At 42.7% G+C, this 51,967-nt stretch overlaps 1 protein-coding gene across 1 annotated transcript; it reads right to left on the bottom strand.

The window, feature by feature from the left end:
• Positions 1 to 3,357: 3,357 nt before the first annotated feature.
• On the bottom strand, positions 3,358 to 29,491 carry NINJ1 (ninjurin 1). Its single transcript, XM_080996861.1, has 4 exons — positions 29,036 to 29,491; positions 16,938 to 17,169; positions 10,545 to 10,700; positions 3,358 to 6,650 (listed from the first exon to the last, which is right to left on the bottom strand). The coding sequence occupies exons 1-3, from the start codon at positions 29,108 to 29,110 to the stop codon at positions 10,555 to 10,557; spliced, it is 453 nt and encodes a 150-aa protein (XP_080852987.1). The 5' UTR covers positions 29,111 to 29,491; the 3' UTR covers positions 3,358 to 6,650; positions 10,545 to 10,554.
• Between the last annotated feature and the right edge of the window lie 22,476 nt (positions 29,492 to 51,967).

Here is a 51,967-nt window from a genome sequence, read left to right as displayed (position 1 = left end):
AGACTAAATTATTGCAAGGCATTTCCCTGTCTCTGAAGACTTGTTTTCAAAACTTCATTTCATTCAGGACACAGTAGCAAAGCTGTTAAGTAGTACTGGCAACAGGGCTTGTATCTTGCCAGTACTTAAAAGAGCTTCGCTGACCTCCATTTTATGTGTCCAGGCACAATTCACTGTGGCGACTTTGACCAATGAAGCCCTAAATAGCTTGAGATTGGGATATCTGTTCCCATTTGAACCTTCCTTACTATTAAAGCTCTCCACCCTTGAAGGGAGGTGGCTGGCAGTAAGGGACGGTGCCATTTCACTTGTGTTACCTTGTCTGTGGCATTCCACCCCTCACCCCACAAAAAAAATGCTCTCTTTGGTGGTGTTGAAATGCCAACTAAAAATGCCTATTTATGCGGGCTTTAAATGGGATATAAGAGTAATCTGATATTTTTATTTAGTGATTTAGCACAATTATATACCACTTGATTGTCACAAAACCTCTAAGCAGTTTACAAGAAATGCTAAATTTGTTTTTTAAAAACATTTGAAAATAAATAAAATTAACAGTAAAAAAGTTTGAAACAGGTCAACACCTCAGTTTCTGAATAATAATAATAATAATAATAATATTTTTATTTATACCCCGCCCATCTGACTGGGTTTCCCCAGCCACTCTGGGTGGCTTACAACACATAAAAAATGGAAAAACATTAGACATTAAAAACTTCCCTAAACAGGGTTGCCTTCAGATGACTTCTAAAAGTCACAATAGTTGTTTGTTTCCTTGACATCTGATGGGAGGGCGTTCCACAGGGCAGGCGCCACTACTGAGAAGGCCTGCCTAAACAAAAAATGTTTATTGCATTTAACCAAAGTAATGTATGCTGCCTAATTGTGGTGAAACCCTAAGCGGTTTGCAAGAAATATTACAGTTATCGATAAAAAAGTTAAAACAATTTACAACATAAAAAAAGATGTGTAGATTTTGCTCCTAAATTGCAGTATGCCACAGCACCCTCCTCCCTGTCGCCAATTTACAAATGTATGTTTCTGGGGTTTGTGTGCAGAATTTAGGTGGCCAGTTTTAGCTTGGCACTAATTAGAAGAAAATGTATAGTGACTTTTGTGTACTTCATGTTGTCAAGAGATAGTGCTAAATGGTGTCTCCCATAACCAGGACATTGACCCCTGAGGCAGGAAGTGCTGACAAGAAAAATGTGCTTCCCTTTGGGTAATCATGTTTCTTCATATTCGGAATTTTGTTTTGTGAGGCTCAAACGACCACGCAAAGGAAATGGGAGGCGTTGAAGGGGATATTCTGAGGAGATAGAAGGAAACAGAACATGAGAGATAGGCATAGTGAGCAGGAATGACGCAAATGTGGAAACAGCGATAATGTAGCGAGCAGATTAAACAAAAAAAAAGTTGTAATGGGAAGCAAAACAATACAACCCCGTAAGTCACTTACTATGCAGATTCCTGTAAAATGAGAGGTTTCTTAGCAGTGTTAGCAGCAGCTTATTGCAGCTGCTTTAGTGCTCATTCGGGAAGTGGGGATTATGAAACAAATCCTATAATCTTGGTCACCTTCGCCATATGAAATCATAAGGGCTGGAGGGGCTTTGTCAGCTACCTAGCCCAGGGGTGGGGAATCTTTGGCCCTCCAGATGTTGCTGAATTATAACCCCATCAGTCCCAGCCAGCATGGCCAAGGGCCAGGGATGATGGCAGCTGTCAGCAACATCTGGAGGGACACAGGAGCCCCATACCTGATCTAGTCTGACGGCCAGCTTAGTAACGTAGATTTCCCAATTCTTGCTTCAGTGGTTCCAGGTGCATGCAGACACCTGTCTTTGTTCTTCTCCCAGGTGTGCATAGGAGGTAAGCACCACAGCATGTTAGGCAGCTGCTTTGTGCCCAGGGCCCAGTCCATTGCTGGCTTAAATAAAGGTAAGTTTGGGGATTGTACTGGGCCAGTGGTCTTTGTGTAGGAAACATTCACAACTGCATATTATGGCATCACTAAGAGGTGGGAGCTGGGAGCAGCCTGCGACAGACTGCAGCCCCCAGGTGATGAGGCTTTTCATAATAGGAAGATAAAAAAAATAAAACCACAACCACAGAGCGACTTGCTAATGGTTGTATATAGGTATCAACCTGCTCTCAAAGGCCCAGCCACAGGGCATGTTAAAAGGAAGGGCAGAAATTACATGGAGGCAAATCTCAAGCATTAGGTGATAGTTGGACTGTGGAACAGGCTGCCTTGGGAGGTGCTGGGATTTCTCTCACTGAAAGTATTTGGGTAAGAGGCTGGATGGCCGCCTATCAGGGATGCTGTAGGTGCAGCCTTCATCAAGCAAGGGTAGCTTGGATGACATCAAGTCCCTTCCAACTCTGTGAACATGCGTAAAGTCAGCAAGGTCAGCTGAGAAGGGATTACAGAAAAGAACAGGGGTATGCTTCAGTGGGCCATATTAGCACGGTTTCTGGCACTGGGGTGGGGGGAACGGAGAAGTTACAGGGTAAAGGCAATAATTCCTTGAATGGGAAACAAATGAGAGCATTTTAAAGCTTTGTTCTCCTCACCAAATGTGTTTCTATGTCACCAGACCACACTTTGTGGAGAAAGTCGATCGGAAAGAGCCAGTTCCTTGAATACCTGATGAGGTTAATGTTGTTGTTGTTTAGTTGTGTCCGACTTTTCGTGACCCCATGGACCAGAGCACGCCAGGCACTCCTGTCTTCCGCTGCCTCCCGCAGTTTGGTCAATCTCATGTTTATAGCTTTGAGAACACTGTCCAACCATCTCGTCCTCTGCCGTCCCCTTCTCCTTGTGCCCTCAATCTTTCCCAACATCAGGGTCTTTTCCAGGGAGTCTTCTCTTCTCATGAAAAGATCTTCTTCATGAGAAGATGAGGTTAATAGGGAGGTTAATAAAACTGGACTCCAGGCAATATGAACCCTTCTCAAATCAAGGGCCACATTCTCTGGGGTGGGGTGGGGGGGACATGCTAGTGGTGGGCAGGGCTAGAGGCTAATGTGGGCAGAAGAGCACATTCCATTTTATTTGTACAGTAGACTAATTTCCACCCACTCAACCACCCCACACTCTTCATCCAAGCAAGCAAGAAGCATTGTCAGTGTTCAATGGCATGTTCTAGCCAGGCAAAAACACTTGAGGAGGGTGCACAGCAGGGTCAGTGAGGATGTCTTGCCGGGGGAGAGTTTCAAGGGACAGAGAGATCCCTGGAGCACTCAACTGAGTTTCCGCCTGCACTCACGGGGGTCCTCATTCACACCAGATTCATGTTTTAAGTACTGCAAATGGATCAGAGGGTCAGTGCAGATGAAATGAAACAAATGATATACACAATGAACAAAAATGCTTTATTTATCAGAGAAAGAAAATTCATCTTCATCACTGGAAAACATGTTTCAGCGGCAGTAAAAAAATAAGGATCCCAACCTGAGAAGAAGGATCGGAAGCACTGCAGTTCCTGCCTCCAGCAGTGGGCATTTACAAGCTTTGGGATTAGGCACTCAGGATAGAAAAATCTGGTCCTCTATGGCTTTGAAGTCATTAGCATTCTCCTTCCTCCCCTGCACACTTCTCCCATTTGAAAAATTGTATGTATATGTTTTATGCTGTACAGTGCTCTATATGTCTACTCAGAAGAAAGTCCCATTGAGTTTAAGAGTCCTTTCTTCCAGGTGAATGTGTACAGTACAGAACTTACAGCCTTAACACAATATTGAGTAAAAAAGCATGTTTAAGCTTACGGGAATAAATGCACTCCACTCCACATTAATTGCAAGCAACCAGGAGCAGGAAGACAAAGGCAAATCCTAAGCATATCTGCTTAAAAGTCTCTTCCAAGTAAGTATTCTTTAAGATTGCATCCTTAATGCCACAAAAGTTTAAGTAACTATATTTCTAAAGCTTTCTTTAAAAATCTGTAAAATCAGTGCTATACGTTCTGTTCTTGAAAAAGTTCACAAAAAACCTGCACTACCTCTATAGATCATAAAAAAGCATTGCACTTCTTCTATAAATGAGAAATCTTATTTTATTGCACCTTTCACTGCGCCCCAAGGGTTGAATATTGTGCTGCATTATTTAAGCAGCTGAAATAGATGAGAAAGCACAATACTTGTTAGCCAAACCACTCCTTAATTCTGCAGCCCTTTAAGTAACATTTATATTCTAACAAGAAGAAACTGTACATTGCATGTCTTACGACACATTCTTCTTCTCACTAACATACAGTTTTAGAAAAATCCAACCATTTTCACTGAAATAGAACCACCTCATCTCAAGAGACATCTGTGCTCTTATTCTCTATTTTCCTACTGGCAAAACAGAAAAATAATAATAATTCTTTTGTTGATAGCCAACTTCAGTCATCTTCAAAGTACACACAGTGAAATCGATACCCTTAAGTAAGTATACAAATTTCAGTGGGTCTACTCTGAGGATGCCTACCATTGAATATTGCTCCAAAAATTAGTCCCTAATAATCTGCTATTCTTACAATCAGTGGGGGGAAATAGCAACTGAAATGATAAATGAAAATGCCACACTTTCTGACTAATTACCTTAAGTTCTATGTACATTTAAATATTTATACATATAATAAATGAAAACAATAATGGAATACAATAATTACATAGCCATATCTTAGGAGCAGGTTCTAACATACAGTACATTAAGAAAAATATTGAATATATTTTCTTATAGAAAATATGTGTGATGCATACAATTGCCAGCAACAGTATATATTCAAGAATAGTTTTGTTTCTTGTGTTCATGCAGAATTACCCAAAAAAGCACTGAAAATAAGAAATCACTTGGGGGGGGGGGATGGTGATAGTCCAGCAGAGAGTTAGAAGCCCTAAAGCCCATTTCGATGGGTAAGCATGCATAACTGTCTTTCCTACTGAAGATGACCTTTGCTTACAATTTGAGAGTTACCTTTGGAAGTCTGGAATAAATGCACCATGGCTTTTGTAGAGTGAACCTGAGAGTTAACTCAAGTAAAAGTAGATGTCTCAAGTACATCACTGCAGAATCAAAGAGGTCTGAACAGAGTCTCTTTAATACAGAGTCTGGGAATGAAAAGTCTGGCCTTTCCCCCCTGAAGTACTAAAAATAAGGAAAGCTTTAAGACTTTCCTCTAAGAAGTCCTCTGCGAAAATCGTTGTACAACAAGGATCATATGAGAAGTGCTATCAAAAGACAGAGGACCTTTCAGTGGAGAGTTAATGTTGAATAATGCTGCAATCCTAACTCCACTTACCTGGGAGTAAGCCCCATTGAATTCAATAAGCCTTCAATGAGTCGACATTGTTAGAATCACTGTCTGAATTAGAAACTTTTTGGTTATTGTAATAAAGAACTGAAAGGAAACCTCTCTGGGGTGCAAGTCCGAGCCGTTTGCATGGAGGGCCTGGGCTGCCCAGACAATAAGACCCCCCTCTTGGCCTTGCTGATGTGGTCCAAAGCAAAGCAAAGCAATACATTTGGCACCAGCTTGGCTGCAGGAGTTGCCAGAAGGGGGCAGACAAGACACCATCCAACTGCCTTTGGGACCACTTTGGATTTACTCTTTAGCCTTTTCTCCTCCCCAATAAGGGTTATTTCACATATGATATTTATATATATTTAGAGAGGGTTTGGGAATATTGCCTCCTCCTTTTTAATTTTCTCTCCTTCTGGATCTCCTTATATCATTTGTTTTTATTGTCATTCTTTTACAGAACTGAAACTCGTGGCCACCTGAGCCCTTAAGTCTGATAAACTATAAATCCAAATAAATATCCCCCCACATTGCTGTAAAAAAAAATGTCCATAGTGAGCACGAGTCTACAACCATGTGGCATCTTCACATCCAGCAGAGCACTAGGGTACACATTTTCCCTCATACATGTCTTTATAAATGTGATGTGTGCAGTCCTTAGAGTAAATCTAGGGGGTGGCTGGGGATATCTCTTTAGAGTTGTGATCAGCTAAGTATGCTACTCTTATCTATCAACACTGTTAAATGACTGATCATAAACTGGGATTGCACTGAGAAGTGTATTCTACGGGCTGTATTTTAAGATACTGCTCTCAAAGCAGTAGAGTTTACGCCAACACTTCTGTAAGGACTCAGAAAGAAGTACAGCAAATTATTTCTAAAAAGAACTGGGGGCTAAAGCCTTGTTTCTTGGAACAATTGAGTTCTGAAGGAGCATGAGGTATAATGGCCTTTGCAGAAGAGGAAAAGCTCCAAATACGAGACATTTTACGGCTAGAATTATGTAAAGAAAAAATTACAAAAATTAGTTCATTTGTGTTAAATATTGGGATCAGAAAGTTGAGTTTTGCAAGATGAACTTGCCTTCCTTTAGTGCAGAATTTTCAGCTGTCTTTCTACTTCTGTGAAACCCATACTTTCAAGTGTAGAAATCACCTCTTTCTCTGTTCAACATATAAGGCACAGAGAGCAAGGGATTCTGAGCTGCCATTGGAGGCATGGGATAACAGTTCCTGGAGAAACAGTTCAATTGAAAGAGAATAATGCTTTTTTGAATTGCTTCAGGTTCTTCATGTTTTCCATTTAAGAGATACTGGCTCAAGTTCGTAACATTTATCTCCCAACATTTAAGATCTTGGGTCTCTGTAAAAAGAAAAAAGAAAAAGAAAAGAAAAGAAAAGAAAGTAGTTAAAAGGATGCAAGCAGATGTCAAAGAGAACAACTACTACCAGACGTTTAGAAGACATCTGAAGGCAGCCTTTTTTAGGGAAGCTTTTAATGTCTGATGCATTACAGTATTTTAATATTTTGTTGGAAGCCGCCCAGAGTGGCTGGGGAAGCCCAGCCAGATGGGCGGGGTATAATGAATTGTTATTATTATTATTATTATTATTATTAGCAGAATGGTGACTATTTTGTAAAACAGACATTCCCTTTTGAAGCCACTTCACCATTTCACCCCAAAATTCCCATATGACCTTCCAGTCCTTTTTGATTCCTACTGTTCTATAGAGTATGCTAAATACGAGGATAAGTATATAAAACTATTGACCTTCAGTTGGTGAGTCATGACCCACAACTAGGTCACGCTGTGCCCCCCAATAGATTGCAGGAGCGACACCACCACTTTCCTTAAACTAGAAATGGGCATGCCATTTTACAAAGTATAAGAGAACAGGTCTCTACAGGAAGAGCTTCCAATCAGAATTTTTGGGCCTGGACCTGTCATTAGACAGAGTAAGCAAGCACCCCAGGCAGCAGATGTTGGGGGGAATGGCAACAGCCTCCAGCTGTTCCTCCCCAGTCATTCATCTTTTTTGTCACCGGTGAAAATGATCAAGGGGATGGAACAACTCCCCTATGAAGAAAGCAGATAGAGAAAAGCTATTATCCATCTCGTTACACTAGACCTCATGGACATCCAAATGCCACTGAATGTTTGACAATTCAAGATGGGATAAAATACATTACTTCTCTATGTAATGGGTAGTTAAACTACGGAACTACGGAAGCAGTGATGGCCACCAACCCAGATGGCTTTAAAAGGAGATTAGACAAATTTCCGGAGGATAAGGCTGTCAATGGCTACTGGCCGTGATGTTCCATCACTGTCAGAGGAAGTGTGAATACTGCAGGTGGACAGAGTGTTGTTGAGCTCAGGTCCTGCTTTCATGCTCCCACAAGCATCAGTTGGCCACAGGGAGGACAGGATGCTGAACTAGATGGGTCATTGGCCTGATCCAACAGGCTCTTCTTATGTTCTAATACTGGGCATGCAGGTGGCCTACCCCTCTAAATTAGTCTGCTGCCTCAGATGAGGATACTATCTCATGACCAGGCTTCTGTATCTAGTGTTTTTGCTTCAGGCAGTTACCAGGTTGGCTGGTGACTACATGCCTTTCTTCTTTCCTGCATGTAGCCTTGCCACACCCTTTCTGGCACACCCCAGAATGCAGAGCTCTCCAGGTGGCCCAGTAGCTCCTTACAACTCATTTGCCTTAATATAAGCTAACGTCTCCCATATAACATGCTACCTGAAATACGGTTTCTCCTCCTGTCACTTTGATAGATGGTGTCAGCAAATGTTGGTGCTAGTATTTTGACAAGGCAATGTGGCATTTGAGAGTACTGTCAGAGGGCCTAGAAATTCCATCTTGCTCCAAAATAACCTGAACTTGTTAACGTTTGTGTCAACAAGGGTGAGGGGTGCGGAGACACCCTTCACAGTCCCTCAAGGGAGGAGCCCAGATTTTACCAGCTCCCTGTAAATGAGAAGATTGTGTAAGCAAGGAGCCACCCATTTCCACTGGTTGGTCTTTTCCACTCATGGCTGCTCTCTCTCTCTGAATGTCTGTCTGTCTGTCTACATCCCCGCCACCCCCTTGTCCCACTTCCTCCTTCACAGTGGTACAGTGCTGGGTTCTGCTTTTCTAACAATTTGCTGACTCCATTCCTTTAGCATTCTCATACTTGATCAGCTCACTGCCTGCTCTGCACTTCTGCCTTTCTGCTGCCTTTGGAAGGGCTAAATGTGGAGCGCTGGTAGTAAATGAGTATTTGTGGAAGGTGTGAATTTCCATAATGATTTCTTATATTAACCAGGCACTGACTTTGACCCTTTACAAGCGGGGGGGGGGGGGAGAGGGTGGTGCTTTGAGGCATCTTGGTTTTCTTAAAGTGATCTAGTGAGGAAAAATCCCAAACAGTTTTAAGTTTCCACAGATATGTGGTTCAGAATTTCCTAGGCTGGGTTTCCTGTAGAGACGAGGTGAAGTGTATTATTGAGCAGGGGGAAACACTGCCCAGTCTAAAACTGCATATTTAGGTTACGTCAGAATGAGTCTCCCATATATTTAATGCTTACAGATGTGGTTTAATGCAAATTTGTGACTGTATTAAAAGGTTGTTTATTATAATATAATGACAGAGGACATTAATTTTACTGTGCTTTCACTCATGGGCAACAGTGAAGAGAAAACATTTCTGCTTCTGAGAGAATGTCATTTATGACAAGGGGAGGGGGAAAGAGGGGCTAAAAGACCACTAGTTATTCCTCCTTTTTGCACTCTAAATCTTTATCCACATCCTGATTCAGTGGCTGCATTCAAACACAATGCTAAATCATAGCTTAACATTACACAAACAAGCCTCAGACTTTATAACTTGCTGGGACTGTGAAAAGTTCAGAAGCTTTTGCTTCCATTTTCAACTACAGTGGTGCCTCGCAAGACGAAATTAATTCGTTCCGCAAGTCTCTTCGTCTTGCGAGTTTTTCGTCTTGCGATGCACGGTTTCCCATAGGAATGCATTGAAAATCAATTAATGTGTTCCTAGGGAAACCGCCTTCAGGCCAGGTCCGGGGACAGTCTGTCCCCGGACCTCTTCTGAAGTCTGGGGGGGGGGGGGACAAGGGCTTTTCTTCCCACCCCCAGCATTTTAAAAAACCCCGGGACAGCGGAGGACTTCTCCGCTGTCCGGGCGATCTTAAAATGCTGGCGGGCGGCATTTTAAAATCGCCCCGGGACAGCGGAGGACTTCTCCGCTGTCCGGGGCGATTTAAAAGCCCTCCGGGACAGGCAGGCAGGGGGGAGCAAAGACTTTCGCCCCCCGCCCGCCTTCAGAAGGTGTTCCCGCCCCGCCGCCCGGCTTCGGAGCACCGTTCCGAAGCCGGGCGGCGGCGGGAGGTGTTCCCTCCCCCCCGCCCGGCTTCGGAGCACCGTTCCGAAGCCGGGCGGCGGCGGGAGGTGTTCCCGCCCCGCCGCCCGGCTTCGGAGGAGCCTTCCGAAGCCCGGCGGCGGCGGGAGGTGTTCCCGCCCCACCGCCCGGCTTCGGAGGAGCCTTCCGAAGCCCGGCGGCGGCGGGAGGAGGTGTCCCCGCCCCGCCGCTAGGCTTCGGAGGAGGTCCGAGGACAGTGGGGAAGACCCGCTGCGCTTCCCCGCTGTCCCTGAGATTTCCCTATGGGCTGTCGTCTTGCGAAGCAAGCCCATAGGGAAATTCGTTTTGCGAAGCGCCTCCAAAACGGAAAACTCTTTCGTCTAGCGGGTTTTCCGTCTTGCGAGGCGTTCGTCTTGCGGGGTACCACTGTAACTGCAGTTTGTTGTTATGGGTGAACCCAGAAACACTAGTCAAACTTAACTATGGTTTAGTGAAAGAAGCCATCCTCAAAGCACAATTTCCAAGCCTGTCTTGTTTCCCTAAACCACAGTTTGGATAATCACAACTCTGTTGTTAGGGTTTTGCCCTAATAACAAACCAAGGGCAGCTGAAAATGGAAGGGAAAGTTTCTAGTCTCATTGTGGGAAAAGAAAGCCCAGAAGCCTCAGGTTTGTGCATGGGATGCTAAATTATATGCCTGCCACAACCGTGGCAGGAAAATCGTGAGGAAAATACAGATGAGGAGGAAATACGGGCTGCTCCATTCAAGGAGGGGCTCCCTCAGTGCCTCAGATCTGGGGACTTTTCCATGTTCCTCAGACACAGAGGCCCACATCACAGATGAAAAATAATCGGGAAACTATATTATGGGTAGGAACTCACCTTCTGTGACCTATACTTTTGAGTCCATTGGCTTCTGAACTCCAAAGGCCGTAATGAAGATATTCACAACCACTATAATAAACACCAGTCCAGTTGTCAGATTATTGAGGAAATCCAGCTTGCCATGTTTTGCAGGATTATTAAGGTCATATTTGACTGCAAGGGGGAGAAATAACAAAAGAAATATTACCAATGAGAAACAAGCACAAATATGAGAACTATGTTGTTGTTATTATTGGAATTCTGCTGGGGGGCGGGGAGAGATATCAGCAAGGGAAGGTAACAAAATTTGTGTGCCAGTAGAACTCAAGAGAGATATGTGCGCCAACTATCTGAATAATAAAAAAGCAAAAAAACATTATTCTTGGATGCTTTTCAGTGGCTGTCTTGACAAAGAATTTGCAATCACAGGCCAATATTTGAAGTAGTAGGTGAAATGAAATGCTTTTTTAATTAAGGAAATGATTACTTTAATCATCCATACAAACTAGGCTTTATCAACTACAACAGCCAGGGAAACTTTTTCAGCCTGAGGGACATTATTTTTTAGTTGGCAATCTTCGGAGGCCACAAGCCAGAGGCAAACTGTGGGTGGAGCAACTGCTGGAGTGCTTTTCTTTGCATAAGTGGGCTACATTCCAGCCACAAAAGCCAGGTTTCTACACATACACATACACATTCACACACATGCACCTGTCCCTGTTCTCCATCCAGGCAAGCATTGCCACAGTTGAAGGACACCTTCAAGCTCTTGAGGGTGGCTTGGAGCAGGCCTGGTGAGGAGGTGTGGCTTGATAGGACATGGCCTGAAGAGAACACCAAATGTTTTACAATTTAAAGTATTCATTTAAACAACCTTAAAATATCAGTGACTTCCCTTCTCTTTCCATGGTTCATTTTGCATATCATAAATCCCTGCAAATTTTACATAAACTAAACGACTCAGTATTCCATTATTACATCCCTCAAAACTTGTCTACACTGTTGAGTTTATCTTAATGCTGCCAACGATTTCAAGTGTACACAATTCCTCCCCATATATTCAATAAACATTTTCCAGTCTTCTTTAAATGTATGTTCTTCTTGTCCTCTCATTCTATATGTTAGGTCACCAAGCTGTGCATCTTTCATGAGTTGAAGTTGCCACTCTTCTTTAGTTGGGACCTCGCTCGTTTTCAGTTTGGGGGCTAACAAAACATGGGCCGCAGTAGTGGCATACATAAATGACCTTTTTTGACACCTGGGAATTTCCGTCTGAGTTATCCCCAACAAAATGGACTCTGGTTTTTTGGGAAAAGTACTTTTAAATTTTCAATTCATTATGGATTATTTCCCAATACTCTTTTACCTTTTACAGGGCCACATTTGAAAGAATGTTCCCTCAACCTCACTGCACCAGGCCTGAGGTCTTCTATCCTAAGCTAGAATGTTTCTAGAGTTTCCCTAATTTTATGTGACATTTTGTCATTTGCTTTGCTTTATCCATTTCTTGCTACCTTGTTACCAGAGGCAGTGCTGCTTAAGATTATTTAAAAGCCTCTACCACAGGTTTCTTCCTGGTCTCTCCGACCTTTGAATTCTAAATGAGCTCACTGCTTACTTCCTACTGCTTTATTTTTTACTAAAGAAAACATTTATGCCTGCTCAACTAAATGACATGGACTTGCAAGCGATGGGCTTCAGTTGTGTGAATCACAATTACCTGCTGTTTTCTTGCATTTTTTCTTTGCCTGAGTGGCTGAGGTGGAAAGAGAGCAGGATGAAAAGAGAGATGGGATTTGCATCGTGTTATTTTTACTTTCAGGTTTTGAAAAATGTATAAATGGGCCGTATTAAATATGCATGCTCTTGTATGGAATTGCATGAAGTCTGAAGGAACTGCTCCACATTTGGAGAGTGAAGGCTCTCCTCAGATGACCTTCTATGAGCAGATTTTCCATAAGGCAGGAGAATACTAGGGCAACTTGAGCAGTGATGGTTTTGTCTTGTTTTTCCTACCACAGAAATTTGTGAGACGGAAACTATTGTGAGAATATGAATGGGAGAAATTGGCATTAGCAAAGACTTAGCACCAAAGTCTCCTCTTATTTTGAATTGTTTAAAGTGGCTTGTACAAAATAAGAAGCACAATAAAAATTCCAACTGCACAGATTCTTCATGTTTTATAAATACTGCTTTTCAAAATGCTCTCACTTGTCTGGAAACAATGTAAAATTGCTTAATATTTAATTCAGAGTTTTAAAAATAAAGTTTGCACAGACGTGAGGCAGAATCTAAAGAATCAGTGAACCATGACCCATGGGTGCTATATGATGTGAACCTCCTGGTCCTCCGAAATTAAACCCGGCCACAGTTCTCCACAATCAAATTCCTAACCATGCAACAGACCAGACTCTCCTAATTGCCAGAACACTGCATTCTATGAGGAATTCGGAGTAATAAGGGAGAAACGAGGCTCAGTTATTTCAGTATTCAAATGTGATAAGCTGTTGATACAGCACAATCAATCTATTACAGAGCAGAGTACTATGAAAAAAAAATAGTAACAAAGTTCAATCAACGAAGAGCAAGATACTTTTTTCAAAAGCATTAGGCAGGATGGGTAACATAGCCTCATATTGAGACAGATAAAAGCACCATGAAGTGACTGGAGAGGATCCAAAAATGCTTAATTTTAAATTCAGACTTTTCAAAATAAAGTTTGCAGCTGATATGATATGAACCATGATTCAAAGAACCTGTTGAGAAATGCCAGATTGAAGCATGTGCAGGTTCAACGAAATCTCTTTTTCTTTATTTGAACAGAAGACTTCCCATATTACATCACTATCAGCTTTGGAAACTCCCAAAAATTTCAAAAGCAGTATATTGTATGATAGGAAGAGCTGCTCTCTGTGGGAAATGCATGCCCTAAAATTAACTTTGGTGTACAGACTCAATCATGTGGATGCTATCCTCTTTCTTCTAAAATCACAATAATATGATTCCAAGAAATGCAAGAAGTCCAGAGTGACTGCTATTACACAACATGATTTTTAAGAGCTGACACAGCTGTTAGAAAAAAATAATACTGTAATGCTCTAATCAATGAGGTGGGCTGCTGGCAGGAAAGAAACCAGTGAGCTCAGGGTGTAACTCTCTGGTTTATGCATTCAGACATCACCCAGTTTCAGATGATTCACCAGCACTGGAGATATAAAGCATGGGTTTGATTATTTTTTTTAAAAATGCAACACTGTCTATTAACAAGACCAGGCTCCGAGCTTTCAGAGGGAATTGCAGTAATCTTATTTCATTATTGTAGTACTACACAATAGAGCTAAACTTGAAACCATTCTTAAGTACAGGTACTGTTAAGCATTTTATTATAGTAATCCAATCCCACTGTCATTTCATGTAGCCTAATCTATTTCATCCCCCTGCCAATGAAAAAGGTCTTACAAAAGGGTTTTTGGTACTACAGAATCTATGGGATGAATGTCTGTATTTGGTTGCCTGATGAATAAATTTGAACTTCAGTGCCACCAAAAGGAGACATTCCACATACAGAGCGTTTGCTCTCTCTTTCTTTTAAAGTGTGATCTGGGCAGGTAATCTTGGCATTTTAAAACAGGTTAATAGTTCGCTTTAGCTCAATTCCCAATTCAACTTGGATCAAGGAAAGCAAATCTATGCTCTCATGTGCAGCATGGCAATACAGGACACAGGGGTGAAGGATTTAAACTTCTCTGGCTCTCGCAATTTAAAAGACAGATACAGTGGTACCTCGGGTTACATACGCTTCAGGTTACATATGCTTCAGGTTACAGACTCCGCTAACCCAGAAATAGTACCTCAGGTTAAGAACTTTGCTTCAGGATGAGAACAGAAATCGCGCAGCGGCGGTGCGGGAGGCCCCATTAGCTAAAGTGGTGCTTCAGGTTAAGAACAGTTTCAGGTTAAGAACGGACCCCCAGAACAAATTAAGTTCTTAACCTGAGGTACCACTGTAAAGGGGGAGGGGGAAAGTCCTACTGCTAAAATATATGCTTGGAATCTGGCAAGAGAAGCTGCCAGGCCACATTTGGAACAAAACATCTCTCTGGCTACGGATCTGACCACTTCCTTCCTTCACTTTCTGCCCTAAAATGAACAGGCCTGATAACAAGCAAAGTGAGCTGCTCCTATAAACCTCTCAATATCACTGTGTGGGTAGGGGGGAAAGTAGCCCAACATTTGGACTACGCAGTTCTACCCTGAATCAAGAAAAATGATTACTGAAGGCAAACTTTGAGGTGAAACTGAGGCTGCCAATAAACCAACGTTTTCAACCCTGCCTTTTGTACTGGATGGGTATGCAGGAATCTTTTTGCCCAATGTGGGGCTTGAACCCACGACGCCAGGATTAAGAATCTCATACTCTACCAACATTATTTGTTACGTATTTAAAATCTATTTTTTTAAAAGTGTAAAAGTGCTTTTTAAAGCCAAGCCCTCACAACGTGCTTTCATTTCATACAAACAAAATATAAAATCACAGCATTTGATGAAAACTTCCAGTTGGGTATAGACTCATTCTTCTGCGAAAAGTGGATTTTTGGAGGGGGGGGGGGTTAGGGAGGATAGGTGGCTGTATGGAGAAAGAGGAATTGCCCAAAACTGCCTTCTCTGCTTTTGCTCTTGGGAGCATTTAGTTCAGAGATGTCTGCTCTGAGCAAATTTGGATCTGACTCAATGTTCCACACGGTGTCTGAGAAACATTATCCCCTTCCTGACCAGCTGACATGGAGGGGGACAGCATCTTAAGCTGCTTTTCTTCCTTATAAATTGACCTCATGTTTATACTTTCTAAACAGATGAACATTTGTTTCATTTCTGAATGAACCAAGCATAGTAGCACTAGTAATTTGGAACAATGCTCCTATTGCAATCAGACAAGCATCTACAATCCTGATAGTTTGTTGCCTGCTTAAAACATTTTCATTTTCCTCATCAGAGAATGAATTTTATTCAGTGTTGGTCACCTGTTGTGCATTTTATGGTTTTATAATTATTTAATTATGATATTTTATGATATTTATTATGAGCTGGTGGTCTATAAATATTCTTTAAAAGTAAAAGCAAAATGTGGTCAGTGACCGATTATCTCCTGTTGCAGAAGCAGAAATGTCATTTAGCTACTTTCGTAAGTACCCTGGAACATTATGTAATAGAAAACTATTGTGACGTTGATAAGTTGCCCAAGGGAATCCTGTATAATAAACCCATTGTGGTGAAAGGCTATACAAGCTTTGGAGTTTTCCAGTCACAAGTCCTTGGCTTCCAAGCCATATTTACTACTTTCCTTTTCAAAACCTTGGAAGGCTTGCTTTTGAAGCAATTACTTTTATTTCCTAATGAGACTATAGTGTTGTAATGCTATAAGCCAAAGTAAAACTATTTATAGAGAAAATGACAGAGTAGTTAAAATACTGAGTATGACTTCCTTAGCATGGAAGAAGAGTATAGTTCAGATGGAAGAAAAGTATAGTTCAGGCTACATAAATTCAGGGTTTGGAAGGACAGTTCCTATATACTTCTTGAGCTAAAAATTACTCCTCAGAAACAAATGTCATAACTGTAGTCTTTTGATACTTCTTTTCCACAACATGAATGGTAAAATTCAGGAAAGCTTTCAGAAAAGAACATATTTAGTATCTTATTTCAGTAAATATTTCATGTAAGTAATTCCATGGCAGCCTTGCAAAATAACCCAACAAAAGTTACTGTAGCATTTGCTCATATATTTCCTAACCTGCACATGTTCGTGGTCTGATGGAAGCCTATTTTCTTTATGAATGGCAACCCTGATCACACAGGGCATACAGTCTGCTTTCCTTTGTTGATGTCCCTCACAAGTGTGGAGATACGACCTGTGAGGGACCTATGGATTAGGCTAGCAGTTGGCTCCACCTTCCCCATTGACACAACTGCAATAACATCAAGGGGACTACCTGAAAGGGGCTAATCAATAATATTCTTATTCAAAGAGAACTGGTCCTATATTGTATTTATTCATGTATTATATGTATTCATTTTGTCTCTCATGCAGTGCACAGAATCTGATAAGAACACGATGATGATGATGATGATGATGATGATGGTAATAATAATAATAATAAATATAATAATAATAATAAATATAATAATATACCCATCCACTTACATGGAACTATTTAAAGGAACTTTGTATAAGAGTAGGATATAGCTATTTTTTAAAGAAGTTTCTTTTTACATGCCCATTTTAAAATGGAAAAATGAACACCAAGATTGTAACAATTATTTTTGTAAAATATGAGCATGCCTCTTTTGAAACAGAGAAATGAATACTATAAATGGCACAAAATCAGAAGAAATTCATGTGACTATACATACCAAGGAATATTAGAAGCACGCCTACTATGATCTGAAGTGAGAGTGAGATGCCGATGAGGACAACAAGTGGAACGTAGGTTGAAAAGGTAGGTCCTTGGTCCACAACTGCTTTGAGCTGGGATGCATTCGCCATAAGCAAAGCAATGTCCAACATACTTTCTGCCGCACTCTTCTTATTGGCATAATGGTTGATGTTAATTTGTCTGTTTCTCTGCAGCCATTGTGTTCGAGGCTGAAAGGCACAACATTTCAAAGAGTCATGATTCAGGCAGCATTAGAAGCATGGTCAGAGTGTGATAATACCCTGTTTCCTATAAGCTACAGCTGTGTTTAAAAGTACATTATATGGGAAGCAGGTTGCACAGAATACATTTCAACTAAGCAAGTGAAGAGGGCCTGGCTTTGAGCAGTGCTGAGATGGGAAACCCCATATAAGCCCTTCTGTGTTCTCTGGCAGGACAGTGTGACATAAATACAGAACACCAACTGGTCATGCTTGTTTCATGGTTGAAAGCAGCTCTCCTTCACAGTTTGAAAAGTTATATTCTAGGAAAAAGTGAGTAAGATGGATATTCATGTAAAGTCCTGGTTAAACTGTAGGAAGTAAGAGCTTCAGAACTACTTGGAGAAAGTTGCACTGTTTGACAAAGATAAGTTTTATACTCTGCTGCCTGTAGCTATTTTTTAAATCACCAAACATGCCCCATCACAATAGCAGAATGAAGTTTATTACCACGATTTGGTTTACACTAACAAGTTTAGTTAGGATTGCCATATCCCAAACAGTGAAAATCTGGACAGAAAAGTTGTGGTGCTTTTTTTTTTTTGCAAAGTTGTCAAGCTTTTCTGGGAAAATCACAAAAACTTGCCTTTTTTTGGGCAATTTTAATGGGCTGCCATGTGGCCGGATTTTCCTGGACATTTTTGCTGGTTTCAGCCCAGACACTACAGTATTCCAAATAGGATGTATGGCAACCCTATTAGTGTTGAGATTTGTCCTTTCAGACATTTGATGAAATCTTCTGTAAGTTATACATTTCATCAGACCTTAGGTTTCTAAAGTGTCACACATTGCGCCACAGATGCCCTCAGCCTGCCAGCCAATCTGTGGTTAGCTCAACCACCCCCACATACATACGAAGTGGTTTCACTTTTGCCTTTGTCGGCTTGCCCCATCCCACCTGCCAAGACAGATGGCCCTTCCTTCTCTGTCTCCTCACTTTGCCTGTTCCAAAGGGAAGAGTGCCCCCTCCATGTCTGTGTCGGGCCGCAGCACCAGCCCTTCCCTCTGCCATGTGCTTCTGTGCCCCAGCATCTATGCCACCTTGCTGCTTCCTATAACTAGTCATGTCAGCATCCTTTCCCTATCCCAATGTCTTAACATTTTTTTGGAAGAAACTGTAGTTTGGGTCTGTTCTAATACTTATGGTAAATTAATTCCTGGCACAGGGTGGAATTAAAATCAGGCTGAATGAGAGACATCCTGTCAAATGACAATGGCTGATCAGAAGCTCCTGCTCACAAATCATTGCTCCTCTACCCCTGTTGAATATCTGAATATCAAAGGATATTGTGGGCCTCACCAACACATCAGCAACCTGCTTGAGGCAAATGCGGTTTCCCTCACTTTAGCATTGAAGGGGCTCATGGGAAATGGAACATTGACCTGTCCATCATGAACCGGTAAATTTCAGTTTACCAAGCAAAAAGTTAACAAGGTGTGCAATTAAGCATCCAGTAAGCTTGTTAATTGTGTCACCACAGATCATGTATTTGCAGTAAAATGTAGTTGGAGATTTTTCCTAACAGCATAAATCAGTTTGATGGGGTTTTTTTCCTGCTGACTTCCAACATGCCCTTCTCCTTTCTTTCACTTTTATTTGAGCTCTAAATTGGGGGTAAGGAACTCTCCTTGAGAAGCGTGACACTTCAGTATTGCTGCAACGCAATGCAATGCAATGTGCAGTGAGGGGGGTTTTTGTGTGTTTTTGGAAATTTCCCAGTATGACTCATGCTTTTCAGTTTACAAGAACATACTTTCTGGGCAGAAAGAAATTATATGACTAGTTACAAAACATAAAAGAAGTCAGTGTTTCACACTAATGGAAAAAAAGATAATTTAATAGGGTAAATTTGCCCTAATTTCAGAGTATCTTCCTATATACATAAAAACGTATGACTGTCATCACGCTAGCACTCTTGTGCACATGCGCAGCTGGCCAAAGCGGGAACAACTTTGGCATTTGTGTGTGAAAGGAGAGGGGACCATGGGAGCCAAGGTGTCCTGAGGGAAGCCTATCTGCTGCCAGTGGATCTTTTTGCCATTAAACCAGGGTCAGTTCCACAGGGACCTCCATGAATGAGGACAGCAACATCCCACACATTCTTAAAGGCATGGACAGATAGTACATCTTTCCCTGGGCAGGCAGAGGCTTCACCTGCTTCCTGTGCCCTACCCTAACCTATGGACCACATGCATTTAGTCTAAGGAAGAAGAACAGTGCTGCCAGGAAAACAGGAGTGGTATATATGGCAGGAGGAGTACATATGTACCTCCCCTGACCCATGTGAGCCACTGGGTGGAAAAGAAGCAATAGCTCTCTGGTCATTACAGCTCTCTTTTTTGCATTTCTTCCTGCCCAACACACTTCCTGATGGGTGGAATGGAATAGGATGGGGTAAGACAGGGCTAGGAGAGGAGACAGGAAATGATTAGAAGCAGTTATAAGAGCAGGATGCAAAAGCTGCATTGGCTCTGCAGAAAGGAGGAATGGGAGAGCTTAAGGCCAAACAGAGCTGGGGTGGTGAACTTTGTGGGCGTCTCTGAAGCAGAGACTGCTGGGAACAGGATGCTGTGCCATGTGAACTTTTGGTCCTACTCCATCAAGGAAGCTCTGAGTTGTGGGGGAAGTGGAACTTCAATGTGCAATATTTTGGCAAGCATTTCCCAACATTTACTTAATAAACAGGTTTCTGACCTTTTTGCAGAATATACACACTTGGGCAGACCTTCCCTGCAAACAAAATATCTAAGGCTAAGAGGGGACCCCAATATCCGGACCCTGAAACTTTCATCTATATTTCCAAGATACACATATGTACAGCATGTACAGTACTTTCATCCTACTGTCATCTGGTAAACACTGGCCCTGGATCAACAAAATCTCATTAAACATTTCAAGCCTATGAAGAACTTGTGGAAAAAAAGAATATTGTTTTATGGTTGAGTCTTAGGAGCTGGACAAAATCAGATGTTATCTTGTTTCATAGGAACAGGATGCAGAAATTCTCTTGTTCCATTATTGACTCTGGTGAAACAGATTTTGCAGAGTTTTGAAGCATTACAGAAACATTAAAATCTGTGAACAGAGACAGCAGTGGATGAGGGTGACACAAGACAGAAGACAACAAAGCTTCTATGACACCATCTGGAAAATAAATATATTGTCTTTTCCCAGCCATTAGCATTCCACTTCATTTTTGCTTTCTTGCCTCACTAAAGAGGTACATGTCTTCTTGTTATTATAAACCATGGGTAGGCAAACTAAGGCCTGGGGGCCGAATCCGGCCCAATCGCCTTCTAAATCCAGCCCGCAGACGGTCCGGGAATCAGTGTGTTTTTACATGAGTAGAATGTGCCCTTTTATTTAAAATGCATCTCTGGGTTATTTGTGGGGCCTGCCTGGTGTTTTTTTACATGAGTAGAATGTGTGCTTCTATTTAGAATGAATCTCTGGTTTATTTGTGGGGCATAGGAATTTGTTCTTACCCCGCCCCCCAAATATAGTCCACCCCCCCAAGGTCTGAGGGAGTGGACCGGCCCCCTGCTGAAAAGGTTTGCTGACCCCTGATATAAACTAAATGCATGTGTTTCCCCACCTCCCTGCTACTGCCCCATCCTGCCTCCCGCCCCCCGTTATTAGAACTTTTTTCCAAGTTACATTGGTTTTTGTGCAAATACACCCACTTTTTTGAATATCATCTTTTTACACATCTGTGCATGTGGGATGATGTAGGGTGGGGCATACTCCTTGTTAAAGTGAGGTCAGGGGTCTTGATTTGTTAGTATATTTATACATTGTCCAAGCAGCTCAAGACGGCATACACCATCCACTTTATCCTGATAACAGTCTGTGAGATGGCTTAGGCCAGCCGAGGTCACCCATTAAGCTACATGGCAAAGTAGGTCTCATTTGAATTTGGGTCTCCCTAGTCTAACTCTCTAACCACTGCCACTCTAACCTGCCCCCTCTGGGCCCATGAACACAATCTGCCCCGCATTTTTTAGAGATCTGTAAATGACCCTTCATAGTATTTATCCAGGTTTCTATCAGGAATATACATTTCTGACGTCTTTTTGGGATAAACAAGTGCATACATGAAGAAAACACACAAATATTAACTGTTGGACAAGAAGTGAAATAAAATCAAATGCTGCAAACAACAAAGTCCAGCACTGAGATACATTTTTTTTTTTAGGAAGTGAGGCAGAGCTGGGCATCTCCCTCCTGCCTAATTCCCGGAACAGGAAAATGTTTTCATTTCTGATTGCTTGCATCAAAACTGCTGAAACAGCGGGGTAGTGGGGGAAAGAACTGAGACTTATGTTTGAGGGAGATATTACAGGGAGGAGGGAGAGAACATGCCAGTCGGGCATGTGTCTCTGCCAGGGTCCTACTCAAGTGTAGGAAGAGGTGCCTCCCTGCAGCTCCAATGCAGCAGCCCATTTCAACCTGAAAGAAAATCATTTCCCACTCCTTATTTTGGGGCTGTATGTTGGTCTTCACAATTATAAGCCTATGATTAGCAAACATACATTTTAATACTAACTGCTTTTCTGGTGGATTAGACTTCTTGTTTACTTATAATGTTTTTGGAACCATGAGATGTACAGAATTATTTTATTAGTTTTGAAACTGTGATCTGTGTTGTTTAGCTCTTCCTTGTTCTCTTTTTAACTAGCCTTTTCTTCTAGAAAAAGCTTTACATCTGTTAAGCACTTAAAAGTGGTGTTTTAATCTTGGCATGTGGGTGGGTATTGTTCTGGTTAGCATCTTGCGCTCTGTTCCCATCAAGCATATGTTTTCTTACTATCATGCTCATCTGCTTCTTATTCACTTTCCCAACTTTGAGCATTTAAGAGCTAAGGCAGGGCTATATTAATGGGATGTGACATGGCTCCTCAAGGTAGTATGGCTCTATGTATGCATTGTCATCTATAAGTTAAGCCCTGGCTTAAACAGAATCAAGACCTGAACTGCTTTTAAGATATCCAGTTAAACTCTAGCTATGTGTTTCTTTGCCTCTTCAGAAATCAGTGACTTTTTCCAAAAGCATGTCTGAAAAACATAGTACAGATCAACATAAAGAAACAATTCACTTGTAGCAAATGCAAATTTATTAGAATTAAATTGGAAATCTCAAACACTTAATTACCACAATAAACTGCTTCCCAGAATACATGTCTTTTAACATCCATATTCTATTTAGATCTTTTTTTTTTTTTTTTTGATTCTTAAGTAATGCTTAAGACTCTTGATCTGACCACCTCATCTGTCTCCTGAGAAATCTCTATGTGGGACCAGAAGCAACAGTTAGAACTGGATATGGAACAACTGACTGGTTCAAAATTGGGAATGGAATACGACAACGCTGTATATTGTCTCCCTGCTTGTTTAACTTATATGCAGAATACATCATGCGAAAGGCTGGACTGGATGAATCCCAAGCCAGAATTAAGATCCGTATAGTTAAAGCTATGATTTTCCCAGTAGTGTTATATGGAAGTGAGAGCTGGACCATAAAAAAGGCTGGTGCTTTTGAATTGTGGTGCTGGAGACTATTGAGAGTCCCATGGACTGCAGAAAGATCAAACCGATCCATCCTGAAGGAAATCAACCCTGAGTGCTCACTGGAAGGACAGATCCTGAAGCTGAGGCTCCAATACTTTGGCCACCTCATGAGAAGACTCCCTGGAAAAGACCCTGATGCTGGGAAAGATTGAGGGCACAAGGAGAAGGGGACGGAAGAGGACAGTGTTCTTGAAGCTACTAACATGAGTTTGACCAAACTGCTGAAGGCAGTGGAAGACAGGAGTGCCTGGCGTGCTCTGGTCCATGGGGTCATGAAGAGTCAGACATGACTAAACAACAACAACAAGAAGAAGACTCTTGATAGGAATTTGCACTAGGGAAGCTAGTAAGCCTGTGGTAAAGTCAGCGACGTAGCATGGGTTGTCAGCACCCGGGGCAAGGCAAGTAATTTGCGCCCCCTAACCCGGGGCAAGGCAAGTAATTTGCACCCCCTAACCCCTAACCTGCCGCCGCTGCCAGCTTCTTCTTGCTGCTGCCTGGTCTGGTCTGGTGTGGTTCTCTCCCGCGCTCAGCGCTGCGCTGGGCGGCCACTGCACTGTCCCTCCCCCAGATATAGTCCCTCGCTCTCTCTCCGCACCGCACGCCTGGCACCCACCCCCTCCACAGTGGGCGGTGACCCAGCGGCTCGGATCGGATTCGCACAGCCAGCACTGCAGTGAGAGAGAGAGAGTGAGCCAGGTAGGGGCAGAGAGCTGTGAGTGCGAGCGCGCCCCCCCCGATGTTGCGCCCGGTGCGGCCGGCCCCCCCTGCACCCCCCACGCTACGCCACTGGGTAAAGTATGATTTAAATGCTACATTTTTCCATCTATAAGATGCCCCCATGTATAAGACGCCCCCTATTTTTGGGGATTCAGATTTAAGAAAATGTGAGGAGATGTATCCATGTATAAGACTCCCCCTCATTTTTGACATTATTTTTAAGGGAAAAAACCTAGTTTTATACACGGAAAAATACTACAATGAGAAGATTTTCCTTTATAAATAAAGCCTGTTAAAATATTTGACTAGAATCTAGAAGAAATGTGGACCATAGCCCACTTCCCTGCTTCTCTACATAGTCCCCACATGAACTGGAGACTTCCACGTTTAATGGTTGTAACACTGATGCTGTGCCAAACCATAGATTTACAGTAACAGATAGTTAGGCCGTTAAAACTGTGCAGAACCGCACTAGAGAACTTGTCTACAAAATAGCTTCATCACAAAGAAGGTACATAGAAGCAGCCGTGACACAATGGACCATTCACACCAGTACCTAACTATCTTTTGATTCTTTCACATTACACAGAGTTTCTATGCCAGCAGCACATTATTATGGCCGGTGCTGAGACAGAAACTCACCACAGAATAATTATGCGATGGATGATTGCACACAGTACATGAAGACTCCCATCACATGGAGACCATTTCCAGCTTCTGTTTTATAAGGAAGGTAACATGTAGACAGTCTCACCCCAAAATCCTGCATGTGTGACCTGATTATGCAAACTCCAGAAACAGTACTCCTGAAGCTCTTGTACTAAGAAATAGGGAAAGGTTTGCAGGGAAATTGCTGCATTTCACACTCACAGCAGTGCAGTTGTGTCCTTGCATTATAGTAGATCCACATGTGAAAACATTCCCATCTGTGGGTCAGACTTTCTGAGATGAATGGCAGTTTCTCAAAATATGGCCTTTACATTTTATATCCTGTCTATATATCAAGGTCTTAATTTACTCAGGAATATTCTCTTGGAAGATGTTCCAAAAAAATCATATCCAGCAGAATCTTGCTGTGGCTTGTGGGCATACTATTATGTTGCAGAAGTACTCATGCCTGCACATAGACCTACATTTGCATAAGCTCAGAATATAAACAGGGATCTGAGTCATAGGATTAATGTTATGACACACAGGCATTTTCTAATGCCTTCACGCATGGAGTAATTAGCTGAAAGTCAAATTCTACCAGACTAGCAGTTCTGTGCTGCTAGCGATTGCTTTCATACAAATGAGAACCACTGAACTGTGTGCAGCTGCCTTATGAAAATGTATATATAATAAAAATGGTTAGCTAGTAAGCCTAATTGTTTAATTCTGCATGGTAAATTTGGTATGCAAGTATGCATTTCTGGCCCAACTAATATTACCACTGGCCTTCAGAACGCATTGAATTGGGCGGGGCGAGGGGGCGGGGGGAAGCTGGTGGAATGCAAAACTAAACCTTCCATAAATTATTGATTGATTGATTGATTGATTGATTGTAATTGTTATATATTTAACTCACTCTGTCCATTCTTTACTTTCACACCTGATCAGAAGTTACTCAAAACACTCATGTGGGGCAGGGGAAGAAAAATGAGCTTGGGGGTGTGAACAGGATGCTTGGAGATATGTAGGCTACCACTTGCCAGTTAATTAGCAATTAACCCTTGTCTTTTAATTAGTTTGTTTATAAAAAAAAATACTTATATGCCAAATTTAATTTTAAAAAGCAGTTTTCAACTGTTATACAGACTGTTGTAAATAAAACCACATAATCCCCTCACAAATTAAAATCACAAATTACTAGCTAGCTATTCCAAAAAAATATTGTTCCTAATTGTCTGCATAAGCCTGGCAGCATAACAAAGTTTTCAGCAGACATTTAAAAGTTAATGCAGAAGGTGCCTGCCGAATATCTACTGGAAGAGTTTTCCACAGGACTGGGATGATAACACAAAGACTTGGTTTCATGTCGACATCAGATGAGCCTCCCCAACTCAGGACACAATCAACAGTGATCTTAGCGACAGAGCTGGGATATAAGGGTTCAGGTGATCCCTAAAGTACCATGGACCTCATAAATTGTTCAGGAATGCTGAACAGGTACAGTGGTGCCTCGCAAGACGAAAAGAATCCGTTCTGTGAGTCTCTTCGTCTAGCGGTTTTTTCGTCTTGCGAAGCAAGCCCATTGACGGATTAGCGGATTAGCGCTATTAGCAGTTTATCGGCTTAGCGGATAAACGGCTTAGAAAAAGGGGGGGGGGAAGGAAAAAAACCCCGCAGGAACTCGCAAGACATTGTCTTGCGAAGCAAGCCCATAGGAGATTTGTTTTGCGAAGCACCTCCAAAACGGAAAACTCTTTCGTCTAGCGAGTTTTCCGTCTTGCGAGGCATTCGTCTTGCGGGGCACCACTGTACTTCTCTATCCTAGGACAATATGATCTGCAGTATGACACTTGATTTGTACTTGATCACTACCAGGGCTACGACTCTAGTGATCACCAGTGGATCTCCACAGATTCTAGAATTCTCAAACCATCACTACTAGTTCTTCTTTGCAATAATTCAGTGTCAGCTTATTTGCTTTCATTCAATTTTCCATGACCACCAAATCTCATTTTATGCTCTAAGACTGGTGTTCCTGGATGTGAAGAATATTGAGGTGAGTGTCAACAGATTGCTGCTAACATTGCACTCCAAAACTTCAGGGTCTCTCTACAGTTTCATACAGATGTTAAAAATGGCTGGGATAAAACCATTTAAGTGCAGATAGTTACAGAGAACTAAAAATAACAGTTGGCCGGTGGCTATTTCAGAAACTGTCCTGTCAGAGAGAAGAGGAACCACTTAAAAGCAGTCCCCTAACTCTTGGCAGGTCGATCAGGTACTCAAGTGGAATGCCATGGTCTTCTAGATCAAAAGCTGTTGACAGGTCCAGTAAAATCAAAAAGATTTTACAACTTCTCAGCCTCCAGGCACCACTCATTCACCATGGCAAATAAAGCAATCTCAGTCTGGGGGCCAAACCAGAAACCAGACTAAAGCATATCAAAAAAATGTCTACCACCCAAAGTTGCTTAGAGTTGCAAAATAAACTACAAGTTCAATCATGTTTCCCCCAAAAAGGTGAACTAAGAAATCAATCAAAAATTTGAGGATTCGCCACCAGCCAATAATCCATTTTCAAGGCGGTTATGATGAGAATTCCCACTCTGATAGGCTTATGCTTAAATTTTCTTAGACAAAGAGGAGATTGTCTTGAAACACCACGCTTATGAACTGAAAGCCCTTCTCTTGAATCTTTGATGGGGGAGGGGGGATTCAGTAGTTGCTCAGTAGTAACTGAAATGCATTCTGTGACTTAGAGGCATTTTCAAGTGTCCACAAATCTACTCAACAAATCACCAGGGACAAATGCTTCTAATCTTCTGAAGAAGAGAACCCAGGAGCACATATCCCCTCCTTGGAGTATTCTTACCCTATTCTAACAACACAAGAAACACACACACACCCCACCCCAAAATATCTTCCAAACTCTAGGGCAAAAGCAGATGACTTGGGAGACAAACAAGGATTTATTTTTAAGGTTTGGACAAGAGAACATCTTGTTGATGTTCTCTAAAGTCCAATACAAATGAGAGAAATCCTCACCTCCCTCTCCCAAGTCTTCTGCACTTGCCAGTGGAACTGGGTGAGGGGAGGAAGTTGGTGGTGGGAGCAGGAGCTGACTAGGAAGCCAAAGCCTTGGCCTTTGAATCTATGACTTTGAATCTGTTCTGCCTTTGTTGTGTGTTGTTTTGAGCTGTGGCACTTAAAATAAATGCCAGGGCTGAGCCCTGGTGCACCCTAGCACAAAGGACCTCCTGCCCTTTTCAGACAGAACAAACAGCTCCAATGAGCAAGTGGATACCAGCTCCCCATCCAGCAATATCTCACATCAGAGGGAAAGGGGAACTGAAATTGGATCTAAGGAAATTTGACAAGAGGAACGGCAAGCTTTTGTATGAAAATCAAAACAAAATGAGCAGGGCAGGGCAAACAGTACCAATGTAATATAATAAAATTTGTTGACAAGCCGGAATGCTTGCAGAGGAGGGCAACGAAGATGATCAAGGGTCTGGAAAGTAAGCCTTATGAGGAGCGCTTGAAGGAGCTGGGTATGTTTAGCCTGGGAAAGAGGAAACAGAGGAGATATGATGGCCATCTTCAAATATCTCAAGTGCTGTCACATGGAGGAGGGAGCATGCTTGTTTTCTCCTGCTCTGGAGGGTACTACTCAAACCAATAGCTTCAAATTGCAAGAAAGGAAATTCCAACTAAACATTTGGAAAAACTTTCTGACAGTAAGAGCTGTTCAGCAGTGAAACAGACTCCCACAAGACGTGGTGGACTCTCCTTCCTTGGATGTTTTTAAACAGAGGTTGGATGGCCACCTGTCATGGATGAATCAGTGTGTTTTTACAGGAGTAGAATGTGTCCTTTTATTTAAAATGCATCTCTGGGTTATTTGGGGGGCATAAGAATTCGTTCATTTTTTAAAAAAATCTAGTCTGGCCCCCTGCTGAAAAAGTTTGCTGACCCCTGATCTAGGAGGATGGACCAGTGCTTCAAAACAGACTTTCTGTGAAATCAGGTTCTGTTGCCACGGATACCGCTCCACACCTCCTTTCTCTCTAAGATGGTAACTGGGTGGGTCATGGGGAAAACACAAGTAAACTCCAGTTGGCAAGCCCTCAGCTTAAGGACATGAATTCCTCTTGGGCCTGATGCAGTTCCCTGCTCATTTTGAAGTCTACATGTCACCTGATCACTTGTTTACATTCTTTTGTAGATCAGTAGAAGAAAGCTATCCTCTGGCTCCTCGTCTTTCGGGCTATTTTCATTTCCAACACTCTTCACTGTGACAGTGATGGGCAATAATAATAATAATTTGTACCCCACCCGTCTGCCGGGGTTGCCCCAGCTACACTATGCAAAAGCAGCAGTGAGCGCAGCAGAACTAGGGAACACAAATCTCCTGCCAGCCTGGGCCCAGAGGCTCCTTTTCCTTCCTCCGTCGCCCAGAAGCCGCCCTCGCTGTTTACTCCCTGCCCTTCCCTGGAGGCCGAGATTTGTGGGAGGCTGGCTGAGATTTGCGGGAAATCCCTGCCAAGCAGCAGCCAGGCTGGCACTGACCTCGCCGCTTTCCTAATGTCTTTTCGGCCAGGCAAGACAGGTCTCCTCTACGTCCCCGTCCTCCCCCCAGCTGCCTCCCAGAGCGGACTTTTGCCCGTTTTGCCGCCCGGGAAACAAACAAGGCCCCTCAGGGCGCACGGCGTCTGAAACGCCAGGTCCCCGTCTCCTGCTGCATCGCCTGCCTTCCTCTTCTCCCTCAGGCGGCGACGCCGGACTCGCGGCAAGCGCGCTCAATAGCCCGCGGCTACTGCAAAGCCGTTCCGCGCGCGCGCACTCCCTCTCCCTTTCCCCCGGGGCGTTCCTTACTTGCTCGGGCGGCGTCGCGTCGCCGTTCTCCGCGGTCAGCCCATTCATCTCGTGGGTGTCCGTGGGGGAGCCCATGTCGCCGCCGCCGCCGCCGCTGCTGTGGGAGCTGCCTTTCTTCCAGGCCAGCCGGGAATGGGAGCCTTGCTAGGCCCGGGAGCTCCGCTCGCGCTGTGGGCTACGGGCACTTTGGAGAGCGCGAGGAGGGAGGGAGCGAGAAAGCGGAGCGCCGGGTTTCCTTCCCGCCTCGCAGCCTTGCAGGGGGGGGAAGCCCCGTCCCGCCTCCGAGGGCCGGGCGCTGCTACAGATGGGGAGCGGTCCGCGGTACTTCCCTTTTGCCTGGTGGGGCGGCGCCGACGGCGCGCTGCTCCTGTTTGCAAAGGGCAGTTTCTTCTTCTGCTGCTGCTCCTGCTATTGGTGCAACCTGGGCCTGGCGCGTGTCGGGCTCTCCTTGCCAGGGAATGACTTCAGCCGGCGGCCCGGCGCGATACCTATTTTCCAGGAAAGCGGCCCGCCCTCCTCGCCAGAGGATGACGGCTAAGCCCTTCGACATCTAACAAAGGTGGGAGACGACAGCTGGCTCCCTAATCATCCTAGTGGATTTTGCGCGCTCTTTGATAGTGCTGCAGTCCACATGGCGAAATGGAAGACAGCCTGACAGTAGATCAAAGTACCGTATATTCTGTCCCAAAGTAGCCATTTACGTTTCACAATGCATTAAGGCAGCTTTAAGCTTACACAGGGCTCTTCTTCAAACTAGATCTTCAAGAAGAAATCCACACACACACCCTGACATGTTGCTTATTCTTGTCTGGATATTTCTTAGTAGTGCCTAGCTACACATTTACACACAGTTCCTCCCGCTTTTTATTTTACTTGAGAAGCAGCCTCAGATAATAATAATAATAATAATAATAATTTATTTATACCCCGCCCATCTGGCTGGGTTTCCCCAGCCACTCTGGGCGGCTTCCAACAAAACACTAAAATACAATAACCTATTAATCATTAAAAACTTCCCTAAACAGGGTTGCCTTCAGATGTCTTCTAAAACTCAGATATCTGTTTATTTCCTTGACATCTGATGGGAGGGCGTTCCACAGGGCGGGTGCCACTACTGAGAAGGCACTCTGCCTGGTTCCCTGTAACTTGGCTTCTCGTAGGGAGGGAACCGCCAGAAGGCCCTCAGCGCTGGACCTCAGTGTCCCGGTAGAACGATGGAGGTGGAGATGCTCCTTTAGGTATACTGGGCTGAGGCTGTTTAGGGCTTTAAAGGTCAACACCAACACTTTGAATCAACCCTTGTCAGAGGTTGATAAGGGAGCAGATGAAATAGCAGTGGAATGATCTTCTTAGCTGAACGCCTTCTTGCCCTTTGTCCAGTCAAAAGTGCCTACAATTTGCCAATTTGCTTGCTTGGCATGGGGGGAAATGTATTTATGTATTTTAATTGTTAGTTGAACTTTTATAATGACATTGTTAAAGAGAGAAAAACACTCCCAAGGTGGCGTACAATGAAAATGCAATGCAATTCCACAACAGCAGAAACACGAAAACCTAGTTAAAATAAACCATGAACATCCTGTACCCCAAAAGTTACCAAACTACAGTATGCAATAATGAAAGCCATCAGCAGAAGGCAGGGATCAGCAGGTCTTCTGGGCTTTCCTAAACACATGAAGTGATGGGAGTCTGTTGGATTACAGCTCGCTTAGCATATCAGAGATGTGAGGCAGCATCCCAGAAATATGGGATCTCAGTATCTGTCTTTGCAGGGAGAAAAGTAGCTTGGGCAAGGTGATTTTGAGTGGGCAAATGGCAGGAAGAGAAAGGCCTGCATTTAAAAGCCTGCTTGTGCACTCTTCTGGTAAGAAAGCCTCTTAGCCTAACACACCCACCCCTTCTGATCACCAGCAACAAAGTATGATTATCACGCTGGGAAGGAATAGCTTAAATAGGGTCCCCATATTTCCAAAGGCAAAAATCAGGACAAAAAAAGTTTCTTTGGGTATTTTTCCAAAGTTGTTGAGTTTTTTTGTGAAATCTCAAAAAACTATAATGAAGTTTTTGAGCTATTTTTAAGCAAATTCACAGAAAAAGTACGCTACAGACATGGCTTCCCATACATCCAAGTCCCCGTCATCGTCACTATCATCTCACAGCTGCCTCCAAGAGCAGACATTTCAGCTATTTCCATCCAGACACAGTTTACGATGGCCAAATGGTGACCCTAAACTTACATAATATTCAGGCCTCAGCTACCCACCTTCACTTCCCTGGTCTTTATTTCACACCTCCATCTCCAACAAACTGAAGGGTTTTTGTTTTTTTACCTCCATTTACTGTTCTTTCTTTCTGTATTGTTTTCATTTTCTAAAACAAAAAACAATACATAATAACAACAATAAAGATCAAAGATCAAAGCAAGAAAGGAAGGGTGCGAGAAAGGAGGGAGTGGTGGTATTCCCAAAGCAGCATTATAGTTCAGAAAGTTTTCCTTCACAAATACAAATGTTTTCCCAAAGGAATCCATGACAATAGGGCAACTGCCAATCACGTTCCTTTACTTAAATGTATTTAATAAAGGGATGCTGAACTTTAGGGAACTCGTCCTTGATTTTAGGATGGTGTAGGGTTCGGGTAAATGGACCATATCTGGAGTAACCAATAGGCTTGCATGTGATCCGTAGCTGACTTCGGCTGAGTTTACTGTTCTTTGTTCACGTAGCAGAACCTCCAGCCAGCCAGAATCTGTTGTTTCCCAGACCAATAACAATGAGTCCACCTAAATCATAGGCCCCATCTATAAATACCAGTGCTGGATTTATGTATAAGCTAAACAAGCTATAGCTTAGGGCCCCACTCTCTTGGGGGGGGGGCAAAAAAATTAAAGGGAAAAAAACCCCCTGGATGTACATTTCCAAAATATAAGATAAAAAACAAAATAAAACCTACATATAGCAACAGTGTTTTGTGTTGTGTAGACTCCTAGTAATAGGCCCTGCCTGCTAGCCTGCTCCCTAAAATATCACTGCTTTGCTCATTTCTATATATATGGTGCCTACATTCTGCATGGACTAGTTGCAGGCAACATGTTGCGTGTAGTTGCAGACTGCAGTGCAGCACAGTTGAATGTAGGTCAAGCTGTTGTACCTGTTATCTAATATTAAAATACATATTTTGTTATGTGCAAATGGCTTAGATACCTATTAGGTCCATAAATTACCCTATAGCATATATTCAACACAAAACAAGCAACAATTTGTTGTTGACAAAGGACAGCTGGACATATAAAGGGCCCCATTACCTTCAGTAGCTTAGGGCCTCATCAAACCTAAATCCGGCCCTGATAAATACTGTGATATTGGCTTGGAACAAAACACTTTATTACATATCTGGCAGATAAACTGACAGCACAGACTTCTAGCACAACACTGATCCTTATGGGAGCATTTCTAAGACAACACACCAAGAAGAACCTTAGCTAAGCACTAGGAATATAGAACAGCACCACCTAGTGGCTGATGGGGCTTGCTTCCCCTCTTATTACTATAATGGTACTTCGGGTTAAGAACTTAATTCATTCTGGAGGTCCGTTCTTAACCTGAAACTGTTCTTAACCTGAAGCACCACTTTAGCTAATGGGGCCTCCCGCTGCTGCTGCACCGCCGCCACACGATTTCTGTTCTCATCCTGAAGCAAAGTTCTTAACCCGAGGTACTATTTCTGGGTTAGCAGAGTCTGTAACCTGAAGAGTCTGTAACCTGAAGCATATGTAACCCGAGGTACCACTGTATACTAAAAGAGAGTGCCTTTCAGAAACTGTCATTAAGCAGCTACCAAGGTTACAACATGGTAACAGCAGAAGGTCTCCAACCTTGACATTTAACACTCTGACATCATTAAGATCACACAAATCTTTCCCAAAGCACACACATAAACAAATAAATAGCTATTCTCTGCACCTTGCAATTGGATTCTTCTCAAGTTTTATTGGAGGTGAATGTGCTAGGATTTTGGTTACACAGAGACAGGGCTGCTTGAAAATAGGGTTAAATATAGTTTCCACTTTCCAACTATTGCTAAAACCAAACATTTATCTTTCTGGTCCACATGTGAGTATTAACTTGTAGTTTTAGATGGTTTACTAAAAAGGTTAAAGGCAGCAGTCTTTAAATGAACTCATAGAGCCAATTCTCACTTCTTGTGCTTGGGTAAACTTTCCTTAGTACAAACTCTCTGTGTGGTCCATCAAATGTTAAAAGATGTATACATGAAAGACCGGGTGTATTTTCTTCAAAAACGATCTGAGTTTTTTGTTTTGTTAAAAACAAAAGTCCAGGATGTTGGTACCATAATATCTGGATTTCTGAAAAAGCATAAATCTAGCATTGCATGCACACACTCTTTGCAATGTTTTCTACTCATGGATGCATACCATCCCACCAAGCAAAGAGAGAACAAACTATTTAGTAGGTCAGCACATTCTCTTATTGTTACCCTACCTTTCTAGGTCAATTCTATAAAATTACCATTCTAGCCAACAAAAAGCATCCTAACTAATTTAAGGCTGCTTTATCTTCTTTTATATCTAATCTAATATCTAATTGCCTGAATGATCTCTAACATTAGGAATTTCTGTCACTGAAGCTGTTTCAAAGGGAAAGTGTATAAAATAAGGTGGTTGTTTTGCCAACAGAGGTATTAATGATATGATTAAAAGGAAGCAAGTATACAGCTATCCATTGCTTTCAGGAGACACACGTAAGAAAATGAAAGGACCATTTACTTTAAAATAGAATAGCTGGAACAAAATCCAAAGCCTATGGTACAAATGAAGCAAGAGACTTTTTTATATATATTTGCAAAATAATGAATGGAAAGTAGAATGCAGAAGGAAGATTTATGTTATATTGCTTATCCCTGGATCACTGGGTATGAATACTGCAGAATTTGTGCTCTGAATAATGAATAATGATCAAACTAAATTTTAAAAGTTTGCATTACATGAAAACCTATTAGCAGGAGATATGAATGGCATGTTTAATCCTAAAGTAGACAGATCACAGAGCTTAGAGAAAGTCTGTAAGGAAACATAAACAAGCTGGGATCCTGAAAAAAAGCAAGTATAAGCATGAAAGATTGATTGCTAATAGATTCTTGGAGATACTTTAACATAGAAGAGAGAGATTATACATTGCACTCAATATTACATGATTTGTATTCAAGAGCTGATCTGATCTGGGTTACATCAGCGGTATTACCAATCAGTATTGAAACAGGTGCACATGCTGATCATAACCTTGTAGCAATGGAATTTTATGGAGGAGGGGATTGCCAGTGGAAACTGAATATTTTTAATTAATGAACCCAGAAGTTATTCCTATAAATGAAACCATTTATAATGTAGTCATTCTTATAAATGATTCTCAGGAGGTATCAGAAGGCATAGTTTCAGATACTAGCAAAACATTTATCAAGGGACATCCAATTTCTTTTGGATCCTTTTAAAGGGAGTATGGGGACTGTTAAGTGCTACAAACTGAAGCTGATAAATTAGAAAAAAAGAGCATATGAAATCTTTTCCTAACATAGCATTTGAAATGCTGAATATATATACACATAGTTAATTAGAAACATAAAGCATATCAAAAGCTCAACTTGATGAAACAAAACCTATGAATGGGCTAGTAAGTATTAGATTATTAGACTAACAGCTGAAAACAAGTCTTCCAAGAAAGGAGGAAGGAGGCTTTACAAGATCAGATGAAGAAATGGTAAAGGAATTTCTCTCTATTTAATAAAAGTGAAACAATGTCATTGTTGTGTCACAATTCTGGATTTGCATGAAATCAGGGTAGGGCAGGGAAGCAAGAGTGAAGGCACAGCAGCAGTGGCCATAGCATGGGACCAAAAAAGGAGAAACCCTGAGAGGGGGCGGGAATTGTAGTTAAAAGCAATGGCAGATATCTGAGTATAGCAGGGATGGAAAGAACTGAGAGGAGAAGGATGCTTTTAATCAACAACAGCTGTTTGAGTAAAGCACTATGGAATACTGAGGACTTTACATCTATTATCTCCCTCACATTTGGCAGCTGAGGAATGGACGACAGAGAAACCTGAGTATAGTGAGAAGGGACAAATACTTAAAGGGGGGGGGGATAACTGTTTAAAACAAAGGCAGAAGTTTGAGAAGAGCAGAGGTAGAGTAACACTAAGAGGAAAATGGCATTTTTAAACAACCTCAGAGGCTTGAGTAAAGCAGGAATGGAAAGATACTGACAGGAGGGAAAGTGGCAATTTTAAACAATTGCGGGAGTTTGCATAGAGCGAGCAGGGGTGACACCGAGGGGGGAAGTGGCAGTTTTAAACAAGATTTGAGTACAGTGGTACCTCGGGTTACATACGCTTCAGGTTACAGACTCTGCTAACCGAGAAATAGTACCTCGGGTTAAGAACTTTACTTCAGGATGAGAACAGAAATTGCGCAGTGGCAGCGGGAGGCCCCATTAGCTAAAGTGGTACCTCAGGTTAAGAACAGTTTCAGGTTAAGAACGGACCTCCAGAACGAATTAAGTACTTAACCCGAGGAACCACTGTACAGCGAGAAGGGAGTTGGAAAGGGTCTGTTGTGTTATCTTCTATGCTATACCCATCTATTCTAGCTCTCCTTGTTAAAACGGGTTTCTTTGTTTTCTTTTAAAAAAACCAACACCTCGGGGCAGGAGTGCCAACTTGAAAAAAAATATTGTGGGGACCCAGGTAAGCCCTGCCCCACATAATCAATCACATGATGCAGCGCACACACTCTATTTGAATTGGAATGCCCATCAACTTTGGGGGGCCCCAGCTCCCTCAAATATTTTATTGTGGGGGCCAAAGCCTAGCAGTTGTTCCTATGCCTTGGGCTCCTCCATCCCTGCTTTACTCAAACATCTACTTTTGTTTAAAACCATCATTTTTCTTCTCTCCACATCTGCTTTTGAGGTTTGGGGAGGAAGAGGTTTCAATGAAGACAACAGTTCTTATGAAAGGACAGGTTATTTAGTGGGAAGAAAATGGTGCTGTAGTAAAAATAGTTCTCCAATTATTCCGTTTTGAAAACTCATATTTTAAAAAAACCTTCTTTAAATCGTAATCGTCTGCGGCTGGAGAAAGTGTCTAAAGAGATTCCCAAAATGAAAAGAACATTGTTGAAAGTTGACCTAGGTGGCCATTATAAAAGCTTGTTACATAAGTTGGCGATTCCAAGCAAGTGCACAAGTTTAAACAAACTTGATGTGATACAGTACTCTCTCTCCCTTGGAAAAACGGATGTCACCCATTCATGCACAACAGAAACAAAGCAATAGATATACAAAGAAAGGGGAGGGGAGCATTGATTCACATGGGAACAGAGATTACAAATCCAACGCTTGATGTCGGTAACTGTTGCCGTTTCTTCAGGGCTTTCACCTTTTCCCTGAAATTTATTGCACTTGTGCAGTTCAGTTTATATATCCTTGGGGCTGTAAGAGTATGAATACAAATTGCTTTAATGGATTTCCTGTCATGCCTCTGTGTGCTTTTCTGGTTTGGGATTTTTGGGAGCACTTTCTTTCTACTCCTCCATAGTAATACATTGTGACACTCCGTAGCAAAAGCCAAGCTATGTTGGTCAACAAACCTTTCCTTCCTTTCTCTCGGCTTGACTGGGGTTTCCTGCTGTTGCTTAAAACGTAAAGCCAGATCTTATTTCCTCCTTTCTGTTTTTTTTGCTGTTGGAACAGTAAATGAAAAAAAATCATATGCTGTAATTGAAGTGGTGTGGACAGAATAATCAGGAGAAGATCACTAAATAGCACACAAATCCACAAAATACATTTCTGTGACTTGCTACTGGGACAAGTTCCTGCAACCTCTCTCTCTCGTGTTATGTTTAGCATCACTACATCAAATTGTGTTGAGAACATAAAATGAAAGTCACAGCTTCAAACTGGGATGAGTGTGGTGCTTAAATGTTGGAGACCAAGTCTCGATCTCATAAAATGGATTCTTTCCTGTCTATTTTTCAAACTGCTGGCCCTCTGAAAAGAAGACTAATGGACAAAGGATCAGCTCTCCTACATTCCAACAATACCCAGATATTTTGTTATATAACCATTCATTTGTGTTATAAAAATAAAAAAAAATCAGGAGGACTGAGTCTTTTCTTTGCCCTCCTCTGAGGATGGGTGATACAAATGAAACATACCCACAGGGGTCGCGATTCTGCTTCTTCTCTTTCCCATCGCTGCCCCCCAGCAACGTTAGTCTTTCAGCTTCTGTTGGATCGATGCCATTATCTACACAGAAAGCCATGCAGGCAGCAAATGAACCATGCTACATGTTTTATAAACCAGAAGCACCCATCAGATTGAACTGCCCAGGTATATAGAGAAGACCCATCTGTGGCAAAGCTGACGAATGCAGGGGTTTTATCTTCACGGCGCTGCCTTTTTGATTTATTTAACAGGACAATATAATGCAGCCTGTTCTCCGAGCAAAAAAGCAGCCATTGCCCCGGGAAAGTTGTCCTTGCATGAACTTGCATTCCTGCAAACATTAGTGCTTGCCTTGCCGGTCTCTATCCCCTGGGCCTGCTCTCTTTTAATCAGCAGCATGTTTCTGTGAGGGCCATCATGTTGATAGTGCATATCTATATATAAATAGCCATCCGTCCACCGCAGCCTTTTGACTGCTCCACATTTTTAAGGATGAAGGAATGCCTGTGAAAAGAAGGCACTTGACAATGCTACAGACAGCTCCGCAACCACCAAGCACTTTGAGGATTTCAGGGAGAAATCATCAGCTGGACTCAAGTCGCACTTTGAAAGGAGAGGGGGACGAGTGCCTGCTCATCCAAGCCTTCATTAGTTTCAAAGAAAAGGTCTCTTTCAGCTGCCTGCCAACAGCCACTTCACATCAACAAAATGGGAAGGGTGGGTGGGATGGAAAATGCTCGGTCAGAGAGCAGTGGCAAACAAGGGGCAAACAAGGGCGTTTGTGCAGTGCTGGCAAAAGTATTCTGCTAGCCAGGCTCTTTGTTTACAAACCAGCATTGTAAGGGGCAGGCAATGTGCAGCGAGGTATATTTTGGGGGGAGTCCCTGAGGGTGGCCTGAGCACTCTCCACAAAGCGATACAATGCACACCCACCCTGCCGGGTCCTTGTCAGTGTCATTGTGGGAAGCGGCATGGTTTCAGCCCTGTGTTCAAGTGCAGTACTTTACTTTTCCACATCAGAACAAATGGCGGCAACATAGACGCGTACACAAAGGGTGCATGTGAGCCACTATGTGACCTAGTAGCTGGAACAGGGACATGTTTTTGTCTCATCCCTTACCCTGGACCAAAACTGCAGTCTATTGACAGCCAGCCCATCTCTGCATAGTTTCAGAGGCAGATTTAGGGGAGTGTGACTGGTTTGGTTAGACTGGGCACAGCCCTGGGGGTGCGCACATCAGTTTGGGTTTTTGCTTTTTGAATAGTCCTCATGAAAAGTCATCAGCAAATGCCTTCGAAGGCTTGTATGCATTTTTGTCAAATACATCCATTTTTTGCAAGGCAGTTTCCCCTAATTTAATGCATTTGAATGTTATTTTTTTACTAATATAAGCATTTTAATGCACACGTTTCTCTCCTATATGAATTTTGTCAACGTTACTTGGCTGGAGAACCACACTGAAAAATGCAGAGCAGCATGAATTTTGAAGGACAGCAGTGTTTTGGTTTCCCTCTTATTTCAGAAAGTGTTAAATTTGATTCTCCCTTAAAAGTGAAATGGATTCAACTTCTCAACCCACCATCTTAGGACTCTTACAAATCAGCAAAGTGTGGAGGTTTCTCCTCGTGCCTCCTGGCTTTTCAGTCTCCCAGCCTCCTTGTTTGGCTTCACATTCAGCTGAAGAAAAGTTCTGGAGACCTCAAAATCTTTTCCACTCCTGTGTGACATTCTAGCTGCCCCTTACAACTACAGACCCCCCAAGTGTCCCTATTTTCCAGGGACATACCTAATTTACAGAAGCTGTCCCAGTTTCTGTTTTTATCCTGGAATGTTCCACTTTTCCTTAGGATGTCCCTATTTTCACTGGAGAAATGTTGGAGGGTATAGAGTTATCCGACCCTTGAGCCGTCTGAAGGCAATCCTGTATAGGGAAGTTTTTTAAATGTTTAATGTTTTATTATGTTTTTATATATGTTGGAAGCTGCCCAGAATGCTGGGGCAACCCAGTAAGATGTGTGGGGTATAAACAGAAAAATTTTCATTATGGAATGGGATGTCCCTATTTTCATCAGAGAAATGTTGGAGGGTGTGCAACTAAGATATCTCCTTCACTGTGGGTTTTAGTCAATCGTATTTATAAGGTTTAAAATTGGCGCTTAAATATTTGGAGTCCCAAACAGCATTTTGTGTTTATAGCCCAAGTTTTTAGAGAAGTCATGTCATTCTAGATGTGTCTGAGGAGTGGGAACCCATTTAGAAAAAGCTGGCTGTTCTTTTCTGTGTCTCTGGAAGACTGAGCTTTGCCAATTTTATTGACAAACTATTAGGTTGAATATTGCCTTTGTGTTTCATGACGAACACTAGATAGCCTGCAACTGTGCAGCTGGCCCGCTAGAATGAGGAAGTTAAAAGCATGCTTTTCATTTCTTTTAAAACATTTTCTTTTTCTCCCCCCCGTTGTTTTGTAAAAGGTCTTCTGCAGTGCTAGCAAAACAGCTTAAAGAACATAGCGCCCTCTAGCTCGTCTAATGTGTAATTAACATAATGAGCGGAAATAATGCCACAGAAGGGTTGATGGCACTGATGGAATAAACTTGCAGCAGCAAGGAAGACAGCACTTGCAATAGGCCTCACATACATAGTCCTGACTGCCCTGTGCTATGCATTCTCAGTATAACACTGCTCCTGTTTTAGATTAAATCAGAAGCTGGGATGGTTTTTTGTAATTCCAGGACTGCCCCCGGAAAATTGGGACACTTGGAAGTTCTGCACCGGATGCGTACTAAGTGGTAATGTGAACCAAACCTCCGTGGATGGTGGCCTTTGCCAGCCTGGTGTCCTCCAGATATTTTGATCTAAAACTTCCATTAGCTTCAGTCAAAATCTGGAGGGCATCAGGTTTGTTTGTTTGTTTCATAAAAATTAGACACCACTTGATTGAAGGCTGGAGAGGCTCATACCCATGGCTCTGTCCCTGATAAATAAAAATAAAATGAGGCATTTCTCACTGATGGGAAGAAGGAAAGAACTGCCATCCATCCATAATTCCACAACTTTCTTTGGTACTTTGGTTAATTTTGGTTAATTTTATAATGAAATGATTTTAGAACGTTGTATTATTTTATTGTTGTTAGCCGCCCTGAGCCCGGCTTCAGCTGGGGAGGGTGGGATATAAATAAAAATTTATTATTATTATTATTATTATTATTATTATTATTATTCCTGAAATAGTTTCTCCTGCCGCCAAAGACTCACCATGATGTGTCATAAAACTGGCTTAAGGGTCCTGGGCTTGCATTGGTTACAGTTAAGATTCCTGCTTGTCTGGGCAGTTTGTTTAGCTCCACTTGTGAAATTGATTAAACGTGTAATATAGAAGAGATTAACACGAGGCTCGAATAGCTGCATAATAAACCTAAGAGGAGGGTGACAAAGTAGCATAACTGGGAGCATAGCACGCTCTTTGAGTATATTAACATTTTTTGGTAGGATTTCCAATCAGCTGATAAAGAGGTACTTGGCGTGAGTAATTTAATTAGGCGTTCAGAAAGGTTTCTACAGTTTCCTTCAGAAGAGCTTTAAGAAAATAAATAACTTGGGCCAAAGTGGATTAAACTGGTGGATTATAAGGCAGCTTTTGTGAGGCAGAGGAAATGAAAGGGCACAAGCCTCAGGAGAGGAGGGCGCAAAACAAAAGCCAGGCCTCTGCAACTCCATGAGGAGGGGACAGTATGTTTAAGGGTGCGAGCGAAGTCATGTGGCATCTGTGAAGGGCAGTCTAGCATCCACAGCAGTGCTGCTGAGGATGCAGCCTGGGGCAGTTTTCAGATCCTGTATACACATCTGTGGGCAACTGGTGAAACTATGCCACAGCATCCCCCGAGAGAGTGTCCTGAATCATGTACAGTCGTACCTTGGTTTTCGAACAGCTTAGTTCCCAAACGTTTTGGCTCCCAAACACCGCAAACCCAGAAGTGACTGTTGGTTTGCAAACTATTTTCCTGCAGCCAATCAGAAGCCACGCTTTGGTTTCTGAACGTTTTGGAAGTCAAACAGATTTCTGGAACAGATTCTGTTTGACTTCCAAGGTATGATTGTACAACCAAAGCAGTGATATAAATCAGGTTAAAAGTCATGGATTTCCCCACCCAAGAATCATGGGAATTGCCATTTGCTAAGAGTGCTGGTAACTGTAGTTTAACAACAACAACAACAACAACAACAACAACAACAACAACAATTTATACCCCACCCATCTGGCTGGAGGATTCTTTGGAGGAAGCCATGATTGTTAAAGAGGCATAAGTGTGCTTTGAATGCTTGGTGTGGATGTAGTCTTGTTGTTTAGTTGTTTAGTTGTGTCCGACTCTTTGTGACCCCATGGACCAGAGCATGCCAGGCACTCCTGTCTTCCACTGCCTCCTGCAGTTTGGTCAAATTCATGTTAGTAGTTTCGAGAACACTGTCCAACCATCTCGTCCTCTGTCATCCCCTTCTCCTTGTGCCCTCAATTTTCCCCAACATCAGGGTCTTTTCCAGGGAGTCTTCTCTTCTCATGAGGTGGCCAAAGTATTGGAGCCTCAGCTTCACGATCTGTCCTTCCAGTGAGCACTCAGGGTTGATTTCCTTTAGAATGGATAGGTTTGATCTTCTTGCAGTCCATGGGACTCTCAAGAGTCTCCTCCAGCACCATAATTCAAAAGCATCAATTCTTCAGCAATCAGTCTTCTTTATGGTCCAGCTCTCACTTCCATACATCACTACTGGGAAAAACATAGCTTTAACTATACGGACCTTTGTCAGCAAGGTGATGTCTCTGCATTTTAAGATGCTGTCTAGGTCAGCCTTACTCTTACTCTTACTCTTAGGTTTGATGTAGTTTTGGTTTGATGAGTTTGATGAGGTTTGATGAGTTTGGCCCTTACTCAGGACCAAACTCCATGCCACATTAATTATGCGGCTTGTTTTTGAATGCAATATTTTTCTTTCCCACAAGCAGCCAGCACAGGGCCACTGATCTGGACCGAGACCCTCTACTAGACCCTGCACCAACTGTGATCTTGTTTCAGATCCTGATCCCTCATGCCTGCTGTTTGCATGGGAAAACATTGCCTGTTGGGAACTTCCGTCACCTGAACCACCCCCTTCCCCAGTGCAAGCAGCAGGTGAGAGTGGCCTGATCTGGACCAGGACTGCAGGAGGGGCAAAAGGTTGAAACCTTTCTACTTGCAATAGCAAGTTGAACTCCTGCTTATTGCAGACCCCAAAATGCTTCGCCATACAGAACTGCTGGTGCATACCTGAAAATTAATGGATTGCTTTGATGCACAGCGTGACTGAGAAAAGCTGGCACTGGGCAGATGAAGCAAACCTGCACCTAAGACTGTGTGCAGCAGGAAAACAGATTTCTTCCCATGTGGACATTTGTGTTTTATTTGGCAGTGGCCACTCACTCACTGAGGCCTGCAGCCAAGTGAACCATTGCCTGTGCAGGGGACCGGGCAGTACTCAGACAAAGACACCACACCAGACACTCTTCATCTTCCCTCTACAACAGTCACCTCTTCCATTCACATGCCAGGTCCTTTGATCTCATGGAAACTTAAGTGGGCAACTCTGGTAAGTTATAAAAGGCATTTTTATTCTATGAAGCTGCAAAATGTGCACATTATGTTCTTGTCTTGTATCCCTTTCATCCTCCACTTACTCTCCACAGCAGCTCGAGTCATCAGCCTACATAGGATACCTTAGTTAGTATGGTTTGGTAACGGCCTTAACACCTGCCTTTTCACATAGGCCTCTGGGGGGCATGTTGAGTTGAGTTGTTCGATGAAACTGAAACGCTGTTTCTGCTTTGCATTTGACACAGTGTTTTTAACTGTTGAATTGGTTTAGTTATTAGCTTATGGATGTTTTTCTTGTTGTAATATGAAGATTGAAAATTGTGCTGTGATCCTGAAGTCTAGAAACACACTGAGTAAAAATGATGATGATGATACTTCTCACCCCAAGGTCCTGATCTGGAAGGGACTCTGGCTCTGTTTGTGAAAGAAAAATATTGCACTCAAGGGCAAACAATGTGATTAATGCCATGAATAATGTTCATTACATTGCTGGTATGGATCTCATGCCTGATAATTCTATTTCTATTTACTCTCTCTATTTGTGTACTTAGGCTAGGGAATAAACTCTACACAAATCCAGAGTGGAGTTCCTAAGAAGGTTGGATGGTGCCTTGTACGCCTCCTTCCAGCAACTCCTGCAGCCAAGCTGGTTCCAAACATATTGGTCTGCTTTCCTTTGGACCACCTCAGTGAGGACAAGAGGGGGGCCTTGTTCTCTGGGCAGCTCAGGACCTCCATACCTACTGCCCAGGCTTGCACCCTAGGGAGGTCACTTCAGAGCTGCTAACACAGCAGTTTGACTTAGCACTTGGAGGCACACTCCATTGTCTCTTGAGACAGATGGATGCTGCCGCCAACAACTTTATCTTTCTAATTTCTCTCTCTCATATATATATATATATGGGAAGAATTTTTTGTAAAGTTTTTTTTTTTTAAAAAAGCTACTGGAAAGCTTACATGTATTGTTTGCATTTCTTCCTCTTGAGTATTGAACCCTTTGCCAAGCTGATGCCTTCCGTATGTTTAGGACTGCAACTCCCATCAGCCCCAGCTAACAGTTGAAGGGCACTGGGTTGGCGAAGGCTGGTGTATTGTTATAGTTGATTACCTTCAGTATATTTAAGGATTTGTCTTTGGTTGCAAGAATGTATTTAAACTGAAAAGCAGAATATACATACTTTTCAATAAACATGCAAATACAAGCAAAAACTTAAAGTTGTTCCATGAACTGACTTTTCATACAGGTCCCATTTACTGCACTGCATCTTGTGTTACAGAATGTCAGGGTAGGTTCTGTCCCCAAAGGCTTCATGGTGGTCCTCTTGCAAATGTATTTTAATGGGACCTGTGCTGGTGCATTGTGCCCCAACAGGGATGGTGGAAAAACTAGTTCACAGGTGAACTTAGTGAATTTCCACTTTCTGAAACAGAACACCGACTGAAACACAGCCATCATTCCAGAGTCACATTTCTCCAAATTTTGCAATGCAATTCTCCAGCCAAGTAACGTACACAGAAATGCATAAACCAGGGTGAAATGTTCATGTGAATGTATATATTAGTGAAAATAACATACAAAACACTTTACATAAGGAAAAAAACACTTTGCACGAAATGTGTATATTAAGGGAAAGTGCATGCGACAATGGGATGAATTTTCATGAGGACTTGAAAAAATAAATCAAAATGTTGTGGAAATGCAGAGAATCAAATTTAAGACTGGAAAAATGAGAAACTGAGAGAAACCAACACTGACAGATTTGCCCATCCCTCGCCCCCAAGCAATAATTTTCTATAGAGTGACTAAGGGACTATTTCCTGGATGCTTTCCTTGTGTCTTATACAAGTGCTGCGGGTGCTACAGGATCAAGTTCCAAAACAAAACCCTGAAACTCTGCCTTGAAGGAGGCAAAACAAAGAACAAGGCATCATACAGAGCTAGCCTTACCACAGGGCCTATTGTGTGCTGACTTCAGATGGACTGTAGTAACAAGCACAAAGAGCCGCTTTGAGGCAGGGGTTATCCGATACACTTGGACGCCAGTGCTCCAGTGAAGAGACTTCCACTGCGCTGAAATAAGAAGTCTGCATCCATATCTCCTTCAGGGGAACCCAAAACTCAAGAGTCCTGAATCCATTAATTGGGGGCCCCATTTTAGTCAAAATGCTTTGCTTGATTATTCCGATTCATTAATTGACTAATGAATCAACTAACATTCCAGCTCTAACACAAATAAGTATAATATTAACAACAACAACTTTCCCCTCAAATGTTCAAACCTCCTCTTCCTTCTAGCCGGTTGCTGAGGAAGTGCTGTCAGTACTAACAGTGAAGTCTACTCTACTTCACTGTACACAAAAACAAGATTCCTTTGGCATTAGGGAAAGTGGGGAAACGAAGCAAATCCTCTGCTTCATTATTCTGTTTTTATGGCAATATGATCATGTGTGTGAATTGATTCTTTCTAGCTGCCTGTGAATGCGCCTCTGCTTATCATTGTTTTGGCTGCTCCATTGTTCCATCAATTTTTGTCTCCAATGTGCTAACAAGTCCATAATCCTTTCAAGCTTATTCCGCAGCTGTGTTATCTGTGGAGAGTGAACAATGCTGTTGCAGTCTGTGGACATGTTTTTGTCACAACTTGGTGTGTGTGCGTGCTTTGTTAATAGAGGAAAACAGATTCCTTTGTTGCTTACAAATGTACCTCCCTTTAAGGTTAATAACCCATGAATAAAAATGCAAAAAAAGGGCAAATTTTCATATTGATAGCTTTTGTAGGCCTTTGGATCACCACAGTTCCTAAACAATAGACCCATAAAAAGAAAAGGCCAAACAGCACATCACAAGCCTGATTGTTTTTAATAACAACACCAATAATTGCACCATCAATAGTTGTATTTTCAAATGAGCTATGAAAAAGGACATTACGTGTGTCATTGATATCTATAAAGAGGATGGCATTCAACTAAGTTTTATTTAGAGTTAAACCCACTGAAATGAATGAACATGACTGGGGCCTTATCCAGACTGGCACTTGTTTCGCTGCTTTTCTCTGGGAAAACTCGCTCTTTAACTCTGAATTGGAGCAAATGAGCAGGTTGTCCCCAGTGGGACAAACAGAAAACTGCTCGAACCTGTGCTTTCTAGGCACATGACAAGTGTGGATGAGCCCCAAGTTAAGTCCATTACTTTCAACAGATCTAACTCTGAGCAAAACTTACTCGAATACCACCAAGTGAGTTAAAACTCTCTCGGTCAAAGAATACAAATGCCTCTGCCAACATGTACATAATTTTCAGACAGCTGAGCATAAGCGAAGCAACATAAACTTTCATATTCAGATGAAGGAGAAGCACATCTGCTTTTTGACAGCAAGTCCATTTCCAACTCCATCCTATACTGCTGTCAGTGAAGACAGCAGTAGTCTATCGCCCCAGCAGCAGCAGCATCCCCTTCACAGCAGTTGCACTGAGCTGGCCCCCTGCCTTCACACCGTGGCACTGTCATTAAGATGATGTGCTATCTGGAGTTCCTGCAAAGGCTACAATGCCAATGAACAACAGCCCAGGGAAATGGCTCTATGTGACTGCACCCTTTTGTTTGTCTTCTCTTTCTTTTCACCATTTCTTACACCTCTTCTTTTGCAGTGCCCTTTCCTGGCTTCATCCCTACTCACGGCTGTTAACGACAACAAAAAGCACATCGTGGACCTAATCCTAAAACCAAGTCCTATCAGGCCTGTTAAAACCAGGGAAGAAATTTATAATGAATATGGGCATATAACCTTTCCAGGTTGCATGTGTGAATTTTGAGAGCTTTCTTATGGCTTGAAACAGAAGAGGGAATCCTGTGGTCTTCCAGATATTGTTGGACTACAACTCCCCTCATTCCTGATGGGGAGTGAAGAGATTCAGAACCCAACAGCAACCACAGATTCCAGCCCAGGCGGCTCTTAAGAGTTTCTGTGTCAGGAGCATGTCACAACGGCATACCAATCACTCAACTGCTGGGGAGGGGGATGTTGCCAGGAAAAAACAACAACTTTAGACCCACAATGAAATCAAGGTAGTGCAGAAAGCAGGAAATGACAGTTGAAATGTTTGAAACGACAGTGTGAGGGCCAGCCATTTTCCTCTTGCTTTACTGTGTGGTAAATTAGCATGCTGAGAATGTAGCCGCTTGGTAAATTGGTCATCTGTATTGCCCATCCAAGTAGCGAGGGAAATCTCAGCAGTTACCCAAGCAATCATGGGAGTAGCAAGATTTTCCTCACCACTTGACAGGAAGCTGTCAGCGATGAGGTTGTCAAACGGTTACATGAACACAACGTTATTACTTGGTAAGTTGCCATATGCTTTTACTCTGTGTCAGTGGAGGATTCATATTTATTCAGCAATAGTTTGGCCTCAAGCTAGGCTTACCCATGCAAGGTCCAGCAGTCATTCCGAGGATTCTTCAAACCATCTAAAGAAGCCGAATATTGGAAGATTCAGGGCAGACAAAAGTAGGAACTTCCTCACACAGTGTCAGACTATAGAATTTGCTCCCACAGGATGTAGTGACGGCAGTCAACTTGGGTTTCTTTAAAATGGCCACTAGTCGTGATGGCTATGCTCTACCTCCACAAAGCCACAAGTTGAGAGGGAAATGTTGCAATCCTCTCCTGCTTGTGGGCTTCCCATAGGCATCTGGTTGGCCATATGAGAACAGGATGCTGTGTGCCAGGTGGGCTTCTGGCCTGATCCAGCAACACTATCCTGATGTTTTTATGCTCTTATGTTAAGAGATCCATGTGCTGGCATAGTGGCAGAGTATCTCTCCGTCTGGTGTAATGGGAGTGTAGGATTGCTCTGTAAATGGCTGCAGGAGGGAAGGATTAAAAGAAGACCACTTTGCTAGAAAAATAGCATACTTTTATTGGATCACATAATAGTATTAAACCTAGAGAAAATGTTAGACAAGAAATTTTGCTGATTATATATATATATATATATATATATATATATATGGTGGTCATGTGCTTCAAAAAGGTATAATATCTATTTTTACAGTCTAATAATAATAATAATAATAATAATAATAATAATAATAAATTTTATTTCTATCCCGCCCTCCCCAGCCGAAGCCGGGCTCAGGGCGGCTAACAACAATAAAACAGTACAAAAGTACAGCATAAACAACACTCTAAAATCATTCATTATAAAATTAATTAATTCAAGCCACTGGCAACCTTTGGGCCAGAGCTCCGCGAAGATTGCCGAGGGAGGGAGTCAGGCTGTGCCCTGGCCAAAGGCCTGGTGGAACAGCTCTGTCTTGCAGGCCCTGTGGAAAGATGTCAAGTCCCGCAGGGCCCTGGTCTCTTGTGACAGAGTGTTCCACCAGATCGGAGCCACAGCCGAAAAAGCCCTGGCTCTAGTTGAGGCCAGCCTAACTTCTCTGTGGCCTGGGACCTTCAAGATGTTTTTATTTGAAGACTGTAAGTTTCTCTATGGGGCATACCAGGAGAGGCGGTCCCGTAGGTACGAGGGTCCTAGGCCGTATAGGGCTTTAAAGGTTAAAACCAGCACCTTAAACCTGATCCTGTACTCCACCGGGAGCCAGTGCAGCTGGTATAGCACCGGATGAATGTGATCTCGCAGCGAAGACCTCGTAAGGAGTCTCGCTGCAGCATTCTGCACCCACTGGAGTTTCTGGGTCAGTCTCAAGGGCAGCCCCACGTAGAGCGAGTTACAATAATCCAGTCTGGAGGTGACCGTCGCGTGGATCACAGTGGCTAGGTCAGGGCGAGAGAGGTAAGGAGCCAACTGCTTAGCTTGGTGGAGATGGGAAAATGCCGCCTTTGTTATAGCTGCAATCTGCGCCTCCATGGAGAGGGAGGTATCAAAGATTACACCCAAACTCTTAACGGACGGTGCTGGCACTAATTGCGCCCCCACAAGAGATGGGAGTTGCCCCCCCAATCCCATATCGCCCCGTCCCAGCCACAGGACCTCTGTCTTCGAAGGATTTAGCTTCAACCAGCTCCCACGTAACCATCCAGCCACAGCTTCCAAACATCTGGTCAGTGTGTCTGGGGCCGAGTCAGGATGGCCATCCATCAACAGATAGAGTTGGGTGTCATCGGCATACTGATGGCAACCCAGCCCAAAACTCCGAACAAGCTGGGCGAGGGGGCGCATAAAGATGTTGAAAAGCATCGGGGAGAGTATCGCACCCTGAGGTACTCCACACACCAAGGAGTGGCGCGATGATAAATCCCCCCAAGCGCCACCCTCTGTCCCCGACCAGAGAGAAACGAGCACAGCCATTGAAGGACTGTGCCCTGGATCCCCACATCAGCAAGGCGGTGGTCCAGAAGTTCATGATCGACCATGTCGAAAGCTGCTGACAGATCTAGAAGAATCAGCAGCCCCGACCCGCCTCGATCCAGCTGTCTACGAAGATCATCTGTTAAGGCAACCAGAGCCATCTCGGTCCCATGACCAGCGCGGAAGCCGGACTGGAATGGATCCAGAGCCGTATTTTATTTCAGTAAAATACAGATACTGTATGTATTTTCAGCTAGACATTTTGAAAACACTGCTGGATATGTGAGGGTATAATTCGTTGACTTTTCCTTAGCATATGTTGGGATTTATTTATTTATTTTAAAAAGTCCTGGTTGTTTTCAATTTAATCTTGCCAAGAATTTTGCCCAATTGTCAAAATGTCTCCCTATCCCTCCCAGAAAACAGAACCATGCCCAAATATATTAAAAAATTTAGAGCAGTGGATAAAGGAAAAGAAGGTGTCAAAAAAAAATTATGTTAGGGTATAGTAAAGTGCCTGGAATTATACTGCCTGCGGAATTATGGGAAACACTCAGGAGTCAGGGCTAACACATACCAACATGTGAATAAAAGGCTATGGCACTGGCACTGGCACTTAAAAGTATACCTCAAGCTACAAAAATGGACTTCTGCTTGTGGAACAGGAATTCCTCCCCTCATCCCATCCTCCAAAATTGGCTCTGGGGGGAATGTGTGAACCCGCAGAAAAGCACATGGGTGGAGAAGGGGTGTGTATGAGCCCAACAGGCAAGCTGAAATGTTTTTGCTCATGGAACAATCAGAAGAACGTGACTCTGAATTCCTCACATTATTTCTAAATGCAAATCATTTAAAATATGACTTTCTCCGGAGACTTGGTATTATAGACTTTCATTCTGACCTAATGCAGAGCAATAAAAAACAGTGCACTATGGAACAGGTGGTTTTTTTAATATAGTTGGTGATGTCACCAAGGATTAGGTCATTAGTACAGCATGGTGATTTACTCCACACAGCAGCAATTAAAATACATTATAAACTTCATATGACCTTCCTTGTGAACATTTACTCCATTTTCTCTACTGTCATCAGTGGTGGGGATTTTTTTTTCCTTTTAAAGGAACTGTAATCCTAGTTGTTAATGAAACTGTCATTCTTCAGAGGATTGAGCACTGAGAAGACTGGTTGCTAGGCAAAGGCACAAATTAACTGTACGGATGTGTTTCCTGCATGACTCTGTAAATTTGAACTGAAGAAAGCCTGTGAATTAAATAGGAGATGTGTGTTTACATTAGAAAGGCAGATATAATGCTTTTTTTTTTTTTTTTTTACAACACATACTGCAAATGTTGACATTGTATTTTATTTTAACTGGTGTGTTTTTTTGGGGGGGGGGGTGGAAGGACAGAGTCCAGGAAACATGAAGCCTTAATTGGTTATTATCTCCTCATGTGGTTCTAATTACTGGGATGAGCCTGCCAGCCCCATTGTCAAATCTCCCTCCCACTGTCCCCACCCCCATCCAGACATCGGGTGGAAGGTTTGGAGAGAGAGAGAGAGGATCCTGCCCCCATACTTGTAGGCTTCCTTGTGTGGGCATGGCTTCCAAATAGAGCGAGGCAACTGGGGTTTTAGTTGATTAATGAATAGCTTTTGCTGGATGTTGCCCTTGATATTTAAAAGTATTTGCTCATTTGCTATTTTCTGTTTCGTTGATGTTGCTTTGTTTCTATGGGGTAATAAGTCCCCAGACAGCGCCACTGAATGATCATGATATCAGTTCGGATATACATTTTATGGTTTGCACATAATTTCGTAGTAGGAACTCCTTAGCCTTCTCTTCCAATTGTAGTTTTTCTTTTATAGCAGGGGTAGGCAACCTAAGGCCCGTGGGCCGGAGGCAGCCCAATCGCCTTCTCAGTCCAGCCCGCGGACGGTCCGGGAATCAGCGTGTTTTTACATGAGTAGAATTTGTCCTTTTATTTAAAATGCATCTCTGAGTTATTTGTGGGGCATAGGAATTCGTTCATTTCCCCCCAAAAAAAATATAGTCCGGCCCCCCACATGGTCTGAGGGACGGTGGACCAGCCCATGGCTGAAAAAGGTTGCTGACCCCTGTTTTATAGTATAGATTGAAGGTTTAGGTAGCGACATGCTCATCAGAACTACTGCAAGGCCATTCCCACCCCACCCAAAAAGGTATCACAGTGTTGCAAAACCTTCCCAAAGAGATGTGATTAGGATCATGAATAGCTAAATTAGGGACGTGAACCCATTGTAGAGCATGCAGGCAACCGCTTTATGACTACAGTCGTACCTTCGAAGTCAAACAGAATCCGTTTCGGAAGTCCGTTCGACTTCCAAAACATTTGGAAACCAAAGCACTGCTTCTGATTGGCTGCAGAAAGCTCCTGCAGCCAATCGGAAGCTGTGGAAGCCACATTGGATATTTGGGTTCCAAAGAATGTTTGCAAACTGGGACACTCACTTCCAGGCTTGTGGCATTCAGAAGCCAAAATGTTCGACTCACAAGGCATTTGGGATTCAAGGTACGACTGTGCTATGTTCAGTGTGGGATTTCAAAAGTTGGGGGAAATGTCCAGCTCCTGCTAGCATAAAAAGGAAATAATCTGATATATGCTGAGCTTTTTAGAAGAGATACAGATCTGGTAAATAACTAAGGATGGAGGATAAATTTGATTTTGTTTGCATTTTAATGAGAAACTACCTAATTCACACTTCTCAGAATGTTGTGATG

This window comes from Podarcis pityusensis, assembly GCF_964106645.2.
Source record: "Podarcis pityusensis genome assembly, chromosome: 2".
Taxonomy (NCBI): Eukaryota; Metazoa; Chordata; class Lepidosauria; order Squamata; family Lacertidae; genus Podarcis; species Podarcis pityusensis.
The sequence above is the reverse complement of the archived record's forward strand: the minus strand, read 5'-3'. Positions and strand labels throughout refer to the sequence as shown.

Excerpts from the sequence above, each read along its gene's own strand:
- NINJ1 (XM_080996861.1), bottom strand. The coding sequence starts at position 29,110 with ATGGGCTCCCCCACGGACACCCACGAGATGAATGGGCTGACCGCGGAG. Across the intron at positions 17,170-29,035 it reads ACGCGACGCCGCCCGAGCAA|CCTCGAACACAATGGCTGCA; the intron begins GTAAGGAACGCC and ends TGTGCCTTTCAG. Across the intron at positions 10,701-16,937 it reads CGTGCTTCTAATATTCCTTG|TCAAATATGACCTTAATAAT; the intron begins GTATGTATAGTC and ends TCCCCCTTGCAG.